We start from the raw sequence: 60,948 nt of genomic DNA, 5'->3' as shown, positions 1-60,948 counted from the left end.
TTGGCATCCTAAGCTCGAACCTTGCCTGAGCTTTTTCACAAGCAGTGAGCAGCCACTTGCAGAGATGGGGCAGTTTCCCCCATTCCCTGCTGTTACCTGCACAGCTTACTGTTGAAGTCAAACCTGAACTTTATGTGAGAAATCACAAGAAAACTCCCAGCAGCACTTTAGTCAGGGCTCGAGTGCCATCAATGCAGCCCCAAAGACAACTGCAGACATTGAGCATTCTCTCACCTCTGGAGAGAGGAGACGGAAGCCAACCCAGTCAGTCAGCAGATTCTCAGAGCACAGGGTGCACGCCAGTCTGACTTGACTCGTGGTCATTGTAATCCCCAGCCAGGCTTCCTGGGCTTTCGTTAGCCTTTTGTAGTCAGCCTTCATTATTCGAGGTGCTGATCCTCCTCATATTAGCCCCCTACTTTATGGGCCCCTGGACAATTTTCATTGTAGGGCACTGAATCTTCAAGTGGTTGAAGGTAACCTGGAAGCAGAGCCCAAACCTGGCTCCACCATTTTCTAGCTGATTAGGATTAACGGCTGGGGACCGAACGCTCCGCTCCTTCCTTCCGTTGTAAAGCAGCTAATAAAAGCGGCTACCCATTATGGTTATGCGTATTAAATGAGATAATGTATGTAAAGTGATTAGCTCTGTCTGGCACGTAATAAACACTCAGTCCCTGTTAATGTACAATTTTTATTGTATTCTCCCAAGGCTGTTTTTCCGTAGTGCAATGATTCTGAGAACTGCTCTGGGTCTTCAGTGTGAGGAAGGAGTCGCTGCATGGTCTAAACCAAATTTCCTCACGAGGGGGCTCCTGAGGCATCTAGAACCGATTGAAGTCTCCCAGTTAAGCCTGCAAACCCCTTCTCCCAGAGTTCTGAGCCGAGGTACAGGTGGTCCCCCTCCCTCCTGCTCAGCGGAAACCAAACTAGCATATTCCACAGGAGGCCCTTGGAAAGCCAGAGAAGGTGATACCAGAAGCAATCAGGACAGGATCTTGGAGTGTTGAATCCAGCTAGTTCTTACTGCTTTTTCTTGATAGCACCAAGTGCCACTACCAGAGCCCAGCTACTCGCCCTCGCCCTTAGGCCTCGGGAGCTGGAGGAAGCAGGCGAGGATCCCGGATTTAGGATCCGGGATCTGCTGGCCAGCTCCTGGCCGCACCGTGCAGAGAGCGCTGAAAGCCGCAGGGGCGGAGGGGCTGGTGGGCGTGGTCTGATGGGCGGGGGCGTGGTTGGGGCGGGCCTTCGTCTCCCGTGTCGCCCCCTCCCCCGGCCAGTCCGCAGCCCCGCCCCGGCCCCTCCCTCCGGCCTGTGCGACGGGTCCGGCGGCGGCGCCGGAGCGCGGACAGGCGGAGGCGCGGGACGTGGGGCGGCGCCGCGGGCAGGACGGACGGGCGCTGGCAGCAGGGGCAGCGCCGCGGGCCGCTCCAAGTGGCTGCAGTCCGGGCCTTGCCCTCCCATCCTGCTCCCACGCCGTGAGTGCGCCGCGCGGGCCCCAAGGGTGCGTTTGGTACCCCTATGTGTCGGGGTGCGGGTCCCAGTGCTAGCGGCAGTGTGTCGGTCCGAGCGTCTGTGGGTGGGGGCGCAGATGCTTTTCAAAAGCTGTTCCTGTCTCAGTCCACGTGAGGCGTGTCCGTGTCTGTGAGAGCAGCGGGGGGATTCTTTGGGCTGTGGCTGCTCACGTGAGGTCCATGTTTGCGGGCGGTGCGGTGGGGGGAGGCGCGGGTGGATGGGTGATGGTTCCTTTTAGGAGCGCGGGTTTTGGGAGCCTGTGTGTGTTGGCGGAGGGCGCCTAATGCTGCGGCCGATGGTGGTGGGGGGTGGGTGGGTGGGGTTGCTGATTGACACTCTGGAATTTTGTGGCTCCGCTTGTCCGAAGGGTTCCTTTCTCCCCGGTGCAGGCGCTTCCATCCCTACTTCCTTTTCGTTCTTCCTTGGGCACCAAGAAGCCCACCAGCCAGGATGGAGGACATCCGTCCTCCGCTGCGGGCGCTGCTTGCTGGATGGGAAGCTTCCTGCAGAGGCTGTTTCTTGTAGGAAAGGACCCCTCTAGTTCTCCCTCAGTCTAGGCCCCGCCTGGAGGCCCCCTGGCCCCTCCCTGGTTCCCACCTCTTTCCTCCTGGACTTGCTCTCGGAACCTGGGCCGCAAATCTGCAGGGACAGATGGTTGCAGGTTGGAAGGGCAGGCTGCACCCCAGGGAGGTCAGTCTGACTAAAAAGCAGGCCCTATGCATGTTCCTGGTGTGGGAGTCCAGTGTGGACCGCAAAAATCAGGACTTACCCCAGAGGGAAGATAGATCTGAGATTCCAGGGTGGGTGCAGTGGTTATCTTTACGGGTCTCCAGCCAAGCTGTGCAGCACCGTCGGTGCCTACCTCCTAAGCCGGGCTCTGCTTTGCTGCAGAGTGGGAGCAAGAGCTGCAGGCCTGACAGGTGCCCTGCCTCTCTTGGCTTGGATGTCTCCAGTGATGGAGCGTTTACTATCTTAAATGGGAAAGCTACCTTGTGTTAAATAGAGGCCTCTCCTTGGAAGTTTTTGTTCCTTTTTCTTGTTATTGCTTTTGATTTTGCTTCCCTTTGCTGAGAGGGGCCTGGGGAGTTTAAACACAACTCTCCCATCACCAGCATCCATTGAGTGCTTTCTATTTGGTAGTCACCAACTCAGCTACTTAGGGGACTGCATTTCTGCTAATAGAACTTGAGAAAAAAGGACCATAGCTGGGATAGGATCGCCTGTGTGCAGAAAACACATGATTGCTATAGAGGAGATGCTAGGAGTGAATGTCACTGGTGACAGAAACTCAGAAAACATTTATTTTGGAAAGCAAGAGGAGGGGCAGCCTGTGAGCACCCTCTAACATGCTTAGCCTTGGGATGGAAATTAGCAGTCAAATCATCGAGAGAGCTTGAGATGGGATTTAATCATGGGCATGTTGCAGACAGCAGGAGCTTTTAATTTGAAACGGGGCCTCTGGAATTTTGAGAGCAAGAAAACTCTGTTCCCTCCCATTTTACAAATATGGGTATGGGGCAAAAAGTTGCTTCGTTTATCTTGAGTAGTGGAATTAGTGATGGGACAAGATCCTAAATTTCATGGCTTTAAAAAATACATTGTAAATTAGAATAGAATTGCATCACTTTGCTCCCTTCCTTTCCTCCCTCCAGCCCCTCCCAGTTACCCTTCCACTAACCCCTCCCATGCTCCTCTTCAAAGTAATAGCCTCTTTTTCTTTATTATTGTTATTCTGTGTGTGAATGTATGCACAAGTGTAGGGTCCTGGGGAACCCAGCCATAATGGACACATCTCTTGACTTTGTTAACTTGAGCAGTCTGTGCTCAAGGAGCAGGTAAGATGCATCAAACCTTGTGTGTGGAGGTGAGAGGAAAGTGAGAGTGGAGATTACTGGTGTTCTGACTGACAAGGTGCCTTTTGTGAAGAGGAGACCGCACGACAGGAAGACGGAGTCAGGAGGAGATGAACTCAGTTTGGGACTGTTCTGTTCACCACCCAGGCAGAGATGCCCAGACATGCAGTTAGATACACAGGTCTCGGAGTCTAGAGAGTCTCTCAGCATAAGGTTTTGGGGGTCATTAGAACTGCCTGAGAACCAGGGCCGGGAGAAATAGTGAGGTGACCCAGACAGAGGATGTAAACAGACAAGAGACCCTGAAGCAAAACCCCACGAACTAAACGTTTAAGAACGGGCAGTGGGGCCAGCCAGTGCGGTGAGTGGGGTACTTAGGTCAGTGGGTCATAAAACCATGAAGTTCAGGTGCAGCCCTTTTGAGTCTTTCTCTTATACTAAGAGTCCGATTGTAAATGTTTCCTATTTCTGTTCTTGAACTTATTTTTCCCAAGGCACCTATTGAACTCAACGTTTGTCCCTCAAGATCCAGCTCAGGCATTCCTTCCTCTGGAAGCCGTTTTCATCCTCCACCAAGTTAGGTGCCTCCTGCTCTAGCATTTTCAAACCTCAGTCTCACGGTTCTTATCACACTGTCATCATGTATGTACACGTCAGTCTCTAACAGGTGAACAGTCGGGAGCCACCTGATCCAGCTTTGTATCCCTTCCTCGATGAAGATTGTGTCCAGGGACATTTGATGGAATGGTCCAGGTACCTGCTCTGTCAGCCATTAGTGAGGGGGATTCGTAATGTGAATCTCATCACTTTCCCTGGAAAGAGAAGGGTTGCTCAGGTCTGAGGGCTTTCCCTCATTCGTTGTTCTTTCTTTTCTTTGGGAGAAAGCCCAAAGGCTACAACCTACAGACATTTGTCCTATTCTGAGCCTCAAGGGATCAAACATACCTGGAGGCTAGTGAGTAGGAGTGAAAGCATTTAAACAAGTGAGCCTAGCTGACTCCCTGCATCCATACACACCTCGACAATGCCTGTGTTCACCTCCACATCACAGCTGTGTAAACCCTGCACACTGGGAATCTTGTGTGATCGGAGGAAAACATCACGGGGGAAGAAGTCGATTGCTGATTGAGATTCTGGAAAAACTGAAAAGCTTTGAGACATACACCCCCCCACACCCCCCCACACCCCCCGTCGAGGATCTCAGTCACTCAGCACTAGCTGTCTTCGTTTGTTCAAGATCAACTTACCTCTCTGCCTCTGACTTCTCCGCTGCCAGGAAGTCCAATTCTTGAGGCTAGAGCAGCTTCTTTGGGGGCTTTAAATTATGGACTCTCTTCCCTTTCACAGTGAGGATGAGAGCCTTGATGCTCTCTTTTTCCTTGGCCCACAGAGGGTTGCTTCCTCCCTGCTATTCCTGTCTCTGGTAAACTCTTCGCTGCAGCCTTTCCTACATCCTGAGCCTTCACCTGGGGCTAAGCTGCAGGCTGTCTTTTCTCCCTCTGCCCTGGTGTCATTCTCTGTGTTATGGCTTCAGGAATTTCCCTACACACCAAAGACCTCTGCATCCATGTCTTCTCTTTCCTACACTTCAGGTTGCCTTGCCAACCAACAGCTGGTCTGTTCCACTTGAATGATGTCCCATAGACACCTTAGAGTCGTTGGGTTAAACACTGGACTTATCACCCTATCACCCAAACTCTTGTAGTTTCTTTTCTTTTTTTCTTTTTCAAGATAGGGTTTCCTTTGTGTAGCCATGGCTGTCTCACTAGACCAGGCTGGCCTCAAACTCACAAAGATCTGCTTGCTTCTGACTCCCAGAGTGCTGGGATTACAGGCCTATGCCACTGTGCCCAGCTAACCTAGTTCCAAAACTAGAAAACTAGTAACAATTTCTAATCCCTTCTTCTACACAGTCTCTTCATATAAAACCAACCAGTTTCCAGGTTCTGTTGGTTTTTCCCTATGAAAACTATTTCAGTCTCACCCTAGCAACTACTCTACTCAGACCCGTCTCTTGAGCTTCTACTCTTGACCTCTGTATTTTCCACACAGCAATCAAAATCCTGCTTTTGTCATTCTGGGTTTAACTCACCCCCTCCAACCACCACCAAACTTTTCCTTTGCACTTTGGATAAAACCTTAATCCCTTAGCAGGGAAGGGAGTAAAGTCTAATAGTCCTTAATAAGGGCAACAAAGTGTTGTGTGGTGTAGCCCCTGCTTATCTCTGCATCTCCTTTGTTAGCCCTCTCCTGCCACAGTGGGCGACGGCAGCTTCCGGAGGCAGAAGGCACCATGTGCTCTGTAATTTATCCACCCTCAATTCCTCTGGGCCTGTCCCTGCCCCAGGTCCAAGTTAGGGACTATTTGTGTACTGCTAGAGCAATCTGTGGTTCCTTATGTTCGTTACCGCATTGCCTTGCTGAAATGCTTATTTGATTGTGGAACCCGTGAAAGCTCAGCTGTGTCCACTGGTCTTTGTATCCCAGCAGAGATGTCCAGTGAATGCTGAATGAGGAATAAAGTGCCTTTAGAACCAAACCATAGAAGAGGTGGGTGGGAAAAGGAACAAAATACACCCAAGGAAGGAGGTGGCAGCCTAGCTCTCTGTCCACGATCTGCCAATTGTCTGCTATGATACACAGCCCACCTGAGCCCTGGCCTGTTGGAGGCCTGTGTGGAGAACAGAGAGATGACCCAGGAGTGCGAGGAGCCTGGGGGATCCATGTAGCAGATCCTAGGTTCAGGCTGGGGTATGGCCACAGCAGATGTGTGGTGCCCTGCGAATCTGGGTGGGAAGCTGAAGCAGGAAGGGGAAGGGAGGGAGGAGCTGTTGGTCCTTGGACTTAGCCCAATTCCTTCCTCTGTGTGACAGGCTGGGAGATCCCCTGGGTTTAGAGAGAGGTGGAGCCTAAGTCCACCAGCTGCCCTAGCCAGGCTCAGCAGGCCACTAGTACTCTACCTCCCAGCCTTCCCATCCACAGACTGAAGCTTCACTTTGCCTCCAGCCCTGCCAGCCCTGCCAGCCCTGCAGCTGCCCTCCCTCCCTCTTATGATGGTCTGGTATTAAGTCCCCCAAAACGACATTCCCCATTATCAGGAGAGAATTTTCTCAAGCAAATCCCTCCTTTCCTTCCCACACCTACTAGAACATACACACAGGACAAATGCACATTAGCCCTCCTCCCATCCCTCCCCAAATGTAAGAGGCCTCTGGGCTGTCATTCATTCATTCATTCATTCACTCATTGTCTTTTAAGAAGCCCATGGTGCATCTAGCTGGGCACAGCAGTGGTGATCTGGTCCTAGTCACTGCCTGATTTTCAGCCTCTTAATGGGTAAATTTCCATCATGGATTGTCTGAGTCGGCTTCGTCATCAGTCTGGCCTGGCTTCCACCCTAACTACTCCACCACCGCCAAACCTAGTGAACACTTCCAGTCTTTAACCTACTTCACTACACCCTGTCACTCTCCACTTTCTGTCCCGAGGTACTCTCTCATCCATTTGTGTTGCTTTAAGGGCCATTAATAGGCCAGGGACTCCAGATCAATAATAAGCCCAGACTTCTCTCTTGAGCGCCTGTATTCTGTTTCTAACTTGACAGCTTTACCTGGACATCACGTACGTAGTTCCAGCTTACTGTGCCTGGAACAGCAAGCCCCCAGACAGCCTCTCCGTAGCCTTTTCTGTCTATTCATGGCCTTCTGTTTGCTCAGTTAAGAAACCAGGGAGTTGTTACCAATATCCCTTTTTTCCTCTGACATCCAGGCCATGACATGTCCTTCTGAGTCAACCTCACTCACATATCTCACAATAGTCTACGCTTCTGCCTTTACTTCTGTAACACTGTTACTTGAAGAATTGGGGTAGCTTCCTGACTGGTCTCCCTCACTCCGTTTGGATCCTATGCCTCGTAATTGTCATTATAGCAGGAAAAAAAAAATAGGTTTGTTTGTTTTCATTTATTTGTAAACTGCCCATTCCCTTTGCCTTAGGATAAAGTAATATTAACATTCCTACAAGTCCTTCATAATCTCGTCTCGGTTTCCCTCCCTCAACCCATGCTGGCATTCACTTCTGTTTTAAGCACATGGCCCATTTAAGTATGAGCCTCCCCCCAGGAATGTTCATGTACCTTTGATTCAGGTCCCTCCCCAGGCTCCCCATCATTTCTACCAGTGCCCCTACTGACATTCTCTGCTTGCAGAGCCCTTTCTGATCACTCGGTGAAGAATTTAATTTCTCTTTACATCATTTTTCTTCCCAGTACTCCTTGCCACCTATGGGCAATTATGTATTATGTGTGATGCTTCTTGTTGTTTGTTTTTGAGACATGGTCTCTCTGCGTAGCTCTGACTGTCCTGGAACTCACTATGGCCTTAAACTCACAGATAACTACCTGCCTCTGCCTCCCAAGTGCTGAGGTTAAAGATGAGTGCCACCACACTCAGCAACTCACAATACTTTTAAACTATCTTATCACCTCCCCACCTTTGCTCAGACATTTCTAGTGTCTGTGTACAGTAGGCACTTAGTAAATAAATATTTTGAATTAATTATCCAGTTCAATAAAGATAGGTCATGCTTTATGATGTGCTCTTTCCTAAGTCCTAGGAACTGGGAAGTAAAACATTATGCCAGCTCTCAAGAGCACTGCGTATGAAGGGAGCAGAGAAGCAAGAAAAGTGTAGTGTAGGGCAAGATGACGGAAATGCAGGGTGTTGAGGCCAGGGATAGCACTTAACCCCGACTTGGTGGTGTCCCAGAGGGCTTTCCTAAAGGAAGTGACATTTACTTGAAAGCTAGGCAAGGGAATGAGAAGATTTCAGGCAGAGGGGAACAGAATGTGTAACTACAGAAACAGAGAGAACATGGAGTTTTGTAGGAGTTGAAACCATTATGACAGGTCATAGACTGTGAGGGCAGAGGTATGGACAAGGTATTACGAAGCCTTTCGGACCAGCTCAAAGACTTTATTCTCTGGACAGTGGAGAACCATTGAAGGAATTTAAGAACCCTAACCCTGAGTAATGGTAGGGTCAAATCTGGTTTCAGAGGACTCGCTCTGGCTAGAAGGGGTGAGGGCAGTTACAGGCTGTGGAGAGTGGGACACTGGTTACTGCTTTCCAGTAGAGAACTCAGGGTGACCTGGGATGGGAGCCACAGCTTGGGGTGTTTGGGAGTCATCCTTAACCTTAGTACTGACCAGTGTGGCAAAGAGTGTACCCCCAGGCATTTGTGCTGAGTGGTGGGTCACGTTGTGGGGACTCTTGGGGGCTGGATGGAAGTGATGAGCAGAGTACGGGTGGGGGGCATCAGTGGAAAAGTTGTTCCCATGCCGTGCTCTTGCCACGTACCCTCTCAGGCTCTTAACAGATATTTGAACGGTATTTGCATTATTACGAAGTGGAAACTGAGGAGATAAGAATGGTCCAGGGTCAGCAAAAGAGGCGCTATAAAATGCAGCGCAACCTCAGATCCGTGCCCTGCAGTAGTGCCATGCTCAGGAATCACTCAGCCCACGCACTTCACCCTGATTCTTCCAACTGCCACCTTGTCCCGTCGCTGGCAGGGAAGAAAGGGGCACATTTCTCTGCAGGAGGTCGGGTGGGGAGAGCGGGTGCTGGCTTCCCTGCTGCTGACTGTTTCTCTGTATACAGGCTGGTGTGAGTGGCAGGAACCATCTGTGGTCACCATGGCAAAAAGGGAGGACAGTCCTGGCCCGGAGGTGCAGCCGATGGACAAGCAGTTTCTGGTATGCAGTATCTGCCTGGATCGGTACCGGTGCCCCAAAGTTCTGCCTTGTCTACATACCTTCTGTGAAAGGTGAGAGGCCTACCAGAGAGGGACAAGGACCCTGCCACCGCTGCCCCTTGAAAAGAAATGCGTGTTATAAATAAGGGGAATGTACGCGTACGGGAGGAAGGGACGGATGGATCCGTCTTGCAGGAGCTGAGGATTTGATTGCAGTACTCTGAGAGAACCAAGGCCTATGAATACTGGGTCTGTGAGCTCCTTCCCAGGTCACAAGGCAGCCAGAGGAGAAATCAGACAGTGCTGAGACTCCCAAGCAGCACTGTAACCAGTATAGTTTGTGACTGATGGAAGGATGCGTAGTCCAGGTTAGGTTTGTTCTTCCCTGCTTGTTCTAAGGCACTGAGTGAAAGGCATCCTTCCCAGCATGTAGCTTATCCATCGTGCCTTCACTCTGTTAATATTTCTTTACTGAGTAACTACTGTGTGTCACACCATGTCCAAGTCACTGATTATGCACTGAGGAGAAAAAACAACAACAACAGCAACAGGATTTTATTTTATTTATTGAGACAAGGTTTTGCTGCATAGCCCTGGCTAGCCAGGAATTCACTATGCAGAGCAGGCTGGCCTTGAACTCACAGAGATCTGCCTGCCTCTGCCTCCCCAAGTGCAGGAATCAAAGGTGTGTGCCACTGTACCCAGCCCTACAGACTCGGCCTTTATGGTTAAAGGGTTTGTAGTAAAGCGAGGGAGGCAACAATCAAATATCCATGGAGCTGGATTGTCAACCCGTGAATTAAATTATGCTCACCGTAAGTCCTGCAGGTGCAGTGCTCAGCTGTGTGAGCTTAGGGATCTGTTACAGTTTGGAGAATCCTATGCATCCCAGGGATGAACAGGAATTAGGTCAAGGTTAAGAGCAGGCTAGGCAGAATGGAAAACTTAGCAAGGCCATGTGGCCTGGGGAATGTGCTGGATGGGAGAGTGGGGGTGAGGCCTGTGAGAAGCCTGTATGATTAGAAGTGGTCTGGGATTAAGCTGGATCAGGAGGTGAGCTCTATAGGCCCATGAGGAAACTCGTCTTACCTAGGAACCACCCAAAGCCTTGCATGGCTTGCTGCACAGTCACATTGTACTTTGGCAGCACTTTCTCCCTGGCCTCGTACCTCATGGCTGTGTTTTAGACGTCCTAGTGCCCAGGTCTTCTCACCAGAGACTCTCCCAACATTCCATCTGTCTCCTGCTTCCTCCAGATCTGATCCTGCTTCTCTGACAGCCCTGCTCTTTGCGATCCCAGCTTTACTCTCTTCTTCCTGTTTTTCAGCGGGCAAAGGCCTCAGCCTTCCTGCCCATCCAAAGTCTTCCATCAGCGTGTGGACCTCAACCCGTTTAATTCTTACTCCTTAACTTTGATTGTGGACATCTTCTACTTTGTCTGACTCTCCCAACTGCCGTTTCAGTTTTGTTAGCTTTCACCTGGAAAGTAAATACTTCCGTGATCATAAACTCTAGCCCTTCCTTTTCTAGCTCCCAGCACCCTGCTACTGCTGTGTCCCCCGTGACTCATCGAACGCCTAGCCTCCTCCCTGCCTCTTTTCCTCCTGTGTGTTACCTCTACCCTCTACCCTGGCTTCCCTTTCTTTTCTATTTATCCGTGGCCCAACAGCTGATCATCTACCTATCCCTGGCCCATTTCCTCACACCTTTGTCCTTTGCTAAGCCCATGTGATAGAAACACTGTCACTTTCCTGTATGGCTACATCACTGAGCGTTCTTGGGGAGAGGTCAGGGGCTGCTATGGACTTTCTACTTGATTCACGTGTATTAATTTACTTAAGATATGTTATTAGTTTTTCTATTGGTTGTGTGGGGCATATGAGTGGGTGCATTTTTTGGGTATGTGAGTTCATACACATTCAGGTTGAGACCAGAGGAAGATGTCAGGTGTCCCTTTATTGCTGTCTGCGTTATTGCCTTGATATAGGGCCTTTCATTGAACTGGAAGCTCACTGTTTGGTTGTGTTGGCTGGCCAGCAGACTCCTGGGACCTGCTGTCTCCATCCCTACAATGCTGGGGTTGTGGGCACGTGTAGCTATGCCTGGCTTTTTGTGCTGGTGTTGGAGACTCAAACTCTGGCCTTCGTGCTTGCACAGCAAGTGTGCTTAGTGGCTGAGGCATCTTCCCAGCTCCAGAAGATATAGTGTTCCCAGTTTAGAGGAAAGGAAAAGGAATTTGAGTCATTCCGTGACAAAGGAATATAGCCAAGGCTACACAACATAGAAATAGCTGAGGGGTTTGAGAGAAGAGAAGTGTGCTGGCAGCAGACAAATCAGTGCCTTAAGAAGTAAACAGATCTGGGTGTGGTGGAATACACCTTTAATTCCCGTCTGTTTGGAGGCCAGAGGGGCTATGGAGTGAGACTCTGAAAGGAAGAAAAAAAAAAAAAATCAACACAAACAAAACCAGAAACAAAATAAGTATAATAAAAAGAAGCAAACAGTAAAAAAAAAAAAAAAAAAAAAAAAAAAAAGCCAGTGTGTGCTGGTGAGTGACACAGGAGCTATGAGGAGGTGGAATCTAAGAATCGCTGTGTAGCCCAGGCTGACATTGTACAGGTGACCCTCTTGCCTCAGCTTCCCAAGGGCTGTGATGACATGTGAGTGATGTCATGTCTGGCTTAATTGGGTGTTTTTCAAAAGCTCACTAGTAGTATGGAGAGTGAATTTTAAAAGAGCAAGAGAAGAAATAAGACCAATTAGAAATTATGACAACCCAGGGATAACTGACACATTAGGAAGGAATTATCCATCAGTTACAAGGTGCATTGTAGGATGAAGCTAGAATACTGGGAGAGCCGTAAGGGACAGTTTGGGACAGGTTTTCAGACAGGAGTGACAGTTGAGGAGATGTGGGTGGAAGTGGGAGAATTGGAGTGGATGGATGAGGTGAAGTGAAGGAAAGCCCTTCGATGGTGAGGAAGTAAGGATGAAGGAACCCTGAGAGAGATGGGCCATCTGGTAGGTGGCAGAGCCCCTGAGAACGGTGCAGGAAGTGAGGGGTTGGGGAAGAAGAGTTGAGTCGAAAAAGGGTCTCACTCATAAACGGAGGAACAACTCTGAGGCCAGGGGAGACAGTAGCATGAGGGGGTGGCGCAGGCAGAAGAGAGCAGCTTCAGAAGAGCTGCAGACACATAGAATGTTCCAGTCGGGAACGGGGAGGGCTCAACCCCACCTTCTGGCCCTAAGGAATGTGGAGCATGAGACAAAAACCACTCTCCACTGGGAGGGACTTGAGGGAGAAGTAGGTCACAGAGAAACCAGTTAATATTTGTAAAGCACTTAAGATCATGCCCAGCACATAATGTCTGTAACATTTTAATTAAGGACAAAGTGCATGGGCAAGAGAAGAGACTGGGATACAGCATGGTGCATGATGGGCGTCTTTCCTCCATAGCATCCTGATCTCCAAGCACAGCTGCCTTCAGTCTGATGCCTGTTTCTGGTAGTCATCTTCCTCTCCCTCCCTCTGGTGACTAATGCCAGCCACCATCCTTCCTCAGTCCTCCCCTCACTCTGTGGTTTATCTGGCCTGAAGCAAGTTAGACACCCTTATTCTGACTCTGTCTCTGTGCTCCTCTGAAGCCACCCTTCCTGTCCCTTCCGTCATCAAAGGATGGGGTCCATCCTCCCCGGTTAGGCCAACTAAGCCTCTTTGCACCCACAAGACTTTGTCTTACTGGTTTCCCAGACTCTTCCATTGCTCCCTCTCCACCGCTAACTTCAGCTTGGAAATAAGCTCAGAATTCCCATTGTAGTGGGCTGGGGACGTGGCTCAGTGGTAGATTGGGTCGACTGCAAAACTAAATAAAGCAGGCCTTATTAGCATAGAAAAACTACTCCCTGTAGCACCATCCAGACCTTCCCACTCAACCCCCTAGCCTCCCCTCTACTCTTCAACTTGTATCCCTGACTCTTCACCCACCGCTGCTGCCTGCTGCCGCTGCTGTCACCTTCACAGAGAAAATGTCTCCTCACGTTTGCCAAATGCAGTGGGCCCTTTCCATCCCTCAGACGCTTCCCACCCTAGTGAGTCATTCCCTCCTTCTGTACCCACGTTGCTGCCTGGACACTGTCACTCGTCCAGCCTCTCCGCCCATCATCCACTCTGCTCTTCGGTGTTCATCTTTGCTGAGTTCTCTTACCACTGTATAATCTTTTGGGATCGCAGCTACTGAGGCTGTCAGAATGTTGATGTGCGGCCCCTCCCCCACCTCGTCTCTTAACCTTCTTCTCCCCAGTGCTGTTCCTCTGTGGTGTTTTGTTTTTTGTTTTTTGTTTTTGTCTTGTTTTGTTTTTTTCATTTTGATCTATGTCACTGTCATTGTCTCAGACGCTAAGATAGGGGGCCAGGAGCCAGTTGAGACTGGCCTCCCTCATTTTCCATACCTACTCACCCATTGTCTGCATTCCCTTCTCCCACCCACCCACCCATCCTTTTTTTTTCTTTTACTCCCTATATCTAATTTTCCATCACCATCCCCAACTGGACCTCATTGCATAGCCCAGGCTAGCCTTGAAATCGAGGCAGTCCCCTTACTCAGTCTCCAGAGTGCTGGAATGATAGGTGTGTGCTGCCACAGCTGGCCATGTTCCCTTAATATGTTCCCACCCAAACCCGCAATCCAGGTCTGTCTTACCTCCGGCCTGGAATAGTGTGCATCGATTGTTCACACACTCGCTTTGCACTGAAATCCAGACTCCAGCTTGATTACTCTAGCCACTTGCCTCTTCCGTACCCTGTCATATGATGTACAAAGCGTAGCATTCCACACACATGTGCCTAGTAAATGTTAACCGCATGGTGATGCCGCTGCCTTATCTGCTGCTGTGTCCCCTTCAAACTCTCCCTCCTGTGCCTGCCTGCTGCTGCCGGGATCCACTGCTAGATTCCAACGCTTCCCTTGTCATTTCTTGCTGTCCCTGTCATGCCAAAGTGCTTTTTGTACCCTTCATTCTCTCCCTCCACCTCTCTCTGCTTGACAACAGTTATTTCTCCATACAGATTTTATTTGCATTACTTCTGAAGCGTCTCCTGGCGCGTCTCCACCGACCTGGGCCGTGCACGCATTTCCTCACAGCCGCATCTACTCTGCTCGGTGTCCCTCATGCTTTTGTGGGCCAGGCATTACATTTACCCCACCTTACATGATAGCGGGCCTTTTACATTTCAATCCCCTACGTGACTGAATTCTGAGCTGTCTCCGTCTTACAAAAGAGGAAAGTAACTTGTGAGGGGTCACCCAGTGAAGTAGTTCCCTGCTGGAAATTGAACTGGGGCACACTAGCTCCAGGACTGATGTCTTTTATCTTTAGACTCTAATTCTGTGTCTTTGTTTTTGACCCCTAAAGACTAGAACTATTTTAAAGGCTGGCACTGTGTTTTGTTTTTTTATCCCCAGAGCTTGGCACAAATTTGGCAAGAATAAGCAGTCGCTAAAGGTTTAATGAGTTGGAGGGGACAGGGGTAGTGAGATGAGGACTTGTGACATATTTTCTTGAGGAGGTTTGGTAAACACCTGTGAAAGGTGAGCCTGTGTTTGTTCAAGCAGAGGAATGCAGACATGTCTGTTTTTAGAGAGACCAAGGATGAATTTCTCCTCAGTCCTCAGAGACCTTTTAACACCTGCCGGTGTGTGAGGCCTGTGTGTATGTGCACTCCATACAAAGAAGTTTCGAGATGAAATATTAATGGCACACCTGTGTAAAAGAGGCTAGCCACCTACAGGGAGTGCTTGTGGCCTCCCCTCCTTTGACTCTCCCTTCTCCTTGGCCAGATGCCTCCAGAATTACATCCCTGAACAGAGCCTGACACTGTCCTGTCCAGTGTGCCGGCAGACATCCATCCTCCCGGAACAGGGTGTCTCAGCCCTACAAAACAACTTCTTCATCAGCAGCCTCATGGAGGCCATGCAGCAGGCACCTGATGGGGCCCACGACCCTGAAGACCCCCACCCCCTCAGCGCAGTGGCTGGCCGCCCTCTCTCCTGCCCCAACCATGAAGGCAAGGTGGGCCCAAGCGAGGCCCAGTGAGGCCAGGACTTGGGGCGGGAGGAGAAGGAGAGGCGTTGAGGGTAGGGTGGCCGTGGGTGAGGTGTTTGTTCTGCAGGGGTGAAGGAGGGCCAGAGGGGGCAGGGACAAAGAAGTGTGTAGTGTGGCTGTCGCCTCACAGGAGCCCTTGTACCACCAGACGATGGAGTTTTACTGTGAGGCCTGTGAGACTGCCATGTGTGGTGATTGCCGTGCAGGGGAGCACCGGGAGCATGGCACGGTGCTGCTGCGGGACGTGGTGGAGCAACACAAGGCAGCCCTGCAGCGCCAGCTTGAAGCTGTGCGTGGCCGGTAGGCATCTTCAGGGGGTTGGTGCCTCCTCGGGGCCAGGCCAGGGGCCCTGGGGAGAGGAAGGAAAGGGCCTGGGAAGGTCAGAAATAGAAGGATCTAGAAGGTCAAGGAGGGGATCTCCCAGAGGGCAGTAGTGAGGTCCTCTTTGTGAAGGACTGATTTGACGAGGACATCCTCCAGCAATCCTGGTCTGAGATGTGTCATCTCCTCAGATTGCCACAGCTGTCTGCAGCTATCGCCTTGGTTGGGGGCATCAGCCAACAGCTACAAGAACGCAAGGCAGAGGCCCTGGCCCAGATAAGCGCAGCCTTTGAGGACCTGGAACAAGCTCTGCAGCAGCGCAAGCAGGCTCTGGTCAACGACTTGGAGAACATTTGTGGGGCCAAGCAGAAGGTGCGTCGGGTCACCTCTGTCAACCCTAGTCTTTGATGATACGGTCTTACTGCCTCCATTGTCCACGCTCCAGCCTTTGTTTTCCCTCCTGACACAGTCTGTCAATGTTGTGGTCACCTGCCTCCCTGTCCACATACATCTCTGTGTATTTCTTTCTTGCCATGACACTACGAGCTCATCAGTAGTCACAGCGGCTTCCTTTTTGCCAGTCTGCACACCCTCTCCTCCTCTTCTTCTTCAACAGGTGTTGCAGACACAGCTGGACACACTGCGCCAGGGTCAGGAGCACATTGGCAGTAGCTGCAGCTTCGCGGAGCAGGCACTGAGACTGGGCTCTGCCCCTGAGGTATTGCTAGTGAGAAAGCACATGCGAGAGAGGCTGGCTGCACTGGCAGCTCAGGCCTTCCCAGAACGGCCACACGAGAACGCACAGCTGGAACTGGTCCTTGAAGTAGATGGGTTGCGGAGATCGGTGCTCAATCTGGGTGCGCTGCTCACCACCAGTGCCACGGCACATGAGACAGTGGCCACAGGCGAAGGCCTGCGCCAGGCCCTGGTTGGCCAGCCTGCTTCACTCACCGTCACCACCAAAGACAAAGATGGGCGGCTGGTGCGCACAGGCAGCGCAGAGCTGTGTGCCGAGATCACTGGCCCTGATGGCATGCGCCTTGCAGTGCCGGTGGTGGACCACAAGAATGGCACATATGAGCTGGTGTACACCGCACGCACAGAAGGTGACCTGCTCCTCTCAGTGCTGCTCTATGGACAGCCGGTACGTGGCAGCCCCTTCCGTGTCCGTGCCCTGAGACCCGGGGACCTGCCACCTTCTCCGGACGATGTGAAGCGCCGAGTCAAGTCTCCCGGTGGTCCTGGCAGTCACGTGCGCCAGAAAGCGGTGCGTAGGCCCAGCTCCATGTACAGCACGGGTGGCAAACGGAAGGACAACCCAATTGAGGATGAACTCGTCTTTCGTGTTGGTAGGAGGGGCCAAATGAAGGTTAAGGGCGGGGTTGGATGAAGGTTGAGGGGCTGTTGGGGCCGAGGGAAAGATGGTAGGGGCTGGCTGGGGCGGAGGAGGGGGGTAGCGGGGAGAGGCTCCTCAGGGAGGAGGGGCGTGAGGTTCAGACTGATCTCAGGGTTAATTCATCTTTCCCTTCTCATTGCTTCCCCACAGGTAGTCGTGGAAGGGAGAAAGGTGAATTCACCAATTTACAAGGTGTGTCAGCTGCGAGCAGTGGCCGCATAGTAGTAGCAGACAGCAACAATCAATGTATTCAGGTAAGCCTCTTTAGCTGGCTCCCTCAATACTACCAGAAAGGACTCACACTCTACAGCCTTCCAGGTCACCTGGAAGATGAAACCCACAGTTAGTAAGTACCATCTTTAAAGAGCAGTGAGTCGAAACGCTTCTTGCCCACCCAGGCCAAAATAGTGCCCTGGACCTTCAGTCAGAGCCAGGCCTCTTGTGCATGTTACTTTATCCTTCTAGAAGGCCGTGTGAGCTCCTAGATCTTCTCCCTTCTTCCTGTCTCTTCTGGAGCCTTCTGCTGGCTGGTCTACCTTATCTTAGTGTTCAGGTTGCAGATCTGCCCTTCCCCGCTATTTCCAGCATACCAACCTGGCTCCAAAGGACGTGTTATCTGCCTGGGGAATGCAGCCGTCTGGTTGGCTAGGGAGTTAAAAGGGAGGAGTGCCTTTCATCAGTCAGAGGGCAGCGAGCAACTTCAAGTGGGTCTGCACCCGTCTTTCTTTTCCTTGTATCTCACATGGCTGACTCAGGCATCAGTCATATTCAGTGTTCATGGTCTCTGATGTACTGTGAGCTCCTTGCTCTACCCAGGAAACTGGGCTTCCCTTCTCTGCAAGGCTTGCCAAAAGCACTGATACGGCACAGTGGGTGTGGATGAGGTAGAAAACGCAGAGATTGAGTGCCTAGGCTCTGAAACCAGACACCTCAGTTTGAATCCTGGCTCTCCCTGTACTAGCAAGTCATGTGACCTCTTTGGCACTGTAGTTAACTCATGTGTAAAATTAGGAAAACAGTTCCCAAGGTTGTTGGGAGTATTAAATGATGTAATGTACTACACCTAACACCTAGCCGTTGTTAAAAATATCATTGTCCAGGTAGGCTGGAAACAAAGGCAGGGAGATGGGAAAGCCTGGAGGGGGTAGTGCGCTGCCCGTCCTGCCTACAAGAAGCTTGCTGTTAGGAACTTGGGGTGGCTGAGGTCAGATTATAAATAGTTTTGGGATGACTCTATGGGATTTCGATTTTCACCCTGTGAGAGTATCTACTGTGAAACGTATTACTGGGCAGCCAAGTCTTAACCTGAAGATCCTTACTTTAAAACAGCTGTACCTTTAAATCTCTTGACTCTGCCTGAGTAGCCTTGTCAGGAATCCAGTTCTGCCTTTTTTGTTGCTCTCAGCAACTCCCTGACCCCACTCCACCTAGCAGAAACTATTGCAGCCAGATTGTGGCCTTACTGTTTTTCTTAGGGTAGAGGAGCAGGGACACCCAGGAAAGGGTTCAGGACCAGCCTAGGTGATAAAGGAGGTATTCTAGTCAGGGCCACCCTCCGCCTCCCTCTCCGTCCTTCCCTTTAGGCTGGAAGTGCTTGCTAACACAAAGGTTGAGATTCAGAGGCACCTGTCCTGTTGCTCACACTCTTGGGCACTTACCACACCCACAGAAAGGCTGGTGCTACTTGACCCATCTGGCAAGGGGTTGTGAGAGATGCCCGGCGTAGTCCTCTCTTTCAGACGCCTGTTCTTCTGTAACCGTCCTTCTCTCTAGTCCCAAACCCACCCGCCCTGATGGCGTAGCTGCCGGAAGCTGTTCTTGGATTCCAAAGCTGAATGCGTTTGTCTCTCTTGCTCTGGACACCTCGGTACTGACGTGGGCTGATCTCACATCGACAGGATGTGACGACTCCCCTGCTTTGCTCAGGAGGTCAGGGGTCCTTTTGAGCTTGTCCTCTCATGCAGGCTGGAACCCTGCTGATGGAGCACACACACAACCACAAGAAAATGCCTTGTGCTTTCGAATGAACGATATAAATATTTGGCCTTGTGTCATTGTCTTTAGTCCAAAACTTCCGTCAGCTCTTTCTGGGAACATCCTCTTTGCCTTCACATTCTTACGTCCGTGATGTCGTTCCTCGGCTCTTTGCTGTGGAGCCTTCACACTTTCCCTGGGTTGCGTTGTTATTTTTTGTCTGATGCTGTTTTGTCTTTTTGTTGTTGTCATTTCTCATTGAGATCCTAGAAGTCAGCGATCTAGGTGATGTTGCCATGGTATAGGAGAGAGATGTAGGGGTCAAACTGGGAGTTCCCCTCACTCCCACTCCTCATCCTATGGCACTTCCTTTCTCCTACTGACAATTCTGACTGCCTAGGACTAGTGCGGAACCCATGCGCCATGCTGGTGGACCAGGTGAGGACTTACTTCAAGGTCCGTGTCAGGAGAAGTTATGTGCTGTGGTAGGACAGAGCTGGGAGACCCATCCCTGGGTGGCCCAGCCCACGAAGGAGAGAGCAGGGCTGAGCTGAACATCAAGCCCAAGGCTCAGAAACGTGAGTGCTCTGTGGTAGCTTCTTGGCTCTGATCCATCCCGCGTCCCTAGAGGTTGTAACAAAATGGAATGTACGAGAATTACTCAGTGAGTAATGGAGCTGTTAAGTCAGAAGGTGTAGTTTAAGAGGAAAAGAAGATTAAAAGAGACGCTTTGTGATGAAGAGGTCTTAGCATCTTGGGAGGCGAAAGTGGAGGAGCAGGCGAAGGGGAGAGTGAAAGGTTCATTCTAGGGGTCTGGAGAGTTGGCTTGGCACCGGCTGCTCTTCCAAAAGACAAGGGTTCCCATTCCCAGCATCCACATGGCAGCTCACAATTTTCTGTTACTCCAATTTCAGAGGATCTAGTGCCCTCTTCTGGCATCTATGGCCATCTGCACTGGTGGTCTACAGAGATGAATTCAGGCAAAACACCCATACACATAAAATAAAAACCTTAAAAATTCTTTTTCATTCTGTCCTGAGGAGAGGTTGCCTTGTCAGCCTGTGACCTGAATGGAACAGTTTTGTGGCCTTTCTTCTTCTTACCTATGCCTTTCCAGAAGGCTGTGGCGTTTTGGTGTCTGTCTCCTGTATTTCTCTCAAGTCCATCTACTTTGCTCTAAATTGTTTCCTTGGTTCAGACCGTCATTATTTCTCATCTGATTCCTTCTACCATTTCTAACTGGTGGGTAGCTTCCAGCTCTGTCTCCTTCCTGTTAGAATAGTTCTGCAAAAGCAGATCTGATCTTGCCGCTTCTCTGGCCGTAAATGTTTGGTGGCTCCTCGTTATAGCCAGGGTAAAATGCAACTCCTGTTGACCAGCCACACTGGTGAGGTCCACAGACAGGGCTCATGCTAGCCGGACTCGCTACCTTTCTTTGTTCTGGCTGGTTCACCGACTGATATTGTCATTGGCTGTTAGCTCACTTATCTCCTTTTCTTGGTGTCTTTTCCCACCATACCCTTGGTCCCTTTTGTGTTTTCATACCCCCTTTACACCTGTACTGGATGTCCGCTAAGGGAGCTCTCATGTGACTCCTCTGTACCCCTGGCACTGTCAGCAAGTAGTTGTTGAGTGACTGGCTAAATAGGATCTTGCTAGGACCCGGCTCCCGTTCCTCTTACCCACAGTGTCTCCCCCCACCTCCCTGCTCCCTCCCTTGCTCCTCTACTCCAGGTTTTCTCCAATGAGGGCCAATTCAAGTTCCGATTTGGGGTCCGTGGACGCTCACCTGGGCAACTACAGCGTCCCACGGGTGTGGCAGTGGACACCAATGGAGACATTATTGTGGCAGACTATGACAACCGTTGGGTCAGCATCTTCTCTCCTGAGGGCAAGTTCAAGGTGAGAAGCCTGCCTTTGTTCAACTCTAAACCTCTGGTGACCTGCTCAGCCAGCTGACTATGCTCCTAGGTCAGGGCCTGAAGTGGTCTATCACCAGCTCACGATTCTACTTAGAGACCAGGCCAGAACATTACTCCCTACTATGATAGTCAGGATAAAGTTCTTTATGTTATGTCCTTCCTACAGACCAAGATTGGAGCTGGCCGCCTCATGGGACCCAAGGGAGTCGCTGTGGACCGGAATGGACATATCATTGTTGTGGACAACAAATCTTGCTGTGTCTTCACCTTCCAGCCCAATGGCAAGCTGGTTGGGCGTTTTGGAGGCCGTGGGGCCACTGACCGCCACTTTGCAGGTACGAGAGAACCGACCCCAAGAACCATACATACTGTGATGCTCTCATTCCATGGACTGCTCCCCGGGTCCTCCAGCTGTCAAGAGCCCTCTGTATCTTGGCTCCCAAGCCCCCTTTCCTAATATGTAGTTCCAGCCTCCCAGAGACAGGGTGTCTCACCCTGCCCAGAGATCCTACTCCTCTCCTGACTGAACGCCTCAAGACCAACTTTCTATTTTCAGGTCCCCACTTTGTGGCTGTGAGCAACAAGAATGAGATTGTAGTAACGGATTTCCATAACCACTCAGTAAAGGTCAGTGTCCTCCCTTCCTGCATGGTCACTGTCCCAGTGACCCTTCCCTCCTTCTCCCAAGCCCTCTTTTGAAGGCCTTCACTGAACCAATAAACATTTATGTCAAGGCTGCTTTGTCCCAGGCACTGTGCTAGAAGCGGAGGAGTCCATCTAAGCCACACAAACATACTCCTTGTCTTCTTGGCTAAAGTCTGTTAGGGAGGAGAAGACAACCAAGCATTACGATCTGAAGTGAAGGATGCTGGGATAGGTACAGGGACCTGTGGGTGGGATGAGCAGAAGCCTTTGATATATATATATAGGGCAGACATGAAGCACCAGTAGGATTAACCAACAGATAAGAAGGAAGAGGAGCTTTGAGAAGGATACAGAACAGGTCAGATGTGGTGATACACACTAGTAATCCCAGCACCTGGAGGTGGAGGCATGCGCGCACACCACATGTGCGTGCGCACACACACTCGTGCGCACACACATGTGCACACATACATACGTGCACGCACACACATGTGCATGTATACATAAATACCTAAGTGGAAGTGGCCATCATTTGTGGTGCTCTGGAAGCCATGAGTAGTTCAGACTAGGTATGCTGGTGCAAGGTGAGGTTGAGACCTGTGTGCCCTATGAAGGAACTGGCTCTCAAAGAACTATGGGGAGTGCTTGAGGAATTGCAGGCAAAGGTGTGATGAACCCCTGGGCATCTTAGGAAGGGCACTCCGACTTAGGGCAGTGCTAGAGGCAGTGATCTAGGTGAGACGGATGAGAGCTGGGCCTTGAGACAGGTTTAGCTGGATACATATTGAAAGACAGACTTGAGCCAGAGTCAGGGATGTGCTCCTTTGCTTGCTGTCAAGCTGAGAGGATGGAATGGAGAATGATGCGTGCCAGCGGGGCGGTAGCAGTACTGAAATAGAGGGACGGGAAGTAGCACTCTCCCGGGGAAGCATCAGCTGCAGTGTCTGATGGGAAGTGGGATGCTGTGTGTGATCCCTGGAAAGAGCTCCTGAGCCAAGCTGCAGATATGGGAATTCTCCCCGGAGCTTCCCCCTACCCTCCAAGGCCTGCCCTCTGCCTGAGGACAGGTCCCCAGTCCCTAGCCCCTTCCCCCGCCAGGTGTACAGTGCCGACGGAGAGTTCCTCTTCAAATTCGGCTCACACGGCGAGGGCAATGGACAGTTCAATGCCCCTACGGGAGTAGCTGTGGATTCCAATGGGAACATCATTGTGGCCGACTGGGGCAACAGCCGCATCCAGGTGAGTGAGGCCCAGGGATGACTTGAGAGTGAGGCTTCCTCGTTGCTTCTGTCCCTCGTCAAGCAGCCTCTTCTCTGCCTGACTTCACTTCTGCTTCCACTCTCTACTTCTTCCCCAGGTATTCGACAGCTCTGGCTCCTTCCTGTCCTATATCAACACATCTGCAGAGCCGCTGTATGGCCCACAGGGCTTGGCGTTGACCTCGGATGGCCACGTGGTAGTGGCTGATGCTGGCAACCACTGCTTTAAGGCCTATCGCTACCTCCAGTAGCTGCACAAGGGCCCTGCTTGGCTCATGGAGGGACGGACATAGGGGTGATTGGACAAGAGGGTCTGGCTAAGAGGTGGGCCAGACCCGGCAGCACTGAATGTGGGCTGTGGGCGTGGGTGTGCCCAGTGCCCTTCCTTTCCTCCCCAACCCCACGGTTGCACTTTATTTATTCGGTTCTTGCTTTGGTGATTGGGTGGGCCTGGACTGGTCCCAAGGATGTGTGCAGAGCTTCGCCCTAACCCCTTTACACAACCCCCCTTACACCCTCAGTCTGCTCTCTGACCCCCAGCCTGGGGCCAGAACAGCCTCTTACTTCAGAACAGAAGTCCCTCTGGTTGTCTCCCTACCACCCCATACACACTGACAGAGACAGCAATACCCCACCCCATATTAAATAAATGTGTTCGCCAAGGTGTTTCTGCCAGGTTTCTGTGGGGCTGGTCTCTAAAGGGTTGAAGTGGTGGCATCTACTGTAGACAGACGTCTTTAATCCCAGCACTCGGGAGGCAGAGGCAGGTGGATCGCTGTGAGTTCAAGGCCAGCCTGGTCTACAAATCGAGTCCAGGACAGCTAAGGCTACACAGAGAAACCCTGTCTTGAAAAAACAAACAAACAAAAAAAAGTGGTCAGGAAGACAGCCAAGGACACAGTCTTGACAGCAAGTGGTGAAAAACTTGTAAAAATATTTTTTAATTTTTGTTTCATTTTAAATATTTATTTTAGTTGTGTTAATATGGGCGTTGTGTTTGCATGTCTGTCTGGGTGCTGCATGCTTGCAGTGCCTGTGGAGGCCAGAAGAGTGTTAGGTCCCCTGGATGTGGAGTTAGAGACGGTTGTTAGGCGTCATGTAGGTGCTGGGAACCGAACCCACATCCTCTGCAAGAACAAAGAAGGCTCTTAACTGCTAAGCCTTCTCTCCAGCCTCTAGAGACTATGTTTACTATTCTCTGAAAGTCTCTCACATGTACACAGTGTACCTTGGTCACGTCTCCCTCCTACTCTCCCTGAGGCCTGTCAGCATGCCCTCCATCCACTTTCATGTTCTCTTTTATAATCTACTTAGTCCAGTTCTCAGTTTGTTTTGACATTTCAGGTAAGGAGAACAAAAGAGGTAATCTCCGGGAGCCTAAACCACTTGCCAATTCCTCATTCCTCGGCCCTGTATCACTTCATCCTCTGTAGATAAAGACAGCCACTCCCCTGGGGCTACAGAACAGGAAAGGCCACAGCTGCAAAGACAACAGGGCTAGCCTTGGAAGCATTCCCTGAGGCTTGGCCAAGTAGAGACTCCATGGTCACTGGTAGAGGCTGTTCCCAAAGCTCTGGACCCCTAGCCCTTCCCACTGCTGTGTTCCAAGGTTGCTGCCCTTTCCCCCACAGTGGGATGGAGGTTTCACATTGCGTTCCAGACCTCTAGTCTCTCAGGATAGGACTGCTAATCCCACAGACAAAACAGTATTCAGTGGTCTGGGAGGTAGGAACTACAATTTCTCTCTTCTCCACTGGAGACTGAAGCTCCGAGAAATAGGTCACATTGCTGGCCAAAGAGCAGAGTTGGATCTTCCGCCATCTTTCTCCTAACAGGTCTTTTTCACCCGGTGTTCCTTGCACCTAGCATGATGATTGGCAGAGAAGGTACACAAGATTTGAGGAGTAGTGCATCTTGAAAAGTTGGTCATGACAGGTTATGTGAGAGAGAATTATCTAATACAGCATAATTCCTTGGCCTTGGATAGGAGACGCCACAAACATCACGAAGTCTTTGCAGAAGTCAAGGGTGTGTTCCTTGGTTATACTTGCCTCTCTGGTCCTCCCCATCACCATTGAGAACCGGTAGGCAGGTGGAGGGCCACATTTGCTAGAGCTGTAGGGCAGTGTTCTCTCCAGGCCTACACATCTGGCTCTGATTATGAGCAGCGCTGCCTCCATCCTCCATGCATCGACCAAAAGAACCAGTGTACTCAGTAGCAGAATCTATTCCTTCCCTCCATTCTGAGGGAAGCACCAGCTGTGGTGCAGAGTGGAAGCTCCAATTTCCTATTCTTAATCTCGTTTGGAATGCCTAAAAAGCAAAAGAGGGAAGTAAAGTGACAATAAGGGTGACCTCCCTTGCATGGGAAGTCCTAAATCATTCCTCTGCCAGCCAGAGAGCAGGGCTCTAGAGCTGGCTTCTAGATTAAGCAGGCTTCCTAAGCCATGCAAGAGACGTCTCAAAGCGAAGCCACTTAGTTCCTCCGAGACCCAACACCCTGGATATTTCCTATCTAGTTCTGATCTGAGGCTCGGTAGGTATAAATGGTTACCTGACTATGGAGGTCATGTCATGGTTCAGTTGGTGTCACTCAAATGATCTTCACATGCATGGGACATCACTACAAACCCTTCATCAGGACAGGCAGCCTGTCACAAAGTTATTTTATGGTCCTGCATGAGCCCAAGTCCTACTTGTTCAATGATAGTCCAGGACAGTGATTCTCAACCATCCTAACACTGCGACCCTCGTTTGTGGTGATCCCCCCCCCCCAACCTAAAATGATTTTGTTGCTACTTCATAACTGTAATTTTTCTACTGTCATATACATATCTGATATGCAGCCCCCAAAGGGGTTGTGATCCACACGTTGAGAATCACTGCACTACGGCCATGTGTGACCCGCAGAGTCATCTATTGGAGGTTTACTGGACACTTACTACTCGGAACAATTGGTCAGAAAGATCCGTGGGCCCTAGGAAAACAAGAAATGGTCTTGTCCACATGGAGGTTACAGTTTAGTGGGAAAAGAGATATGTTGTGACAAAGAACTAAATGTGTAATGACAACTTGAGTTCAAGTGTGAGGGGATAAATAAAGTACGAGGACAGAAATAGTGTTAAATAGGGTAAACTGCTGAAGAAGCACCGAATGGATAAAGGATTAGGCACTGTTGAGTAAAGAAAGCAGACACTTCCTGAGAGAGGAGGCCTTGATGGGTTTGGTGGTTGGAGATGGGATGGTGATGGGAAAGGAGGTTGTTGGAGAGAGGACAGGAGTCAATTTGAAGATCTGAGAGTTGAACTGGATGACCAGTTACGGCAAAATCTAGGTCCAAGCCTAACAGCAAACCACGGGAGATCTTGAGCAACAGGGGTGGGTGAGGCGGCTCATGAGCTGGTGGCTGGAGAGGGATGTGGGCGAAGAATATAAGTGGGAAAGAAAACTGTTAACATCTCCAAACTGCTTCTGGTAAAGACTGCGTACTTTAAAATTATCTGTTGCCTTCCAGTCTGGGGAAAAAATTGGACAAATACAAAAAGAGTGTGTTCACCAAATGTTTAGCACAGCTTTTTAGTAGAAAACAGATTCTAGAGAAACTTAGGTGTCCATCAGCACAGAATAGTTACATAAACATTTTGCTGACATGTATTTTTAATACTATATTCGCACCTTAAAAAAATACAAACCAGAACAACTGGAGATAGCTGGGCATAGTGGGGCATATTTTTAATTTCAACATTCAGGAGGCAAGAGGCAGGAAAACACTTTGTGAGTTCCAGGCCAGGCTGGTCTACATAGGGAGTTCCAGGACATAGACTCTGTCCCCAAAAGACAAAAACAGACAATGTATGGTCTTATCTTTACGAGCCTGAGTTCTCAGCTTGTGGGAGGGTGAGGTGGGCAGATTGCTTTACCTGAGGCCAGTTGACTATACACCATGTGTACTGGGCCATACAGCCAGACCCTGTCTTTTTTGTTTGTTTTGTTTTTTGAGACAGGGTTTCTTTGTGTAGTCCTGCCTGTCCTAGAACTTGCTCTGTAGACCAGGCTGACCTAGAACTCATAGAGATCCTCTGCCTCTGCCTACCAAGTGCTGGACTAAAGGCGTGCACCAACACTGCCTGGCCAGATCCTGTCTTAAAACAAACAAATGCTGATGGGTGAAGTATGCTGTACAAGAAAAAGATTCCCTCAGTTGGATCCTTGTTTTTAAGGAAGGTATTGTAAGAATGAGAAAACAGGCATGGTGGCACACACTTTTAATCCTTGCACTTGGGAGGCAGAGGCACTCGGATCTCTATGAGTTCAAGAGTCTAGCCCACACAGCAAGTTCCAGGCCAGCCTGCCCCGCAGAAGGGGTTGGGGTATGACAAAGCTTGAATATGTAAGTCTTTTAAGCAAGAAGAGTTAACCTTAGGTATCCTTTTGGAGGTCACCGTGGAAATGAGAACTGATGAAGAGGGGCAGATTGTTTGATTTCAGAGGAACAGAGAAGCAGGGAAGCTATCTCAGTGGGCAGATGAGAAAACATGGTGCTTGCACTATTAAAGAGCCAGGGATATACAGATTTCATGTATAATTAGAAAGAAAAACTCACAGGATTTAATATTTATGTAATACAGTATTTTAGGCATTGTTCCATGTGCTGAAGATACAGTGGTGGTAAAAAAACAAAAACAGATAAAACCCTTTTATCCTGGAGCCAAGCTCAGTGATCCATGCCTGCAATCCCTGCACTCAGGGAGGCACAGGCAAGTGGAGCTCTGTGAGTTCAAGGCCAGCCTGGTCCAGGACAGCCAAGGCTACACAGACAAACCCTGTCTCAAAACAACATCAACAAAAACTCTTATCCCAGAGCTGGGGTTATATAGCTCAGTGGTAGAATGCTTGCCTAGTGTCAGATTCCATATTCGATTCTCCAGTAGTGAAGGAAAAAAAAAGTTCTCTGCACAGTTAGATCCTATGGTGACTGGTGGGTTCTGAAGCTCCTTCATTACTGCCTCTTGAGAACTGATTGCCAGGGACTTTGAGATCTAGTTGCCAAAATCCAGCCGTTATTAAACTGTAGCCGTGCACCATGACTCCCTATATAGGCCAGGCTGCCCTCAAACTCACAAACATCTTCCTGATAATGCCTCTTGAGTGCTAGAATTAAGGGCATGTGCCACCCTGATCGGTTATTTCTCTAGAATTAAAGGCATCTACCACCATGCACAGCTATTTGTTTAGCTTTTTTGTCAAAGGTGCATATAGAGTTTTAAAAAAAATATGCATTACCAAAAGTTTATGTAGCTTTTCCATGCTGATGGATACCGAGGTTTTTGAGGGATCTATGGTTGTAAGCATGTGAGCTGCTAGGTGGTGGTGGCGTATGCCTTTTATCCCAGCACTCAGGAGGCAGAGGCAGGTGGATCTCTGACTTTGTGGTAAGTCTGGACTACAGACTAAATCTGGAACAAACCAGGGTTACCCAGAGAAACCTTGTCTTGAAAAAACCAACCAACCAACCAACCAACAGCAACAAAGCTAACCTGTGATCTGAGGCTGGAGGATCTTGAGTTTAAAGCCAGCATGGGCTACATACTGTCCCCCAAAACTCTTAGAATGTGGCCTTAAAATTATTTTTTTTTTAAACTAAAGCTGAAGGATGCTCAGAAGCACCCCTTACTACTTACCATCCTCCCTGGCATTTCTTTACATCTTGAGTAGGACCACATAGAACCCCAACACAGCATATCTTTTCCTCACTTCATGTTCCAAACATTTGGTAGCATGCTCAACTGTGGTGGAATTTACACCACAGAAGTCAGCAAATGTTACAAATCAGGGCTTTCTCCCCCTAGAGAACAGCTGCTAAGTATTTACCAGCGTGGCCCTTCATAAACTTAGGAGCACACCCTAGAATCAAGAAGCCATAGTTTCAATCAAGGCTCCATCAGTTGCTGACAAGTGGGATTTGGTTATGATGCCTAATGTTGTTTTCCTCAATCATAAAATAAGACAAACAGTTCTGTCTCATCCATTTGTGCAGCTAAAACAATATACCTGAGGTGAATGAGTTAAAAGAAATGTACTTCTCACAGGTCTGGAGGCTAGAAAGGCCAGGATCAAGGGCCTAGTATATTTGGTGACTGGTGAGGTGGGTCTGCTCTTCACATGGCAGAAGAGAGGGAGAACCTGCTTCTCTGCGCTCTTTTTATAGCTGCATTGTCCTAAAAACTTCCCCATAGGTCCCACCTCCCACCTCTGCCTCATTGGAGCATAAACTTCCAGTATATGAATTTGGAGAGGACAAATACATTAAACCACAGGACCAAAAATAACATATATTTGATCAAATGAAATTTTAATAAGTGCTTAGTACAACAGCAGACACAGATGGCTAGTAAATGTGAACGAATTATTTTCTACACATAGGGAGTCAAGAATGGGCTGTTTAGGGGCAGGAGAGATATCTCAGAGGACCAGAGTGCAGTTCCCACTTCCATATCCAGAGGCTTACAACTGCCTGTAACTACAGTTCCAGGGTTTCAGCGCCCCCTCTGGCCTACCCAGGCACCTGCATGCATACAGGACACATACAGACAAGCAGGCACACACACACATATAAATAAAACACAAAATATCTGGACGATTTACACTATTTAACTATTTAGAAGATTGATTATAAAGCAAGAGAAAAAAAATTTTTTCCTGGAGGGGTCCATTGGGAGCAGCGAGCTCTTTTTAGCTGCTTGAAGCTTTATTCCTAAGCCTTCGACTGCAGAAGAGGAAGAATCCAATTTCTGTTCAGGAGTTACAATGAAGGCATGAGGCCCAGCACACACAGTACTCAGTAGTCCCAGGAGGAATGACTGAAGTCAGACTAGTTTTAAGGCAGGTTGGACATAGCTATCCCAAGGGATGATGAGGTCAATGTTCAGCTTAAATATAGAGCCTTGCAACGCCAGAGGACTTCCTAGCCACTGAGGCTTTTGCTGGCCTATGTTCAGTCTTTCCTGGAGAACGTCAGAAAGCTGCTGGTTGAGAGAGTTTAAAAGACTGCACCAAAAAAAGGGGAAACGATTGTATTTTTCCGGAGCTGAATTTCCGCAGAAGTCAAGCTGGGCTGAGGTTTCTATCCCCTCTTTGATTCGTGGAGGTTTACAGAGGGGCAGGAAAGGATCAGTGAGGAGGATTAGCCCTAACTGAGAGGGGAAATCTGGAAAGCCAGTTTACAGGGGCGAGGAGGTGGGGGGTGGGGGGTGGGGATGGTGGGGCGAAGGTGGGATAGCGAGGGGGGTGTGTGGGGGGGAGGACTGGTGTGAGTGCAGCGTGGTCTCCAGGGGGTGCCTCTGCATAACTGTGAGCAAGCTTCTTGGTCCTCGCAGGAGGAGGGCTGAATGGGCTGAGGACAGGCACAGGTGGCCTCTTCTGGTGAGAGGAATAAAATCAAGGCCAATGCTGTGTTGAGTGCCTGAAAAGAGTTAGCTTGTGACTTATGACCTGTGACCAGCATCAAATTCACAGCCCAGAAAATTTGTGCCGTTTCTCTCTCTACATTTTATTTATTCATTTTTAGATGTATTTATGTACTTTATGCCTATGGGTACTTTGTCTGCATGTACATCTGCATATCGGAAAATGACATCAGACGATTGTAAGCTGCCATGTCAGTTTTAACCTGCCATGCCAGTGCTGGGACTTGAACTCGGGACCTTTGGAAGAACAGTGAGTGCTCTTAACCAATGAGCCATCTCTCCAGCCCATGTGCTGTTTCTCTTTAGAAGCCTCTGCTAGGCAGAGGGAGACTGGCCTACAAGTTAGTAATGGATCCCAGGGAGGCTACATAAGGTAGTTGAGGCTGTGAGGAGAAGAAAAGAGTCTAGGAGAATCTACTACTAGTGCAGATGCAGCCAGAGATGCCATGTGATGGAATGTGGGTGTTAGGCCTCAGCTATGGGAGTGTCCTTCATCCTTTGGAAATCTAACTTTGCCCACTGACCCATGAGGAAGGAGTGAAACTAACAGCACGTGTTCATTTTTAGCCAGGAAAGGACATTTTATGCAATGGCCAAAGTCTGGTGACATGGCCCAGAGTTCTGGAGCTCTGGTGTTCTATTGGGAGGGTTTTTGCAGGATGGAAAAGGGATCTTGGGTGGAGAGGAGCAGCTCAGTAGCATGCAGTCTGATCTCACGACTTCATAAAGGAGAATGTTTTCTCAAGCCCTTGCTAAGGTTGTGTAGAGGGATGTAAGGACCGTGAGAAAACCTTTAAAGGATCACTAAGAACAGAAGTTTGGGAGACTCGGACTGAAGCCACGCAGGTACTACCCACAATTCTCTACTGAGCTGGCAGCAAACGTTGGATGGAAATGAGGCAGATTTTGGGAGAGGTCCCAGAGAATGATGAAAATAGAAGGTACTGGAAATGACAGGTAATATCTCAGGAAGGAGGTGGGACTTAAACATTTGGGGGAGTAACAGGACCACCAGATAAAAGCCGGTGAGAAGCCAGTGTGACCCCCAGAGTTCAGTATGCACCTGTCATAAAATGCCCCCATTTATGATGTCCACTTACTTCAGAAGGGGGAAATTTCTCAGAAATTCAATGATAAGAGGACAAACAGGTCAGCAAAGTGAAAAAAAAAAAAAAAAAAAAAAAAACCAGGAGCAGCGCCCGGGATGGTAGCGCACTTGCCTAACATGTGGAAAACCCTGGATTGCTTAAGAAACAAAACTAACAAAAAGCAATCAGATAAGTAGTTTGGGGAGCTATTTTGAATTGCAGTAGGTGACATCAGGGAATGGGAGGCTTAGAGGCTAGAAAAGCTGGTCAAGAAGGCATGTATGGAGAAGGTAACATTTAAGTAGGAATCAGTCGTAAATATTGTGCAATTCTAGTTACAGCTCAGGGTGTTCTGTGACAGGTAAATAAAGCCTTTCCCTCCTGAGTTGGCGCTATCAAGAGAGACTACAGGGAAGAGACACCTCCTTTTTGGACCCTGTTACTGTCAGGCCTTCCCCCAGAAGCTTTTTGCAACTTTTTTTTTTTTCTTCTGGAAGGGGTTGAGTTTGGGACAGGGTTTGGATTATTTGGCAGCTAAGAGACAAAATCTCCAAATCAGTATTCCAGAGATAAAACTGAAAAGGTTTGGAGGTACCCAAGTTCTCTTGAATATTTCTGAGGGAGTTCATTTGTGTGTGAGGAGTTAAAAGGTGCAGGGTAAGTAGTAGCCCTCTGTTTAGTGGCCACAGGCTTTAGTTGAGTTGGACTTGATGCACAGGAAAGGTCCATGCCCTCCTCATCTTCTCTCTCCCTTGGTAGAGATAAACTTGGCCCCAGAAAGGTAACCATTCAATCCTTTTCTGATTGAAGAGCACCTACACCTGTTGTCAGGATTGAGAGAGTTGCAAAGGATGTGAGCTAGTCACAGCTGGAAATTTGCTAAAGGGGGGCGGGGGTGGGGAGGCTACTGCCGGGAAGAGAATCTTAGATTCAGGTTTCTTTTTAGACTTTGACCTTATTTGCTGTGAGGTCATCTGCCAATATTAGCAGAGTCATGGAAGACAAATCTTTCCCAATAGGGTTGGAAGTGGGGGGGTGGCGCAGTTACCAATTCTATATAAGTTCAGTCTCATGCCCAGAGTTGTCCTGTGGCCTTTCCAGATCAGCATGGCTAGGACAGTGGTATCACTAGTTATCCTGGTGTTGCTGGGCCTGTGCTGGTCTCCTGCTGTAGCCAGCCCTCTTCCTTCGTGAGTAGAGCTGGAATTAGGGATACAGGATTGGGCCCTGGGCTTGTGTGTGATGGGGCCAGTGTCTAGGCCTAGGTCACAAGCTCAGGAAGAGGAATAGGACCCAAATGGACCCAGATATCTATCTGTGTTTTCTCTAGTGCCCATGGGAATGTTGCTGAAGGTGAAAATGGGACCATGGCAGATGCAGATGTAATCGGTGAGAGCAGAGTTTCCTGAGTCTTTCTGTCTTCTATGTCTCTGCATTTTATCATCTTACTGATATTTTTTCCAACCCAGAACGCTGCTCGGATAGCTGGAGCTTTGAGGCTGCTACCTTGGATCACAATGGGACCATGCTGTTCTTTAAAGGTAGGATGGAAGCTATGCCTGCCAGCTGGTATATGCTAGCAACCCTAGCACTGGGAGACCCGAGGCAAGAGAATAATAAGTTCAAGACCAGCCCAGGCTACACAAGTGACTCTGTCTAAAAAGCAAGCAAACAAAACAGGCTAAGGTTGAAATATGTGGGCCTCCACGCATGATTCCCTCAGACTTCCTCATCTGTGGGAGGGCTCAGGGGTTTTCCAGGAGTAACAATAGCAGTTTCCCTGAAACTATCTCCATCTGCCAAAGGTTTGTTCTGCATCCCTCAGAGTGTGTTGGTTTTTCAGGGGAGTATGTCTGGAAGGGTCACTCAGGGATCCGGGAGTTAATCTCAGAGAGGTGGAAGAATTCCATCAGTTCAGTGGATGCTGTGTTCCGTCATGGTCCGGACAGTGTCTTCCTGATCAAGGTACTGCTGGGTCAAGAGAAGAGCTGGGCAGGAAAGGGCTGGAATCGATATTAAGAGTCCCTCCCTTGAGCCTCTTTGGCACGACGCCTGACTTGGTCCATTTTCTGCTGCTGTAACAGCATATCTGATGCTAGATAACTTTAATGAATAGTAGTTTCCTTGGCTCGTGGAGTTTGGGAAGCCCAGGGGCATAGTGCTGGTATCTGGCAAGGGAGTTCATGGTGCATCATAGCCTATAGAAAGATGGCACCAAGGTAAGAGGAAGGGAGCATGGGAGAGCAGGAAGGATCCAAACTTGCTTTTATAGCTAACCTCCCATTATCATATTGAACCAGAAATGACATCAAGCCATCTGTGAGGCAGGTCTCTGATGAACATCTTATTAGGCTCCACCCCCCCAGCACTGTGGCATGGGAATGAACTTCCCAACATATAGCCTTGAAGGACACATACAAACTATAGCAGAGTCCTTGCTGATAGGTACAAACTTTCTAAGGCACAGGAGGAGGAAAGTTTGTACCTATCAGCAAGGACCAGCACACTCCATCCCTCCCCCCCGCCACATGTGGCGTGTGTGTGTGTGTGTGTGTGTGTGTGTGTGTGTGTGTGTGTGTGTGAGAGAGAGGGGGGGGGGGAGAGAGAGAGAGAGAGAGAGAGAGAGAGAGAGAGAAGAGGAAAGGAGAGGCTTTTGTGATTCTTCTGTGACTATATCTTGGCCTGTTTCTGTGTGGGGCAAGTTGTTCCCAATATGATGGCACCTGGCCAAGGGGGCAAGTGATTCTTGTGTTCATGAGGCCCCAGGACCTAGCCCAAACTGTCTGCCCATAGGAAGAGATAACTTCTCCCAACCTCCTGTCTAAGGGTGTGTGTAGTTGGGGTACCCCTGACTGACAGCTTCACTTCCTCTTCTGGCTCTTTCCACTCCCTCTTCTTAACCCATACCCTTGTTAGGGTGACTATTACTGTGATGAAACACCATGACCAGAAGCAAGTACAGGAGGGAAGGGTTTGTTTGGCCTACCCTTCCATAAAACTGTTCATCATCAAAGGACATCAGGACAGGAACTCAAACATGACAGGAACCTGAAGTCAGGAGCTAATGAAGAGGTCACAGGGGAGTGCTGCTTACTTGTTTGCTCCCCATAGCTTGTTTGGCCTGCTTTCTTATAGAACCTGAGAGTACCAGCCCAGAGATGACGCCACCCACAATGGGCTGGGCCCTCCACTGTCAATCGCTAATTAAGAAATCCCAGGCCAGGCTTGGTGGTGCATACCTTTAATTCCAGCACTTGGGAGGCAGAGGCAGGCAGATCTCTGTGGGTTCAAGGCCAGCCTGGTCCACAAAGCAAGTCCAGGACAGCCAAGGCTACACAGAGAAGCCCTGTCTTAAAAACAAAACAAAACAAGAAATGGCCTATTTTTTTTAGGCATTTTCTCAGTTGAAGGTCCCTCCTTTTATATGACTAGCTTGGGTGAAGTTGACATAAAAATTAGACACCACAACCAGTTCCAAAATGTTTATTGCTTGGGAATCCACTCTGAGACATTTTATGCACCCTCCCTGGGTGAGTTCAGCCACTGCCATGGCTCTGAGCGCTCTGTACTCTGGCACTCTGGGTACCAGATCTGGACCACTCTCTTGAACTTTGGAGGTGTCTTTTCACTTTCTTGTTGAAAAATCTGTGACTTAGCTATTCCACAGATACCTCAAATCCAGCATCCTCCCAAAGAAATATAGCATCTTTCTTACAAAGCAACCTTTCCAGCCAGGCGTGGTAGTGCACGTCTGAAATCCCAGCACTCGGGGAGGCAGAGGCAGGCAAATCTCTGTGAGTTCGAGGCCAGCCTGGTCTACAAAACAAGTCCAGGACAGCCAAGGCTACGCAGAGAAACCCAACAAAACAAAACAAAAAAAAAACAAAGCAACCTTTCCCCTGTGCTTCCTGTTTTAGTAACGGTACTGTCATGTACCTGGGTACCGTATGCCGGATGCACATGGGCATGAGGGAGCCAGCCTTGGTATTTTGTTTTGTTTTCTTTTTCTTCTCCCCTGCATGTTCAGTGTGTACCAGTCACATAAAGTTACACAAAGTCTCTTCTGAGCACTCTATACATGTTAGGGTCCTCTATGCTATTGTCCTCTGGAAAATTCTCTGTCATTTTTCAACTCTTCAGCCATGTACTTCCTCTCTATTCTGAAACTTTTGGGGGACTTTCCCAGACATAACTAGACAATCCCCCTATAGTCTCAATGTGCTTCTTGCATGCTTTTTCATCTTGGTAGCTGAACCGCTGAGGATGTGGTAGTTAATTGTTTTCAAGGAATCTTGCCCTCCTTGGATGCTCAGTGCCTCTCATAGTGCTCAGCCTGTAATAGTCAGTACATGTCTCTTGAAGGAATCCATAAAGAAATGGGCAAGTGAATATGTGAATGGGTGAATGATTAGACAATAACTACCTGTGGATATGCTTGCCATCATAAGAGTGCTGTAATTAAGTGTGCCAAGGGAGTCTCTGGTTATACACAGCCAGATGCGTATGCGTTATTAGTAAGGTGACTTTGTTTTCTGAGAGGAGGTAGTGTACCAGCGGCAGCATGTGGTACCCCACCAGTGGACTGAAAAGGATAAGGCTGTAAGGGAACACTGTGTAAGTGCAATGGAGCTGGAGAGAGTGTGAGTGCCATGTCTGTGGAAGTGACCCGTTCCCAAGACAGTGCTTTTGAACGCAGGGCGACAAAGTCTGGGTATACTCTCCTGAAAAGAAGGAAAGCGGACATCCAAAGTCGTTGCAAGAAGAATTTCCTGGAATCCCATACCCACTGGATGCAGCTGTAGAATGTCACCACGGAGAATGCCAGAGTGAAGGTGTCCTCTTCTTCCAAGGTGTGTCCAAGAACACAGATGAAGACACGGGAAGAGCCACTGTTGGCTTTAGCAGGAATGAAAATGGAAAAGCCAGTTACAGGATAGAGGTCAAGTAGGGTAAGGGGTGGGAAGACATTCTAACGAAGGTAACTGGGCTAACGCTTCTCGCGTATTCCTCGTGCCCTTGGGACAGACCTGTCTCTTGGCCTTTTGTATACATCTTACCATAACCAAACCCTTATCTATCTTCCAACTTTGACCTTGCCTCCAGAAACCCCACAGTATTCCCTGTCTCCCAAATTTGCCTTCAGCTTCCTCTCTTGTCTGCTTCATAACGCCTACTTCAGATTTCAGTTTGTTTCCTCTTTCTCTGACTTGGCCCAACTCTTCGTGTATACTGGGTTGATCGCGTGCACCTTGCTGCTGGCTTTTGATGCAGGATCAGTTTATTCAGCTCCCTCTCTCCTATGTTTCTTTGCTCCATGTAGCCATTCACTGTAGCCAACATATTCCTGGGCCCCAGTGCAAGCCCTAGGTGTGCATAAACCTAGCCTCACTGATTTTTTTTTTTTTTTCTTTCTTGGCCATTAGGTAACCGCAAGTGGTTCTGGGACTTTGCTACAAGAACCAAAAAGGAACGTTCCTGGCCGGCTGTTGGGAATTGCACTGCGGCTCTGAGGTGGCTTGAACGCTACTACTGCTTCCAGGGTAACCAGTTCCTGCGCTTCAACCCTGTCACAGGAGAAGTGCCTCCCAGATACCCTCTGGATGCCCGTGACTACTTCATGATCTGCCCTGGCAGAGGTGAGAAAAAGCCCCAACTCCTGGGACCTACTGGAATTTATTCATACTGGCTGCGCTTGCTCATCTCCCACCTTAGCTCTGTGCTCTGTAATGTCTTAGGTATGATTCCTGCCATTACTCTCAAACAGAGAAGCCCACATTCCTACTAACAGTAGCTATCTCTTCATCTTCAGACCCAGCTGTGATTCCAGCACCCCCATCCCATGTGTGTGTGTGTGTGTGTGTGTGTGTGTGTGTGTGTGTGTGTGTGTGTGTTCCAATCATCTATTTCTCTTCCAGGCCACGGTAGACGCAGAAATGGAACTGCTCATGGGAATAGCACACACCCTATGCATTCACGCTGTAGCCCAGATCCTGGCTTGTCTGCTCTGCTGTCTGACCACCGTGGTGCCACCTATGCCTTCAGTGGTGAGAGACTTACCCAGATTCCCTGTGTCTACCCTCCCAGCTCCTTTGCTTCTGCCTCTCTTTTCTGACATAGCTCTTCCACTGTCATCACCATGCCCTGTATTTTCTTCCTTTGTACCTCACTTCCGCTTAGCACTCCCTCGTCTCCTCAGTTGCAACATTTTCACCCTTATCTCTCATTGTCCAGGCCTCACTTTCACTTCTTCTACTGTCCGCCTCTCCCTGTCATCTGTGTCCGCTGTGGGCGCCCTCTGTCCACAGTAATTTCTCACGTTTCCCTTGTCTTTCTGAGTCCTCTGACTGTCCCTGAATCTCTGGGCCTCTCTGTGTGCCCATGTCTGCTTGTATCTCTTGCTCTTGCATGTCTTTCTGAGACTCCTGTTTCTCGCTTGCTTTTTGGGTCTCCCTGGGTCTCTGTGACTCCTTGTGTCAGTTGCTCTCACACACGCCTTTCTGAGTACTCCGGACACCCCTTAATTAACTTCAGGAACCCCACTGCTAAGAAACAAGAAACACTGAGTACTCTAGACCCCTAGGCTATAGCTTCCAGGAGAGTTTTTTTTTTTTTTTTTTTTTTTGTTTTGTTTTGTTTTGCCAAGTGTCCAATGAAGAGACCCATCTCTTGACTTTTGTCATTAGTTGGTAAAAGCCATCTCATGATATCTGAGGTCATATAACTCTTTTTTTAAAAAGATTTTTATTATTTATTATTATGTATACAGAGCTCTGCCTGCACATACATCTACAGGCCAGAGGAGGGTAGCAGATCACATTATAGATGGTTGTGAGCCACCATGTGGTTGCCGGGAATTGAACACATGACCACTGGAAGAACAGTCAGTGCTCTTAACCGCTGAGCCATCTCTCCAGCCCCCATATAACTCTTAAGGCAGGTAGTGATGGGACACTCTTTACACTGAAGACATCTCTAAAATTGGGAGAAAACAACCATATTACATTCAGCCTGAGATATATGTAGCAAAAATGGCATAAATGGCAAAGGCACAGAAAAGTAAAAAATACTTTTTTAAAGTTTCTAACTACTGAACAAATATGCTATAATTAACAAGTTCTATTGAGAAGTATATAATTACTGTGGAATGTAGCTCAACATGAATGCACACCTTAATGAAAAAATATAGCTGCAGTATAGTATGCACTATAGCATACATGTTGTGACAATACAGATCTGAGCTGAGAACACATGTCATGGTAAGAACATGTAGGTGTCTGGAGAGTATGCATCTATGGTGAGGGTGTAGAATCATTGGAGGGGAACCACAAACAAACAAAGAAAGTGAGTGTGTGTGTGTGTGTGTGTGTTTGATGGGGACAGGCAGAGATCAATTGGAACAATCTAGGTTTGGGGTACCAAATAGGACCAAATGAATGTGTCAGGTAGACAACTGAAGTTGAGCCTAAAATTCAAAGGAGAGGTAGCCTGAGCCAAAGAGCTCACAGGTGTCCTCTGCATATAGATGGTACTTGTGAGAACACCAAAGGAGCTAAGGGCATTTAGAGAAGAAAAGAAGACAAAATAGGGACTCTGATCTGTTAGATATAAGACCAAAAATGATAGCTAAAAAAGTAAGTAGCATACTAGGTGAGTCTGGGATCATAGGAGCCAAGATTTTTTTTGGATGTTTAATGAAGAAGGAATGGTTAGGGTTGTATCTCAGTTGGTAGAGTGCTTGCTTAGCATGCATAAAGCTCTGGCCTAGATCCCTGGCACCATATAAACTGGGCATGGCAAGTTGAGACAGGAGGATCAGAAGTTCATGAAGGCTACCAGCAGTTCCATGCATACATAAGATCTGAGACCCTGTTAAAAAAAAAAAAGTGGAGGGCTGTCAAATGCTGCTGAAAGCTGGCACATAGATATTAACCATTAGATTTGGAGAACAGTGCTAATGTCGATAGGAACAATTTCAGCGGAGGATAGAAACACAGTATAATTAAAGGCAATGAGAGAAAGGAGGTAAACAGGAGTGTAATTCTTTTACTGTTACTGTGATAATAAAAGAGATTGGAGAGGTGGCTCAGTGAGTTAGCAGGCTAGCTGTTCAAGCATAAGGAACTTATGCTTGAGTTTAGGTTCTCCAGGATCCATGTAAAAAGTCAGGCAAACCAGCATGTACCCCTATAACCCCATTACTGCTGGGGAACAGACGCTGGAGGGTCACTGGGGCTTGTTGGCTGCCAGCCTAGCTCTAGCGTCAGTGAGAGATCTGGTTTTCAAGCCAACGGGGTAGAGAGTGATAGGACAGCCAACATCCTCTGCACACACACACATGAGTACATGTGTCCTCCTCCACATGCAAGTGCATGTGCCTCACTCACGTACATCACACACACTTGCAGAAGCTTTGCTTGCTGTTCTACACAACTGCCTAGCAGGCCCCTGCTGACTCTAGCTCCAGTGAAGCCACTGTCCCCAACATAGCTCTTCTCCTCCTCCTCTTCTTCTTCTTCTTCTTCTTCTTCTTCTTCTTCTTCTTCTTCTTCTTCTTCTTCTTTTTTGACCTCTGGATGCATTCTATCCCTCTCGTGACTCGAACCTGCATGCACTGCCTGTCCCTTCACCTCATACACCTTTACCACTAGCACTAGCACTACCTCTGATATCCCATAGGCTCCCACTACTGGCGTCTGGACTCCGGTCGTGATGGGTGGCATAGCTGGCCCATTGCTCATCACTGGCCTCAGGGTCCTTCAACAGTAAATGCAGCCTTTTCCTGGGATGAGAAAGTCTATCTGATCCAGGTGTGTATTGGGAGTAAAGCTTAAGACGGAACCTGGGACAAGGCCATCCAGGTCGATGTTGATTATTCTCCTTTGTCGCCTAGGGAACTCAAGTCTATGTCTTCCTGACAAAGGGAGGCAACACCCTAGTAAGTGGTTATCCAAAGCGGTTGGAGAAGGAGCTCGGGAGCCCTCCTGGGATCAGCCTTGAGACTGTAGATGCAGCCTTTACCTGCCCTGGTTCCTCCAGACTCTATGTCACTGCAGGTGAGGAGGCTTTTGGGTGCTAAAGGGTGGCGTCTTGTTCTGCTAACTCTTCATGGCATAGCAGACCAGGAGGGCACAAGAAGAGCCAATTCAAGATCCTCAGGACATAGAAGCTATGTTATGTCTGTTGTCTTCTTCCCAGGACGGCGGCTATGGTGGCTGGACCTGAAGTCAGGAGCTCAGGCAACATGGACAGAGCTTTCTTGGCCCCATGAGAAAGTTGATGGGGCCCTTTGTTTGGAAAAGTCCCTTGGCCCTAACTCATGTTCTTCCAGTGGTCCCAGCTTGTACCTTATCCACGGGCCTAATTTATACTGCTACAGCAGTATAGACAAACTGAATGCAGCCAAGATTCTTCCTCAGCCCCAGAAAGTAAACAGCCTCCTTGGCTGCAGTCAGTAAGGAGCCCTGATGGGACTTAGCCCAGCCTGGCCCACCTCTCTGTTTTATCCTAATAAACCAGATGGCTTCTTCACATGAATCATAGGGTACTGATTGTGAAACAAACTTTTTTTATTTGCATTGAAAAGTAGGGACACTTTACAAGTATTTATCATTCTCTCTCTCTCTCTCTCTCTCTCTCTCTCTCTCTCTCTCTCTCTCTCTCTCTCTCTCCCTCCCTCCCTCTCTCTCTAAAGTATATGAATGTGTACGGGTATATAAGCATGTGAGTGCAGGTACCTGCAGAGGTGGGAGGGGTTGGATTTCCTGGAGCTGAGTTGCAGGCAGTTATGGGTGCTAGGGTGCTATGGGTGCTATGTGGATCCTCGTCAAGAGCAGGGCAAGCCCTTGAAAGCTGAGCAACTACTCTTTTGAGACTCCTTAGCTCAAACAAGGCTGAGGGAAGCAGAGATGACTGCTGAATCCAAACCATAGGCCTTTTATTGCTTGCTCTTCCTTTGATTTATTCTGATCCTTCTGACCCTCTGCCTCCTATCTCTCCTCCTTCTCTGCTCTTCTTTTCCTGGCAGGGTCTCTTGCAGCCTAGGCTGGCTTCATGTGCCAACTCCCCGTGTAGCCAACGATGTCCTTCAACTTCTCCAATCCTACTGTTTTGACCTGTCCAGTGTGAGGGTTACAGGCATGCACCACCATGCCCATCTTACGCCATGCTGGAAATCAACGACAGTACTTTGTGAATTCCAAACAAGCCCTCTGTCAACTGAGCAGTAGTCCCAGTATTCCAGTCTGTCTGTGCATAGTGAGAAAAAGGACCAGAGTAGGAAAAGAAACATTTGAATGTGCGCAGCATGTAAGAGAGTTAAGACTCTGACATAACCTGCAAACTGACCACAACTGAGGCCCCTGGGCATCAGGAGCCATAGGGCTTGGGGAAACTACTCTTTTCAAATGGATTGGCTGGAAACTGCTGTGGAAATGTCTCCTATGGGTGGGGGTGGGTGGCTCAAATTGTAGTTCTGAGTGGTTCCAGCAGAGGCCAGCAGTCAAGATTTTATTGCCTTGAGTTAAACACAAGGGGACCAAAGACAAACCGGGAAACCAAGAACACCAGGTGCAACAGTGGCAGGTTGGAGACAGAGAGGAGTGACTGTGAAAGCTGAGTCAGTGAGATGCAGGGACAGATTCAGTCTCTGGGGGACTCTGCTGGAACCTGGAGCCACATGCAGTCAGTCTGCTGTTACATGTAGCTGGCCCCTCGTTGAGGCCAGCAGATGCATCCTGCACAGAAGTTGCGATGCTCGGTCCTTTCCTGCTCAGAAACCAACCAAAGCTTTAGGCTCCAAACTTACAGCCACTGGGTTAGAGAATTCTAACAAGAGAATCTCAGCTGAGAGTCTCTTTCCCTTCTACACTCAGCTGAGATTGGGATTGGTTTGTTTTATGGCCTAAAATTTAGGCTAAAACAATAGCCTTAAACTCTAGTTGGGGCTGGTGGTGTTTGTCTGTTTGTTTTTAATTTTATTTTATGAGTTTGGGTGTTTTGCCTGCATGTATTCCAGTGTACCATGTGCATGCCTGGTGCTGGTGCAGGCCAGAAGAGGGCATCTGATCCTCTAGGACTGGAGTTACTAGACAGTGGTAAGCTACCACAGGGGAGCTAATGATAGATCTTGGGTCCTCTGGAAGAGAAGCTAGTACTTCTAATTGCTGAGCCATCTCTCTATTCCCAAACTGGAGGTTTTATTCTGAATATGTGTTCTGCTCTCCATGACTTCTTCAGAATAGGTATAGTGCTGCACCTGGTGGCACAGACCTGTGATCCCAGTTACTGGAGAGATTGGATAGCAGGAGGGTCATAAAGCCAACAATGATGCCTAGGATACAAAATGAGTTTAAGGCCACGCTGGGCAACATAGCAAGAACTTTTTCAAAATAAAATATAAAAAGAGGGTTGGCCTATAACTCAGTGTATATGCATAGTTTTGAGTGTGTGTGTGTGTGTGTGTGTGTGTGTGTGTGTGTGTGTGTGTGTATGTGTAGGTGCATGTGCATGTTATATAAGTGTACATGTGGAGGCCCAAAGTCAGTGCTTGGCTTCATCCCAGATCACTCTTCCTGCTTACAAGTGAGGCAGGCTCTCTCAGTCAAACCCAGCAGTCAGTATCACAGCGAGTCTTGCTGTTCTTACTAGCTCTCTCAGGGCTAGAACCAGACGGGGCTGCTTAGCCCACCCAGCGTCTACCCACCCAGCACTGACATGGATCCCTGGTGATGACAAATCAGGTTCTCAGATCTGCAGAGCTTTAACCCCTGAGCCATCTCTTCAGGTGCCCTGTGGCCACGCTGCTGCTCTTCATCACGCACAGCTGCTTCACCTGAGAAGAAGTCCCCTCAGTTCCAGTATCCCAGGTATGAGCCCTACCCACCACGGTCCTGCCTCCACGCGCACCCCATACCCACCCATGCTTCTGTCCTCTGACTTTCTTACTGTCCTCTATTCCCTGAAAGCCATTTTTCCTCCCTAGATTGAACACCAGTATTGATCATTTGAAGTACTTTCAACACGACACTTTCATTTCTCTGCCTTACTGTCGTTTTTTTTATCTAGCTATAAAAAGAGAAGGCAGTTAAAACATCCATCTAGAGGTCAGAGAAAGAGAATGTCAGAATTTGGTACACCTGACTTCAAACACCAGCTAACCCTCTGTTGAGAAACTTAGGATCTCTGAGTGGTTTGGGGTTTGCTTGGTTTTGGGTCTTTAGATATAGCCCAGGCTAGCTTTAAACTTTCTTTGCAGCTGATGGTAACCTTGAACTCCCTTTTCTCCTGTTTTGTTTTTTTGTTTTTTTCCACCTCCCAAGTGCTGGGATTACAGGCACGTGCCACTGTGCTGACACTCTGAGCTGTGTGTGTGTGTGTGTGTGTGTGTGTGTGTGTGTGTGTGAGCGAGCCCTGTATGCACATGCAAGCTAAGAGTATGTGTTACATCAATCATTGTTTAATATGGCTCCAGAGACTACTCTGGACTTTCCAAGTGGACAAGAATTTTTTAAAAAGAGATTTATTTATTATTATGTATACAATGGTCTGTCTGCATGTACACCTGCAGGCCAGAAGAGGGCATCAGATCATATTATAGATGGTTGCTGGGAATTGAACTCAGGACCTCTGAAAGAGCAGTCAGTGCTCTTAACCTCTGAGCCATCTCTCCAGCCCCGTAGACAAGAATTTAAAGCAAAAAAGTTGTTACAGAGTTGCGGATCTCTGTGAGTTCGAGGCCAGCCTGGTCTACAAAGTGAGTCCAGGATGGCCAAGGCTACACAGAGAAACCCTGTCTTAAAAAACCAAAAACCAAAAAAACCAAAAAAAACCAAAAAAAAAAAAAAAAAAAAAAAACCAAAAAAAACCAACAAAACAAAACAAAACAAAAAAACCAGCGTTGCAGTTTGGAGATGCCTGTTAGGGAGCAACAACATTATCAAAGCAGTAGGAAGCTGACTGCTACTGGGGACTTGGAGGAGCAGGACAGAGACTAGGTATGGTATAAAGATGCAGAAGCTGGGACCGGCACATCTGGACTGGCTTGTACCGCTGATGCTTCTGGATCCCGCCCCTTTTCTGTATGTAGGAAGCACAGTTGATGTGGCTAGCTGCCCGGACAGAGAAGGAGGGAGAGATTTCCCTTCCCACCCCTTCAGACATAACTGGGAAGTGTGAGTGCTGTGGTTTTCGGATCCCAAGCTTAGGTGGTACAGAGGGGATTACAGGGAAGTGGGGTAGGAGTGAGCACCAACAGGTGAAACCTGCCGTGATGACACGAACCATACCCATAAGCTGTAAAAAAAGCAAAACTTGAAGTTACAGAAGCAAAGAGAAAATTTGTTGATTTATGTAGCCAAAAACTATGCAGGCTGATTTTGACTTTAAGCAAAGGTCAATATAGATAGTAAGTTAATATTATCAGGACTCTGTGTTCTGAACCCTTCCTCCTCCTCCTCCTCTTCCTTCTCCTCCTCCTTCCTCCTCAGGCTGGCCTCATTGTCAGAAAGGTGACACCTTCTTAGCGGCAAGATGCCTGCCTAACTTCTACTGTACTTGATAGTTCCAGGAAAATTCTTGGACCTGATTTCCATGTTCCTCCTTAGTCATGCGCCCATCTCTGAATCGATCACTATGGGAGACTAGTTCTAGGTTTGGAGTCAACCATAAAGTGGGTTGTGGGACTAAGACCTCAATATAAATAAAGAGCAGGAAACTCGAATCTCTAAAGCACACCTTTCCCAGATAGGGTAATTGAGTGTAGGGGTGTTGGTGAAAAATGCCCCACTCGTAAAATGTGTTTATACTCAGGAGTGGGATTTTCAGGTTGAATGCAATTTCTATTTTTAGTTTAGTGGTGTATGTATGTATGTATGTATGTATGTATGTGTGTGTGTGTATGTATGTATGTATGTGTGTGTGTGTATGTATGTATGTGTGTGTATGTGTATGCATCTGCCAGCAGTTAAGAGAACCTGAGTTCAGAATCCAGAATTCATGTTAGGCAGCTCACAGCTACTGGTAACTCCAGCTCCAGGGCATGCAAAGGTCCCTTCTGGCCTTAAGACTCCCCCAAACACATAAATAAAAGTACATAAAAAAATCTATTTGAAGTGTGAGCCGGACATGGTGGTGCATACCTTTAATCCCTGCATTCGGCAGGCAGAGACAGGTGGCCAGCTTGGTCTACAGAACAAGTTCCAGGACAGCCAGCACTACAGAGAAACCTTGTTTCCCCAAAACAAAAAAGAAAGTGTGTGTGTGTGTGTGTGTGTGTAAGTGTATGTCACATAACATATGGTTCTGCATAGAGGCCTGATGAATAAGATCCCCCTGGAGCTAGACTTACAAGTACTCGTGAGCTGCCTAAGGGTTCTGGGAACAGAATTCAGGTCTTTTGCAAATGCAGCAAGTGCTCTTAACTACTAAATCATCTCTCTAGCCACAGCCTCCCTTTTTTTTTTTTTTTTATTTTTTTTAAAAAAATGGGTGGGAGAGGGGGTAGGGAGGGTAACTGGGTAACTGGGGTGGGGATCAGGTATGGGGAGATCAGGGTAGGGAGTTGGGGGGGCAGAGATTGGGGGGATGGGAAAGAATGGAAGTTGGTGTGTGTGGAGTTATCTCTGGGACAGGGGAGGAGCCTGGGAGCCTAGCTGAGACACCTAGCAGTGGAGATGTGGAGCCTGAAGTTGCCACCTCCAGTGGAGGCAGGGGGACACCAACCCACTCATAAAACCTTCAACCCAAAATTTGTCCTGCCTACAAGAAGTGTAGGGATGAAGATGAAACAGAGACTGAGGGAATGGCAAATCAATGACTGGCCCAACCTTAGACCCACTCCATCGGAGAGAGCCATCCCCTGACACTATCAATGATACTCTGCTATCCTTGCAGACAGGAGCCTAGCATAACTGTCTTCTGAGAGGCTTCATCTAGCAGCTGATGGAAACAGATGCAGAGACCCACAGCCAAATAATAGCTGCCCCCGGGGAGCTTTGTGGAAGAGTAGGTGGAAGGAGTGAGGGAGCTGGAGGGGGTCAAGGACACCACAAGAAGACATTACAGAGTCAACTAACCTGGGCCCATGGGGCTCATAGAGAACGAACCACCAATACAAGAGCAGGCAAGGACTGGACATAGGGCCCCTACACACATGTAGGAGATGGGCAGCTTGGTCGTCATGTGGGTCCCCTAACGATGGGAGGAAGGGCTGTCTCTGACTCTGTTGCCTGCCTTTGGTACCCTTTCCCATTGTCTGGCCCCCGTGGGGGATGATAAGCTTAGTCCTCCTTCAATTTGATGCGCCAAGGGTAAGTTGGTACGCATGGGGGGAGGGGTCTCCCCTTCTCTGAGGAGGGAGGAGGGTGGGGCTGGGAAGAGGAGGGGGGCTACGATCAGGCTGTGAAGCGATTTAAATAATTTAATGGGGGAAAAAATTGAAACAGGGTCTGAATATGTAACCCACACTGGCCTCAAACTTGAGATCCTCCTGCTTCTGGATCCCAAAGGTTCTGTTTTTAGTTTCTTGAGACAACTAGAATCTTTAAAAACAAAAAACAAAAAACGCACATTTATTTGCATACAGTGTGCTTTGGACGTGTGCATGTCCGTGCAAGCTTCTCACACGGAGGTGCTTCACTTACCTACTTACTTTCTGCTTGCTCAATTCATCACACTGGGCACCTCAACTTTCTGCTGGTGTGGATCAGATCACGGAGGCTCATGACCTTCACCATGTTGAATTCAAAGACTGCTGGTTTTGCTTTGACCTTATTGGAAATCTTTGCAGCATTTGACGCTGTTGGCCATTTAATAGTCCTTGAACTGCTTCCCTTGGATCTTACCCACGATGCTACTTTCTCTCAACTCCTCTCTCGCTGTCAAGTTTCTTCTTGGCGCCCTTTCTGTCCTGCCGATTCCTGTGCTGGCTCCCTAAACTCTGGCATTTCCTGAGGTCAGGTCTCAAGTCTTTGTCTTTTTACCTTAGTGCTATTGTGGGTCAGGATGTTTCTTCTTGTTGTTGTTGTTTTGTTTTGTTTTTCAAAACAGGGTTTCTTTTTGTGTAGCCTTGGCTCTCCTGGAACTTACTCTATAGACCAGGCTGGCCTTGAACTCACAGAGATCTGCCTGCCTCTGCTTCCCGAGTGCTGAGATTACAGGCGTGTGCCACCACCACCTGGATAGAATATTTCTATTGAAGCGTCTTAAGGAAGTTCTTGCCATACCTGGAATCTGATTCCTAAATTCAACCTCATGTAATACACAGAATAATTTTATTCTATTGATTTTTAAAGTAAAGGCTACCACCTAGAAATACTGAGGTTTATTACTTCAAATAAAAAATATACTTTTTTTTTTTTTGGTTTTTCGAGACAGGGTTTCTCTGTGTAGCCTTGGCCATCCTGGACTCACTTTGTAGACCAGGCTGGCCTCAAACTCACAGTGATCCACCTGCCTCTGCCTCCTGAGTGCTGGGATTAAAGGCGTGCGCCACCACACGCCCGGCTCTATACTTTTTTTTTAAAAGAAAAAGCATAATATTAAAACAATATTTCACTGGATGGTGGTGGCATACACCACCTTTAATCCCAGCACTTGGGAGGCAGGAGGATCTCTGTGAGTTCAAGGCCAGCCTAATTTACAGAGTGAATGCCAGGGCAGTTAGACTGAGAAACCATGTCTTGAAAAACCAAAAGTAAGATAAACAAAAGGCTCAGTATTTGAGTTGGAGATATGGCTGAGTAGATAAAGGCTTAGTGCAAGTCTGATGACCTACGTTGCATCCCTGGGACCACACAGTAGAAGGAGAAGAAGGGCTGAACCAACCCCTACACACTGTCTCCTGAGTTACACACAAGTACCACAGCATGCATGAGCTCCCACACATACATGCACACAAAATAAATAAGCAAAACTACTTCTGTTAATAAATAAGTAAAAATGTAATAAAACCTCCAATACTCATATGTAGTGAAGCATTAAGTTATTTTGCCCTAAAGTGTTAATATGAATGAAAACTCTGTTCTTCCATAAAGATGACTTGGGGGCCAATTGCCGAGTAACACTAATTGTCTGGTTTATCCAATTTAATAACATAACTCCATTATTCATTGAAGATGGTGGTATGTGCTTATAATCTCAGTACTCAGAGAGGAACCCAGTAGGCCCAGGAGGCTCAGGAGGCTAAGAGCAGCCTCAGCTGCAAACTGAGGCTGAGGTCAGCCTGGGCGCAGAGAAAGTGACTCTATATAGATTTGTTTGTAGTCAGTCATTCCTTCTAGTTCTGATTGATACCTCAGAGGGACTCACACTGGTCAGAACAGTATTTCTTAGGGTAAGGATTGATCTAATGGCATAGAGAACACAGGATGAGAAGGATGAGCAGAAGCAGGAAGAGTGCAGGATGTGTACTGATTCTGTGTAGATCAGAGAGATTTGTAAACCTAGGAGTAGGCAAGGAATTCAGGATGATTGTGTGTAGATCAAATACAAAGCACAGTCTACATCTGTACTCTGGCTAATTAGACTATGGAAATTTGAAAGACTGCCCACCCATAGGCTTATAAAATTGATCACTTGGCCCCTAGTTGATAGAACTGCTAGGGAAGGATTAGGAGGTGTGGCTTTATTTTTGGGGGTTTTGTTTGTTTGGTTTTTGTTTTTGTTTTGTTTTGAGACAGGGTTTCTCTGTGTAGCCTTGGCTGTGCTCAACTAACTTTGTAGACCACACTGGCCTCAAACTCACAGAGATCCACCTGCCTCTGCCTCCTAAATTGCTGGGATTAAAGGTGTGTGCCACTACACCTGGCTGAGGTGTGGCTTTATTGGAGGAGGTGAGTCACTGGGGACAGGCTTTGAGGTCTTATAGCACTTGCCATGTTCCTGCTAGTTCTCTGCTTTGTGATTGTAGATCAAAATACAAGCTCTCAGCTGATGGGCCAGCACCATGCCTGCCTGCTGCCTGCCTGCTGCCTGCTACCTGCTACCTGCCTGTCTGCCTGCCTGCTGCCTGCTGCCTGCCTGCCTGCTGCCCTGATCCCCCGCATTATGGTCATGGGCTTCTGTCGCTTCCCTCTGGAACTGTGGGTATCAAAGAAACCCTTCCTTCTATAAGTTTCTTTGGTCATGCTCTTTTATCATAGCAACAGAAAAGTAACTAGTGCGAGCGGTGGTGGTGTACACCTTTAATCCAAGCACTTAGGAGTCAGAGCCTAGTGGATCTTTGTGAGTTTGAGGCCAGCCTGGTTTTACAGAGCAAGTTTCAGGGCAGCCAGGGCTACATAGAGCAACCCTGTCCTGGAAAGAAAGAAAAGAAAGAAAGAAAGAAAGAAAGAGAAAGAGAAACAAATGTAGACTCCTCATTTTCATCAGATTGTCCATGTTTCTGTGATTATCTGAAAATATTTCCCTAAATATCTCAGCTTCCTGCTCAGTGCAACTTGAAGAGAAAAATAATTATGGTGGGCCATTTTTGGTGAGGAGTATTTCTGACTTTTCTCATTAGTCAAAGCAAAAATCTAAAAGTCATCCCCCCACCCATTTCCTCAATTCTGTGCCCAACTAATTAACTGATCACTAAATTCTGAAAATTCTACCCCTGAATTTGTTGAACCTATGCAATTTTCTCCTTTCCTAATCCCATTGGTGTGGTCCTCAGTCATGATCTCCCACCTAAGCCACCCTAATTACCTCCTAATTGGTCTCCACCCTTCCAGCTTTGACGTTCTATCTATTCTCCCCCAACACCCAGATGATCACATCTGCCCTTCTCTCACATTATACTCTGATGACTTTCTACTGCCCTTCAAGTTCACAACTGACCGGAGAAGACCCATCTTGATTTGACACAGTTCCATCTCTAATGACAATTCTTCTGCACCCTCAGGCTTGCCCTAGTCTGCTTTTCAAGGTTATAACTAAACACCACAGACTGGGTATTTACTGATCTTTCTGGAGTCTAAGACCAAGGTTAACACTAGGTGAGGTTGAGACCACTTTTAGGACTCTGCAAGGTTCCAAGATGGCACAGGGCATCATACAGTAAGGGGAGGGGAGTGCACAACAGAGACACAGCTAAAGTGACTTTTATACCAGACCTGTTCTCCACACAACCCTTTAATCCATCAAGTCATCCGTGAAAGCAGAATACTCATCACTTCTGGGGGATCAGGATGGATAGAAGGTGTTGAGATAGGATCTTCCTATATAACAACTCAGGCTGGCCTTGAACTTATTGTCCCCAGGCTGGCGTTGAACTTACTGTCCACTTGACCCAACAAGAGATCTTTAAACGATTGCAGTACCCATACTCTCCCTGTACTCCTGCCACTTGGAATGCTTTTCTCCTGTTGACCTGTACTTCCTTCATCCTGTTCTCTCACTTAAATTTTGCCCCCTCTGGCAAATCTATAGGCCAGACTAACCCTACCCACACAGTGCCCTGTGCATTTTCTTTAAGACACCATGCTTCTAATTACTTGCTTGGTCTCTTCCCTCTGTTAACTTGTAAGCCTTGGGTGTTAGCACCAAGGACAGTGCCTCACACAGTAGAATTATTTGTTGGGAATGAACGAATGAATGAATGAATGAATGAAGATAAGTTTCTCTTTATAGGTAGCCCTTGATCGTTTCCCAAGGACTCAGGTCAGGTGCCACATCTTCCAGGTAGGATAAAACTAAACCAGATTCACTTTGAGGTCCTTATGTTCAGTGTGGGACCCAACATGGTCTGTACATCATTGGCGCTTGTCAGGTTACAATGGACTCAACCACCAGTCAGTAGTTGTAGTTGTGCAAGAGGAATGTTGGACCCAGGAAGTTTTGTCACACTGTTCTACTTTTGTACATATGTGAAAATGTCCATAACAAAGTTAAAACATTTACATTTATCTCAGGGTAAGTGAAAGTGTATTCAAAGACAACCTTGAGGTACTTGCTTTGAACAGGCAAGGGATTGATAAAGTGAATTTGCATGCAGATTATGTGAGTGTGAATGTGTGTGTTTGTGTGTGTGTATGTGAGAGAGAGGTGGGGGGAGAACTTTTCCTATTCAGGGAAAATGAATTTAACTTTGGACGCTGTTAAATTTAGATGCATGTCCAATCAGTTGTTCAGATGCCATAGATTAAAGTTTAGGGGGAAACGCTTTTAAGAGTTCCGTTCCTCAACAGGGCGTGGTGGCGCACGCCTATAATCCCAGCACTCGGGAGGTAGAGGCAGGTGGATCACTGTGAGTTCGAGGACAGCCTGGTCTACAAAGCGGGTCCAGGACAGCCAAGACTACACAGAGAAACCCTGTCTCGAAAAAACAAAACAAAACAAAAAAAGAGTTCTGCCCCTCTTTAGTCTTGAAGGGCTCTAGGTCAGTGATCTGACCACTAAGACCTGCCTCACTGGCACACAGGGTCTGCAGCGAACAAGGATACAGCAAACACCTCAGCAGCTCCTCAGTACATTTTCCACTCACATGCTCCACTTGGTCCTTTCCTTGAGTTAATTTCTAGCCGAGAGCGCACGCGGGGTGGAGTGGGGGCCGGGTCACAGCCTTATATTCAGAGGCACAGGTAGAGTGTTTAGAAATATCTCAGTTTAACCACTTTCTCTGTTACTGCGGGCAAATCTGGTTACCCTTCAGAATGTCAGCACCTGCCTCTCAAATCCGAGAATAACAATTGTGGGCATTGCACAGTGCTGATCTGAGGATGAATGCATGCAAACGGTTGAACATAGAGCCTGGTACAGAGTAAGCGGTCAATAAATACGCGCTATTATTATCCCCAGGACGTCAGGGAGTCCTGCCACAAGAGCCAGAGAGCAGCCGGCTGCCAGCCTCTTGAGGCGCGGCCGCGGTCCCAGCACCTCCCCCGCCCCCCAGCGGATCAAGCTCCCGGAGCTCCAAACGCGTCTCCAATCGTCTGTGCAGGACCAGGGCCCTGCAGGCGCGGAGGTGAGTCGGTGGCATGGAAGAGGAGAAGTAGGCAGGGGTCCTGGGAACTGGGTGCTGCCATGCGAGTTAGGCTAGAGGCAAGGACCTCAGGGCTTACGGAGGGTCAGGGGTCTGCAGGGTGCGGCTAGGGCAGCGGCAGCTACAGCGGCTCTCAGACGCTCGCGCGCCCCGCCCCGGCCAAGATGGCGCCCCTCCCCCTCCCTTGCGCGACTCCGCCGCTCCGGGCGCGGCCCCGCGGTCTGCGCGCTCCTGGGCGGGGGATGTTGTGATGGAGAAGCTGCGGCGTCGCCGGAGCCCTGCAGCCTGAGCCACCTTCGCCACCTGGGCCTGGGGCCTCGCCGCGCAGGTAGGAGCTGCCTCTGCCCGGGCCCAGCCCTGGGAGCAGGATCCCCAGCCTCAGCTGCCTGTAGCCCTTGCAACCCTTTCCTCGCAGGAGTCCAGGTCCCCCGGCCAGGCCTGAGTCCACCCCCTACACTAGCGCGATCTTCCTCCTACCGTAGGCCTGCAGAACCACCCTCCGCAGGCTTCACTTTGGTCCTCACATCGATCGTCCCCCCCCCCCCCCCCCCGCTTTGCTTCTTGATCCTCCAGGATGCCTTGAACGGGGCGAGGGCAGGGGGAAAAAAAAAAAGAGCGATGGAAGAGTGGGGGAGGGGAGGTCTGATGTTGGGAAGGGGACTTGGAGCTGGGTAGGAGCCAGGCCGTTCTATTCCTGCCTGGAGTCTCAAGGCCTTGGGCCTGGGATGTCAAGCTGCATTCTGTTGTCCTCGGCGACCAAGGGGTGTGCCCTGGGGCGGGGGAGGTACCTGTCTCAGCCCGACAGAGAGGCCTAGCAGCGACTAGAGTGCTCCTTAGGAGCAGTTTTCCTTCTCCAGTTCAGAGGTTATTCCCAACCTCTTCTGAGTCCTGTTTGTCTGTTGCCTTCTGAGCCCCTGACTTCCCATTCATTCAAAAATCCACTCCATTATGTCTCTGAAATCCACGGAAGCTTCCAGGCAAGGTCACCGGGGATCTCTGTAACTCCAATGGACACTTTGCTGTGAGCCTGTTACCTTCGAGGAGTGTGTGTCAGTTTAGTCTCCTTGAAGGTTTTCCTGGTTTCTCTCTTAGGTGCTGTCTGCTGCTTCTCAGTCTCTGTGTTCTCTTCCTCTCTTCTCTGTATATTTGGCGCTGGGTTCTGGCCTGAGCTGCACTCTTTCACTCTGTCCTTTCTCCTCGACCATTTCATCTATGCCCCAACTCCTTACATTTCATACATATGCTGTTGATTCCCAAATCTCTTTGTCCAGCGCAGACCACTCTGCTGGGATGCAAAGGCATATATACCCAGCTGTCCCCTGGCACCCTTTTGGACAGTACAACAGGGATTTCAAACCTACAGATTCCAAGGTGACTTAATTAATGACTCGAGTTCCCCTTGTACCTTACTTCCATATGTTGCTCCTTCGACATCCCAAAATGGCAACTGTCCATTCAGTTCAGGCTACGTTCACACTGGAGTACTGAGCAACATTCTCCATCACCCCTCAACATCTACTTTCACCAAGTTCTGTCGTGCCCACTGATTCAGTATTTCTCAGGTCTGTTAATTTCACTTGATTCCAATCGCTGTCAAACTCGATCTACACCCACTCCACACTGCTCTGGTAGCACCTCCTTGCCTACCCTCTCTCGGCTATTATCAGCCCCAACACTCGTAATGGAAATGGTCCTTTTAAGAAATGCATCCAATCATTTACACATTCAACAAATAGGATTTGAGCACCTGATATTTACAAGGCACCACATTAAGGTACTGAAGATGTAATAAAAACAAAATAGACTGGGTTCTTGTCCGCAGAGAAATGGGATCGCTGCAGGAAGTCAAATAAGAATGGCGTTGTAGGGGTAATAAGGTACCGGTGCTTCGGGAGATCCAGAGAACAGAATCTAGCCTGGCGTGTGGGTAGGAGGGAAGGGGCCAAGGGAAGACTTCTCTGGGGAACGTTTAGATTAAACTAGAGTGTAAAGGGAGAGTTGGGAAAATGTGGCTCAGGAAACGGGTTGAAGGTCTAGGCAGAAGGGAAATCGTGTAGTACAAAGACCGTTGATGCCTTCCAGGAATCAAAGGAGCCAACTTAGGCTGGGAGGTCCAGATGGCTAAGAAGATACTTTAGGCACCTCTAAGGATTTTGACTATAAGGTCATTCATTGGCTTTTGTGCAGATTGTTGGTGATAGTGGAGGTGACAGAGTGGATAACTCCACGGTGGTTTTTTGTTTTGTTTTGTTTTGTTTTTTTCTCAGAACGTGATTGTTGTCTGGGAATGATTTAGTGCAAGCAGCAAGGGTGGTGCATGCATCTAGGATCACACCGCACTGTACAACCGAATGGGTGGTTATTTCATCCCATGGTCCCACGTCCTGAAAGAGAAGGAGACGGTGGGGGTAGGGAATGAGAAACGTGAGCGACCGTGTTCGTGTCCGAGAGGCCTCGGGGACAGCAAGATGGAATTGTTGGCTAGAGGTTGAATGAGTGTGCATCTCTGGAGTTCAGATAAGGGAGCGTGAGGTGTGGAGATCACTGTGGGCATGAATGAATACGTCTACTGAATCCGGGACAAGGAAGAGAAAAAGGCTGCGAGAAACTCAGCCTGGACCGGCTGAGAGAAGGTGAGCCAGCAAGGAAGTCTAACGGCCAAAAACAAACAAACAAACAAACCAGTATTCAGATGCATATAAAGAACTCCAGGAATGTAAAGCACGGAAGCCGAGAATGAACACTGGATGAGGGCCTCATGGGGTTAAATTCTGCTGAAAGTACTGGGCACCCAATGGGTTAAACGCCATGGGGGCCATGTTGACCTAGTAGATGGTGTTACCAAGTCTTACTAAGAATGGAAGCAGGGTTAAAAAAATTGCCGAAAGGGAAGAGAAGAAATGGCTATAGTGAGTATGGAGAGAAAAGCAAACCCAGACGGGCCCAGGGGGGGAGTGTCAGGCCAAGAAATACTTTTGTTCTTATGGTGAGAGGATCTAACTAGTAGGTGCAGCCCTTGGTTTTAGGCAAAAAGAGAAAGGAGCATAGATTCCTCCGGTCTGAATGAATTAATGACTCCCCCTTCTTCCCTGAATTTGGAAAGGAGATTGAGAGAATTGGGAGAGCCAAAGGATGGTCTGAGTGAGGGCTGCCTGGTGCGCAGGCAGGCATCATTGTCAGAGCTGTAGTGAACCCTAGGCTCTAGCGGAGTCCTGTTCTTTCTCCATCACGGTACCCGTCACTTGTTCCACCAATAAAATGTGAGATGGCCTCAGCAGATGAAGGTGGTACCACCAGACCTGCCGACCTGAGGTCAGGCTTCAGCCCCACATGTGGGGGGGGAGAGAACAGACTCCCAAAAGTTGTTCTCACCATGTGCTATGGTGAAGGTGTGGCACACACAAAATACCCACTATATAGTAAGGACTGTCCAGTGACTCCCTAGAGTGTGACGTCCTCAAGGGGGACGGACCATTTTCTATTGTTTAGACCTTCCCTTGTGCCTAGTATGGTACCTGGTATCTCATAGACCCTGTTTTATCCTCTGAGATGCCCAAGTGTGGATAACGCTGTGAGAGAGGAGAGCTTGGATTATGCATTTTCTTGAAGAAGCTAAGTAGCTGGTTGTCTTTTGGGCCTCAAAGAGGAAAGGTGGTGGTGGCCACATTGCCTCACGCTGGACAGCTAGGCCTCAGCACTTTCAATAGACTTCTAATCTCCTTTAGACTGCTGTCTGCCCTGGTGCCCTGATGGTCAGGGCTGCCCTGAAGTCCAGCTGGCTCTTCACTGACCCAGTGTCACAGAGCATGTGTGCTCCTCACGTTCTTTCCACAGTGTTATGAAAGTCAGCCCCAGCATGACTTTGTCCACCATTGCTTCAGAGAAGGATTTACAGCCCCTGAGGTCCTGGGAGCTGTCTGGAAGTGTGGGCTCTCTTCGCGATGCAGCCATGGAATGGTTATTAAGCCAGGGCATTGCTTTAAGCTCTTTCTCTCTCTTCCTTTTTTTCAGAGACCTGAGCCTCACCTGGCCAGGACTCCTGACTCACTGTTCCTCTTAGGGCTCCTTTATCGTTCCCCCAGCTTCTTCTGTAAGATCGCCTTTGCCTGTTTTAGCCCAAGGTGGCTAGACAGGGTTCTTGTATGTGTTTCTAGCCAGTTCCAAGCTTCCAGGTCCCCAGTGTCTGTCCGCTTCATCCATCCTTCCCTTCCTCACAGTGGCCACTCTGGCAGGACACATAGCATGTTATCCTTTATGATGGCATTGTAATACTAAGTAAGACAGAGTTTCCTCTCTTCTGATAGCATGTGACACTGGGTGTTAGGGAGCACAGACAGGGAGTGGTCCTTGGAAGGTGAGGAAAGTTCAAGAAAGATTGCTTAGGAACCCCGACAGCTGAGGGAAGGTTTGAAATACAAGAAGAGGTCCTTACAAGAAGGGGCAGATTCCAGGCTGAGGGAACAGTATAAACAAAGGCGGCATGGGAGGGCAGTTTGCTTGGTGTGTTCCAGAACCTCTCACACTTCATATGACTGAGTTTAAGGTGTGAGGGGACGGGTGGCCTGAGAGGTGCTAGGGGTTGGCTGCCTTGGCCTCTCAGGTGTCTGTAAACTGAGCTCAGACTTTATCCTGAAGGCAGTGGTGAGCCCTTTAATTTTGTCAACCAGGGAGTGACACAATCTGGTTTCCATTTTTGGAAAATTACTGTGGTTCTGGGTGGAGACAAAACTGCCTATTTTTTCCCCTTCATTTATTCCAGCAACCATGGCTTTCCTCACAGCCCAGGTGGAGACAACACTGACCAGACCAGCAGTTAGTTAGACAGGAAGGTGAGGCAGACAGACGGACAGAAGCTTTCTCTCATGTATTTTATACAAGTATTCCCAACATTGTGCTAGATTCCCAGGAGCTAGAAATGGTAAAAATGCTGACTTTGGCTCCTGTCCCAGGCCAAGGCTGAAGAGATGGAGGAGCCTTGCTCAGGCATCTTGTATTAGCTGCGTTCACTATGGGCAGGGGAGAACTAAGGCAGTGGCGGGGCCAGGGTCAGACCAGAGAATAAGGAGATGGGGCATTAAGTAAGATGTTACGGAGAAGAGCTGCACAGTGGGGGTCAGAAAGGAAGACCCACAGTGCTTATTGGGGTGTTGGGGAACCTGTGGGTAGAGGTAGGGTCCAGTAGGAAGAGAGAGCTTTGAGGGAAGCTGTGGGGAGGGAGGGTGACAGTAGGGCTTGGCTGAGGGAGGGACTGCATTGAGAGTTGAGAGTGAGGGGGTGTTGGGTAGTGGTCGGTCAAGGAGGAAGAGCTAGTGTTGGGGGTTCCCAAGGAAAGCAAGGGTCATAAAGAGAGTTCCAGACAGGCCAGGGACAGGGAGAAGGATAGATTGGGCCTTGAGGGGAGGCCCAGGGACCCTCAGAGGATAGGTCATACTCAGAACCTGGTCGGAGCTGGTGAGGAAGACACCTAAGAAGCTGACTTTGTGAACATGCAGACTAAGAGGAGGTGGTTGAGGTACAACAAGCCAGTGCTAAGACAGACAGACCCAGGGCATGAAATGAAATATTTTCTGAGGAGAGTCTAAAATGAGGTCTGAGGAGATGTGAGGGTGGGTTTTGTACACTTACTCTGTGAGTGCTAATTACTGCGCTCCTGCTTCTTGCTCTGTGTCAGTACATTGCCAGAGACTGGGAATGCTGGATTGCAAGTAATAACAACAACAGTAATGCAGACTTCTCACCAACGTGGAACATAGCCATGAGGAGATCAGTAAGCAAATACAAATGTTAAGTTAGTGAGGTAGATGATGGTCCATGCTTGGGAAGACTGTGGGGTTACCGAGTTGGGGAGAGGTACCCTGTAGTTTTAAGATGTATGTGTAGGGGAAGGCCCCCTGATAAAGTGATCCTTGGACAAGGGCCTGAAAGGCTGAAAGTTCAAGGGCTCCTGAGGTAACCGCGGCATTATAAGGGCTGCCAGGGGAGACTGGTGCTTTAAGTGAGATATTTCACAGGCCGGCACTGTCTGTAGTTGGGGGAAGCCAAGAACTAGAGCTAAAGGCCCTTCCTCTGTGACCTGCTCTCTTGGATGACTCTGCTGGCTCTGCGTACCCATCATTCCTGTCTGACTAGTCCCTGGTGTAGTGTGTGGGCTTAGGGATGGCAGATGCTACTGATTTATAACGAAGGGAAGACAGCCCAGGGGGCTGGCAATGATAAGGTTCCAGATAGCACCAAGGCCGGAGGGACGAGATAGTCTGTTTAGTACCCAGAACACTGGAGCCTGTCCTATGCTATCTGTGTCCCTGGCACAGTGAGCCCCGGTTGGTCAAGTGGGGCATGGGGATGCACAGAGAGCTATTGTGCAGACATGCTGCTTTTGGTAGTGAGGAGAGAGAGCAGGCACCACTGTGCTGCATCAGAACACCAGGGAAAAGGATAGGTTGCAGAGCTGGGCCTGGCTTGTGATGGGGGTGGGGATGTAGGGACAGGTGCCCGATGAGAATGTGATGGATTGGTATGTGCTGGCCAACTGAGTTACAAGAAGATGAGGGACAGGACCTAAAACTGGGGCAGAAATAGGAATACTCAACATGGTCTCTCCTCCCTGTCTCATAGGATCTACCAAGGCCATGTCTGTTCCGTCGTCCCTGAGCCAGTCGGCCATTAATGCTAACAGCCACGGAGGCCCTGCACTCAGCTTCCCCCTGCCCCTGCACGCTGCCCATAACCAGCTGCTCAACGCCAAGCTGCAAGCCACAGCTGTGGTACCCAAGGACCTTCGCAGTGCTATGGGAGAGGGTAGTGTGCCTGAACCAGGTCCCGCCAATGCCAAGTGGTTAAAGGAAGGCCAGAACCAGCTTCGGAGGGCTGCCACAGCCCACCGAGACCAGAACCGAAATGTGACCTTGACCTTGGCAGAGGAGGCCGGCCAGGAGCCTGAGACAGCACCTCTGGGTCCCAAAGGCTTGATGCATCTATACTCTGAGCTGGAGCTCTCTGCCCACAATGCAGCCAACCGAGGGCTTCGTGGACCCGGCTTGATCATCAACACCCAGGAGCAGGGACCAGAGGAAGGAGAGGAGAAGGCAGCAGGGGAGGCTGAGGAGGATGATGAAGACGAGGAGGAAGAAGATGAGGAGGAGGACTTGTCTTCTCCTCCGGGGCTGCCTGAGCCCCTGGAGAGTGCGGAAGTCCCCTCTGGGCCCCAGGCCCTCACAGACGGTCCCCGGGAACATAGCAAGAGTGCTAGCCTCCTATTTGGCATGCGGAACAGTGCAGCCAGTGATGAGGACTCAAGCTGGGCCACCTTATCACAGGGCAGCCCCTCCTATGGCTCCCCAGAGGACACAGGTACATGTGACAATATGGGAGGGCTTGAGGGAGGGGGTGTCAGACATCCGGCTTCTCCATTCAGAGGCAGGAGTTGCAGAGCCTGTATCTTCATTTCAACATTTTCTCAGTGAGAGAGGGCTTAGTCGGTTTGATAGGTCTGTTCATCAGGCATGGCATGAAGGGTGGGCCTGTTCCTCATGTGTGCTGTCAGGCCGGTGTGTAGATTGACTGGTTTGTTGAGTGCTTACCACAAAACTCACCCTTGGCTAAGCATTATGGCATCTAGTAATCAGAGTAATGTTGTGACACAGATACTCTTTCTATGTCCGTATTACAAATGATGAGAAAGAGGCCCAGACAAGCTAGATGGCTTCCTGAGGATCACCAACAGTCCTGGATCATCATAATGGGGATAAGATCGAAAGCAGAGCGAGTCTAGACCTTGGTGAGCCCTGAGCCCCGTGTTACCCAGTCACCAGTGCACACAGCACATGCACTGAGGTGGACTTGGCATAGTATGCCAGCTTTTAACAGTCACGTGCACGTCTAGAGGGAACAGCCAGCATCTCCCTAAAGATATCTGTCTGGAAAGTGTGGGGGTTGGTTTCTGCTAATGATCCGCATGCCCCATGCACAGTGTCAGGCTGGTTATTGCAAGGATGCCGTTTCTCTGGGAATGAGGTCCTGGCTCACAGTTTGGGAACAAGGGAAGAATAAGCCCCAGAAGCTAACTTCCGGGGAGATGGAGGTTAGAGAACAGAAACCGATCACTCACTGTGACCCGTTTACTAAAGTTGAAGTTCTGTATTACGGAGTGGGTATTTCTCTACTGTAGCTGTAGGTACAGCTCAGAAGAGCTGAGGGTGGGAATGCAAGAAGAGCTTTGGTGGGTGGGTGGTGGTGGGGTGACGGACGTTGATGGTAGATCACTTGCTTAGCATGCATGACCTGGGTTCTCTGCCTGGAAAGAGATGGAGAGAGGGAGACACTGACTTTCACTTCTCAAGGTACTAACAGTGCCTACACCCCTACAAATGGCTCCTGGCAGGGGACATAGATTTCAGCTAACCAAGAGCTTCATATATCCTCCCCCTGCGCCCCTCCCCCCCATTGGTTCATTTGTTTGTTTGTTTTGGTTAGGGACTCATGTTGTAGTCCTCGCTAACCTAGAACTCACAGCTCACTTATGTAGACTAAGTTGGCTTCAAACTGTCGATGATGCCCTTGCCTCTCTCATCCAAGTGCTGGGATTATAGGCATGAGCCACCACACATGGTTTTAAAGTTTGTTTTAATGTGTATACATTCTACCTTTGTTTTTCTATTGACTGTGTGTACACACACACACACACACACACACACA

At 48.8% G+C, this 60,948-nt stretch overlaps 3 protein-coding genes across 8 annotated transcripts in view; all 3 read left to right on the top strand.

Moving 5' to 3' along the window:
- The first annotated feature begins 1,382 nt into the window (after positions 1-1,382).
- Positions 1,383-23,432, top strand: Trim3 (tripartite motif containing 3). Of its 6 annotated transcripts, none has more exons than XM_051149140.1 (12): positions 1,383-1,504; positions 9,029-9,194; positions 14,960-15,191; positions 15,355-15,524; positions 15,737-15,917; positions 16,162-16,894; positions 17,092-17,195; positions 20,650-20,817; positions 21,004-21,172; positions 21,394-21,464; positions 22,581-22,721; positions 22,840-23,432. In XM_051149140.1, the coding sequence occupies exons 2-12, from the start codon at positions 9,064-9,066 to the stop codon at positions 22,990-22,992; spliced, it is 2,253 nt and encodes a 750-aa protein (XP_051005097.1). In that variant the 5' UTR covers positions 1,383-1,504; positions 9,029-9,063; the 3' UTR covers positions 22,993-23,432. The 6 variants fall into 6 exon arrangements, with proteins under 6 accessions (XP_051005097.1, XP_051005098.1, XP_051005099.1 ...); XM_051149141.1 differs by having other exon boundaries at positions 1,389-1,478; XM_051149142.1 differs by lacking the exon at positions 1,383-1,504 and having other exon boundaries at positions 15,373-15,524.
- An 8,888-nt stretch (positions 23,433-32,320) lies between these two features.
- Positions 32,321-40,829, top strand: Hpx (hemopexin). The gene is made up of 10 exons (XM_051149139.1): positions 32,321-32,485; positions 32,626-32,684; positions 32,765-32,836; positions 33,139-33,260; positions 35,992-36,145; positions 36,719-36,931; positions 37,211-37,339; positions 39,972-40,102; positions 40,186-40,348; positions 40,491-40,829. The coding sequence occupies exons 1-10, from the start codon at positions 32,367-32,369 to the stop codon at positions 40,748-40,750; spliced, it is 1,422 nt and encodes a 473-aa protein (XP_051005096.1). The 5' UTR covers positions 32,321-32,366; the 3' UTR covers positions 40,751-40,829.
- An 11,602-nt stretch (positions 40,830-52,431) lies between these two features.
- Positions 52,432-60,948, top strand: part of Apbb1 (amyloid beta precursor protein binding family B member 1) — a 22,779-nt gene continuing 14,262 nt past the window's right edge. The window contains exons 1-2 of the mRNA XM_051149137.1: positions 52,432-52,582; positions 58,870-59,604. Of these exons, the coding sequence (XP_051005094.1) occupies positions 58,884-59,604 (721 nt within the window). The 5' untranslated portion in view covers positions 52,432-52,582; positions 58,870-58,883. The remainder of the gene's footprint in view (positions 52,583-58,869; positions 59,605-60,948) is intronic.

Source organism: Acomys russatus, chromosome 7 (genome assembly GCF_903995435.1).
Source record: "Acomys russatus chromosome 7, mAcoRus1.1, whole genome shotgun sequence".
NCBI classification, from domain to species: domain Eukaryota; kingdom Metazoa; phylum Chordata; class Mammalia; order Rodentia; family Muridae; genus Acomys; species Acomys russatus.
Note: the sequence above shows the minus strand (reverse complement) of the source record. Positions and strands in the feature narration are given on the sequence as shown.

Bases quoted from the DNA above. Each gene is read 5' to 3' on its own strand.
- Trim3 (XM_051149140.1), top strand. From the start codon at position 9,064: ATGGCAAAAAGGGAGGACAGTCCTGGCCCGGAGGTGCAGCCGATGGAC. The intron at 15,918-16,161 runs GTGCGTCGGGTC...CTTCTTCAACAG, and splicing joins TTTGTGGGGCCAAGCAGAAG to GTGTTGCAGACACAGCTGGA. The intron at 21,173-21,393 runs GTACGAGAGAAC...TTCTATTTTCAG, and splicing joins CACTGACCGCCACTTTGCAG to GTCCCCACTTTGTGGCTGTG.
- Hpx (XM_051149139.1), top strand. From the start codon at position 32,367: ATGCCCAGAGTTGTCCTGTGGCCTTTCCAGATCAGCATGGCTAGGACA. The intron at 32,486-32,625 runs GTGAGTAGAGCT...TGTTTTCTCTAG, and splicing joins GTAGCCAGCCCTCTTCCTTC to TGCCCATGGGAATGTTGCTG. The intron at 33,261-35,991 runs GTACTGCTGGGT...TTTTGAACGCAG, and splicing joins ACAGTGTCTTCCTGATCAAG to GGCGACAAAGTCTGGGTATA.